Below are 62,099 nucleotides of genomic sequence, written 5' to 3'. Positions count from 1 at the left end.
TGTCCTGTTTGTCAACAGACTGGTCCAGTGGATTTGCCAGCAATTACAAAGACTCAGTAAACTCAAGGTGCTCACTTTTCCCCTTTTTTTCCCATATTAGATTCTATCTGGCTGCTCTAATACTAAATCAGGCTGTTGGCCACAAGGCTTTTTAATACTACCCTGAGAGAAGTAAGAAGTGATTTGTGCAAGATTATAATCAAGGATTTAAAAGAAAAACTGGTATCTCTTTTTCCCCACCTTGGTTAACATCTCTGCATCTCACAGAGATAGTCTGCATTGTAATATGTTCCACTAAAATGCAAATTGACAAGTAACGCTCAAAACCTGGCCTGATCATACTCAAAAGGAGATTGAGCTGGATGTATCCTCATTAACTGGCTAGAAAAGCCTTTGTGCCAGACAGCCCTCTTTGCTTCCAGCCAACTGGATCAATTTTTGCTGAAGCCTTTTAGTGGAATCATCACTTTCCACAGCAGAGAAATTATTTAAATTAGACCCATTTTTGATATTACTTACTTCTATCCTGGTGTTGATAATGCCAGAAGGAGAACACCCCATACCACTCTCTTCTCCCAGCTCCAAGTTTTCTTTCTCTTGACTGTATCAACCAATAGACAGTGAGGGAACTACAGGTTATAAAGAAAAAAACAACTTTGATAACAGAATTATATCAATAACTTCTCCTACTGCAAACACTTTATGCCAGAACAAAATAAACCTCACTGCCTAAAGACTTCTTTGGATAGAATAGCATCCTCCTCACTAATGCTTCTTTTATAATTATGTTGACCAGCAGTATTAAATACAGACCTGGTCTTAAAAAAAAAGGATCTCAGGCCTTGCTGTATAGCAAGTGCTATTATAGCCCACAGACCTATCAGAGACTAGATAAAAATCTTTCTTGAGAATTTGAGAAGAGCTAGGACTTCTACTGCTGTTCAGCTGCAACAGAACATCATGAGCTTTGACATCCAGAGAATTTTCTTTGCACTTCCTCTCATCATGAAATATGTGCCTATGTAGAGAGAACAAGGGAGGAAAGACTGGGGATAGGAACATAGTCCTTTATTCCCTACCTGGGGTGTGGGATAAACAAAAGATTAGGCATAAAAGATAAGTTCATATACTGATCTGGTACAGCCATCAACATGGTCAACTGGAGAAAAAGAAGAAAATGAGAGGAAAAAATAGGGACAATGCACAGTTGACAAAAAGAGGAACATAAAAGGAAAAAATAGGGATGTGTGGAAACAATCAAATGTAAAGAAGGATTGGGAAGAATCCATCCCTCTTCTAAAGACATGCATTGCATTTCCAGACTTGACCTACATGTGTCTGGTCGTCTAATTTATAAGAGACATGAAGCTGACCAGCCAGCAGGCTGGCCATAAATTACATCTCTTAGATAAGCCAAGATGATTTACATTACGAGACGGGAAGTGAAAACTGACAAATAAGAATCTTACCCTTGCCCTCCAGGGCACTGCCTGGGATATACTCTTTTGGCACCTAAAAATCTGCAGGTGTCCTGAGGTGGCAATATTCCTTGCCAAGACCTCTCCATTATAAAACCTAATAGATCAGAGCCTTTTTTCCATTGCCTGACAGCACGGCTGCCTAGCACAACTACACTTTCAGATCCATGATACTGCTATTTTGCTGACCAAGCTTTGCTCAAATCCTTGCTTCTTCCTCTTCTTTCATATATCTTTATTGTTTATCTCCTTTATTTCTCTCTATATATGCACTTTTTTTTTTTTTTTTGCATTAGCAAAACAGTAGCCAGTAGGTCAAGAGAAATTATTTTTCTTCTTTACTAAATGCTTATAAGGCTGTATCTGGAATACTATCACTAGTTTTGTAGCCCCCAAAACATGAGAAATATTAACAACGTGGATGGGGTTCAACAGAGGACAAATAAGGCTGGAGCCTCATATGATACATGAGGAAAGGCTGAAGTAAATGGGTTTGTTTAGCTTAGAGAAGACTGGCGGGGAGGAGATCAAATTGCTAATCCAAGTAAACAAAGTGGGATGAAAGAGGAGACATAGCTAGACTTCTCTCCTAGGTGAACAATGAAAGGACAGGAGACAAGAATCAAAAGTTGCAACAAGGGAAAAATCTCATTGGACATAAGAAAAAATAATTCAACATGACACTGGAACAAGGGCCCAGAAAGGCTATGATATCTCCATCTGGGCAGATTTGCAAACTTTAACTAGACAAGCTTGATCTGTCTTTTATATTAGCCCAACTTTGAGCAAGGCATTGCACAGATGATATCCAGTCGCCTCTTCTAACCTTATTTATTCTATGTTCAGATACCAGATGCTATCTTCAGCTAATCAAAGTCTCCATCGGAGTTACTGGTCACCTTATCCAAGACAATCTGCTTGACCTAAATTAAAATCTCACATGCATTTGGCAACTGTGAACATTTCAGACAGTCTATAGTGCAGTGCTATAAAATTAAATTTCCTGTATAAAAAGAAAATAAAAAGAATGGGAGGAAATACAAGTTCTCCTAAAAACAAGACTTCTAAAAACATTACCTTCAATAAATTCTTAGCAAAACATATTGATGGATATTCTCCAGTTGGATTGCCAGTAAGAAGCAATCAACTGACCTCTGTGCCTTGCTTAGGCTGCCTACCTCATGCATCTGCAAATTCTTTTCTCTTTGAACACCAACTATTTCCTCCTCACCATTTTCCCCTTGTAGCACTCATCCCTCTCCAAGCCCATCTTCCTCCTCAACCTACTTTCCTCTCCACATCACCTTTTTTTGTCTTTTTTTGATCCCTATCTCACCCTTTATTCTTCTAGTCCTAATGATCCTGAGTTGGAAAAGAATTCTTCAAGGCACCTCCCCTAAAGAGCAGCTAATGATTTGGCTTTGGGCCTGTTCCTGCTTTGTCAGCTCTCTCTTGTCAACAGGTCTATCAAGTGTGTGGGGAAGCTTTCGAATGACCAAGAAACCCACAAACTGACCTGGTAATCCCAGGCAAATCCTGGTCTGCATTCATGATTCTTCTAAAATAAACAAGAGAATTTGATGCCTAAAGTACCTTAGAGCAGCCTTCCTCAAACGTTGCCTGACACTTCAAATATTCAGTGCTTGAAATGGGAGGTGGAGGGGAATATGGCTATCATGAAAATGGACAGAGACTAAACTTATGCACCACACAAGCACTAGACCTGCAGTAATTTTATTAGCAATAAATACAGTTCTTCAGGTTTTCTTTTGCCTTAGTAGCTTGGCTTCCATTACCCTCAGTCTCTTTATTCTTGTTAGTACTGTGTTCTTTAGACACCAAGAGTCTTACTGTAAGAAATAAAATGGTTACAGAAACTCAGCATGCCTGGCTGTATGTCTGAGACAGTGAAAAAAAGGATGAACAAAAATTTACACAAGGTGAAATTGGACTCTTAAGATCATTAACTAGTGAGTAATCAGAAAGGCTGAAGATTTTTATAAACGTACCTGGTTCACACAACAAGAATCACAGAAGATAACACTTTCACCACATAACTACGTAAGTCCAATTGGTATTTCAGAGATATAATTTGAAAATTCAGTGTAATTTTGCTCTCAGTTATGGAAGAGTCACTGTTCACGTATGTTTGAATGCCAGACATAATGCTTACCAGTCCACCTATGTCATGATGTAACTATACAAAGAGTTTATGAACATCAGAAATTTTTATACTAGAAAATTTGTTAGTTTCTCTCACTCTTGAATCCATATTTTGATTCATCAGAGCAGACCTGTATTCCTACTCTGAATACTTTCTTTCCAATAGTGCTTTATTCCATATGTTGTAGAAAAAATCTGAATACAAAACACGCTTGCCTTGGCAATATAGTTCACATTCTTACTCCTACTGATGATTGTCTTATGCTTTCAGAGTCTACCAGATTGAGCTAGGCTAACAGCAGATACTCTACTTTTACATATAATCCTTCTTCAAATCTCAATAAACTCTTTGCTGAAATAATAGCTATCCAGCTGCTAAACCCACAAGATAATTAAACACTGTGTGAAAGGACATTTCTTTTTAAGCAGATTTAAATTTTATCAAATGATTACTCCATCTTAATTTGAATAATAATTATTCAAATACTTTTTTCTTTCTAACCTTTTCTCACCTAAGTCCTTTCCTGGGCCCTTGGGCAATAGAAAAACTAAAAAATTTAACTGTGGGATAGCAGAAGGCGGCGGGAAAAGGGCAAGAAAAAAAAAGACATGAAATAGTTACTGGTTTCTCATTTAGTCTCCAAATCTGGCTTCAGAGGGACTATTCACAGTTTAAAAGTTAAGCATAAAGCAGAACGCTGTGCAAGATCACAGTGCCTTTGGCACAAGAATTGTTTCTCACTATGAGGCATATAAGTACAATACTTATGAAAGGCCCTAGTTACAGTTGGATGTACAAAATTTGATGCAGTATAAAAACAAGTGAGAAAGAAGCATCTCAGAAAAGAAATGTCTACTAATTTCTAGTAAGTCTATTCTCCAATTAAATATCTGACTGGGTTTTCTTGTATTGATTTGGTTTGAGTCTCCATTTTTGACTGCACATATGAAGTACTGATCAACATGCCTACTTTACTATCCACAGACAGCGTTAAGATGCGGTAGCCATGCTTAAGAATTCACATTTGAATTAATGCTGCCACAGAAGTGCAAAGACTCTATCTAAACATGACAGTCTATAAAAAGATGTAATGGGGAAAGGAGTTAACAATAGCTATTTTCTATAGGCTAGCAAACTATCTGGAACTACAGGAGAGGGGTGTTTGCTATATGCTAGTGATTCCAATCAGGATATCCTTTCCTTCACTTTGTAAAGGGAACAACTCTTAAATACTCACACATTTGGTTTTCTTTCTCCAAGTGTCTATATCTACAAAAATCCCTTCTTGTCCAAAACCAACCTATTTATTTCCCTAAACTATGACTGTATGATGTGCTACCATTCTAAGGGAGACTTTAGCAGATATTTTTGTTTTGCTGTCTCATCTTCAGGCTCCTTTTAAGGAGCTATTAGTCTTTAAGGTTCCCTAATCCCCCAACTAAATTTATCAGCAGTTGATTGCGGCCAAGAGTTAAGCTAAATTAAACTTTGAAATCCCTGTACAGTGTATCAGATGCACTTCTGGTAGGGGAGGTGAAGCAGAAAGCTCCAAATGTTCCACTTAGCAAGAGGCAGGAGAACCATGATTTTCTCTCAAGGTTTCTCAAAGCTTCCACATGTTTTTCAAAATGACCACAATTTCCCTGATTTTATAAGAGCAAGAACTCAACTACTGAAACAACTTGTCATTTAACTCCATATCAGGTGTGTGCATGCATACTTGTGTGCATAAATTTGCACACAGGTACATACTTTCCTCTACAAGAGTGTATATTATATATGGAGGAGGTATGTGTACACACACACTTAGGTTAAGGCTGCATGCAGGCTTGAGACATCTGTTCCAACTGACACACATGTGGTGAAAGGTATTTATCTACATATATATACACACATATCTCACATATGAACACATATATGTGTGTGTATGTATGTACGTGTCTGTTCCCCAGTCTTTGTCCTCACACAATCATTCCCTTGTTTGCTACTCTCACTCACACTCGTAAGTAATTATCAGAACAGATATCACTCCTGCTCTCACTCCTGCTCGTAGTAAGTAGTAAAATACACAGTGCCATAAATAATATGCATGTCAACATCAATAGTTGCATAGTTTTGATGACAATATATGATAATCCCTTACTATTCCAGAACTGTGAACCTCTATGGTACTTCTATGTCAGAAAAGGGACAATAATGTATCCTTACCAAAAAAAACCCCAAAACCAACAACAACAACAAAAAACCTCCACACAGAACAAAACATAAAAAGGGACAGTCCAGTATGTACTCTTTCTTAAAAAGAAAAAAGCACATACATAGAAAAAATATGGATACTTAAGAGGAAAAGGCATAAGACACAGATTTTTACCTGTGGGCCAGTAAGTGCAATCTAAACCATCAGTAGTTTTCAGAAATCACTGGTATCTAACAAGGGATCAGTACCCACATCAATTGATGGTGTCAATCAAATGCCTAGCAGATTGGCCTTCTCTCTACAAAGTAATTATTCCATGGTACCAATTGATCCCTATCTCTGCAATTTCTGTAAAAAGCTCTAGAAGAGGCATGTGGTGAAATCTCCATTAAAAACACCAGAAAGAGTCCCAATGACAACAAACTTCATCTCCAAAGACTTCATAGCCTTTACTCTGAGGACACATCCAAGATTTGTTTCCAAAATCATTTGTCTATCATTTTCACCAGCTTTTTTTTTCAGGAGAGAAAGTGTGTGTGAGAAGTGTGATTTCTGCTGTCTGTATCCCCATGGCTACTAGAAACAGCTAGAAAGGGAATTGGGCACATCACAGCACACAAAATGTCAGGTTAACAAATTCCAACACAACAGCTCACAGAAACAGACGCTTGCCTTCTCCCACCTTCATCCTCCCATATCACATTAAAAGAAAAGGAAAAAAAAAGTCAACAACAGAAAACTAGCCAAAGCCATGTAAGGGAATCAAGTATGTCCTTCAAAAACATAAACCTCTCTAAAAATAGGATGGAAGGCTAAGCAAGCCACTTGTTTTTTACTCATAACAGTAATGAAGGTTCTTTGCAAGAGATTCACACAGGTTCTGTGCTATTACAGTAGCATCTGTCTCCTCATTGCTGGAGAGGAACGGTGAAGAGGATTTAGAGTATGTGTAACCTGAGAGAGAAATTATCTGTCATTCCCTCACAGGGCATTAGCAAACTTTCCCTCTCCTAGGAGAAGGAAGACCCACTCTCCTTCCCCTGCCTCTTGACAGCTTTTAGCATTATTATAATAAACATGCTTATGAATAATATGAATAATTAGAAAAAATCGAGTTCTATTACAAAAGCATAAGAAAAGCCCAGTTGAAAAGAGACCACATTCTATGCAATACACAAGGTAAACCTGGTAGCAAAGAAGAGGTCAAGTAACAAACAGATCCTCTCTGTGAAAGGGATGATCCCTTTGCTCCACCCAAGTGAAACTGCTATCACAAGCTATGCTTCTCACAATCAAGATCTAGAGCAACAAAAAAGAAAAGGATGGTCCATTTTGGGAGATATTATCCCAGGACGGGATGCAACATGCAATTTCTTGTGCCACTATATTGTGTGGTCTCATGCAAACAGTTGATTTGTTGGTGTTTCAGTCGTCTGCCCTTTAAGAGTATACAGTGTTGTTGGAAAAATAAATCCCAAGACAGTCAGACAATAGTAATGGAAGACATGGAGGTACACTACTTCACAGCTCAATGAGGCTTTTAGTATGCCCTGCTACTTGTTTTTATTTTCCCAAATTAGAGTGTAGAAATGTCAACAGAAGTCCAGAAAAATAACAGAGACGATACATTTCAAAGAGGCAAAATGCTGCCAATCAGTACATCACTTGTATCTTGCAAGTCTCTGCTTCATCCAAAAGCAAGGTATTAATGATCCATTTACTGAAATACCTCATTCTTCTTCTGTGAAGCTGTGAAGCTTCTTCACAGCAGCTTCTGTGTCCCACTGAGATCAAAACTCAAAAGTCCTGTGAGGTACTGCCTCTTAAAAATAACTGTCAGAATACAATAGCATGAGCTAAAAGTGCTGTTGCATATCATTCAGATCTGTACCACATGCTATGTTGATGCTCCACTTCTAGATTACAACATTTCTTTTACCTACACAAGGAATATTCACAAAGGTTTGAAAGAAGGAGTACAAAAATGCCCCACAATAAGGTGATTTATGTAAGTGATTTCCCCTGCGAGCCTTTTTAGGAAGGAGAAACAATATAAACATCCAAGAAAAAACAAGTGTGCCCATAATAAGCATCAATTCAGATGTACAGAATATAAAAAAATGTAATGTAAGTTTCTATAAAATAAAACTATTCCATTTTTTGCAAATAATGTTTTAAATTGTGGGAATAAACTTTTTCACATTGCCTAGGGAAAAAAAGAAATCCCCAAACATAAGATTATGAACAAGAAAGAATATCTAAAAGGGAGTTGTAAGAAGAAATTGTGGTACGCTGGTAATGGCAGGGAAAATATATTTTCCTTAGGAATATGCCAGTGAGTCTTTCTTTAAGAAAATTCTCTTCAGAAGACAGAGGATAAGGATGTTTCAAAAGATAAGCTTAAATTTTCAGTTTGACATTTACCTGAGGGAATCCCAGATAAAGCAGAAGTGAATGCTGCTGTATAAGCTAACACTTGAATGTCCATCCATTCTCTTAAGAAGTTTAGCATAGGTAACAAGAGGAGAGATTTCCTTCCTGCAGTCCTCCCTTTAGGCAACCTAAAGAGATAAAAAAGAGGAAGTACAGGAGAATTCAGTGTTTGGCTCTGATTCAGGCTGTGAACTACATGGAAGTATTCTTTTAGTGCCAGTAAGTTTTGTTTTGTGTGTATCTGTTTATTAACAACTGGACTGGGGCTGTTCAACTCATTTCATGAGGGCAACTGAAACAGTACTACAGAATAATGACTTATTTACTGATATTCTCCTTGGCTGGATTCAAATCGTGACCTAAGTGTGAGAACATATCTCATTTACTAATTGTGTAAGTGGAAGAATTGTTTTCTAATGAAACATTGACAATAAATAAACAGCTGACAGAACCCTGCTCCTTTTCTGCTGCTAGTTATAGACTTTCTTAGCCAGCAATTTCCACTTGGGAGGTTGGCAGGAAAAGCCCCAACTTGCCATTTGAGCATCACTGCTATAAAATTCTTCCCACTCACTATTTACCCAGAAAGATATGACTCCTTTACAAACCTCTGACTTTTAAATCCATCTCACTGTGCACTAACAGCTCTGAAACATATTATAAGAGCATAAGAAAAAAACCCAAGAGATTCATTAAAGAATAACTATCAAAATTTGGGTTACCACAGGATTCCAACTGCTAAAACTAAAGGCAAATTTTCCCCAAAGCTGTTTACCCTGATCTAAATGCTTTGACTGCTCTCCTACCAGCAGCCTAGTATAAATGGGAATAAGTAATGAAGCTATCTTTCTGCTGTGATAGTTTTCTGGAATATAACCCCTGTGGTAATAATTACATGGGCTTATCCATCCCAGTGTGAACACCACCAGAGTGTCAATTATGACAAATGTCTGATACCCACAAATGTCTGTTGTAAAGAAAACCAACTGTTTCCATTCTCTTAACCTTGGGGTTAGGGTTTCCCACTGGGACTAACAGCTTTTTTTCCTGCTGCAAGTATCCATTTGAGAGTTGCTGGGAGGTGTTAGGATACACAGACCTACTGTTTCAGCACTAGCTTTTTTCTTGTTTGGTAATCTGAGCCTAACTCTCACCAGGGGTTTACACAGAAACACCTATTGCTCTTTTTCATTTGTATCATCTCCTTTGGGTGACACGGTTCAAGACATTTCACTTTCTTTTCCACACCATTTGCAATACAAGCTGGAGAGTCCCCAAAGCCCACTGGTAGCATGGACTATTAGTGACCTACTTCTTGCCTCTGGGGTATCTCTTGTAGTCATTTTCTATTTCCAGCTTTTGAGCCAATTGTCAGAGGAGTCGTATGTAAAAATGGAACCACTAAGCTTTGATCCTAGGAGTACAATCTTCTCTCAGGCAAACCAAAGAATAGTCCATTGCATGAACTGTGAAGAAGTGATGGAACCTAAAAAGCCTGAATCAGTCTCATATCCTCGATCTGGCAGAAGGAAATGATAATTACTATATACAAAACAAGGGACATTTTCAGTCACAGGGTAGTAGTGTAAAATATATGTATACCTGAAGAAATACGCTCATATGCAGCCTAAAGAGGGCATATATGAACTGAAGAGCAGCATATAAGCAAAGAGTCATAGTAAACATGGACTCAAGTTTCCTGTTTTATATTAGCGAAGAAAAAGGGTTTTTTTCTATGGGTTCTGTGAGTTGTTCTTGTAACTGATTTATTTTTCACGTACATTCTGTCCACCTGATCCTTCCACTTTTCACACGTGTGTGGTATTAAAAACTACACTGAGGAAAATAAGTTAAGAACCACCACACCAGATCAAAAAAAGTTTCCTCTAGTCCTCTAACCCAGTATCCTGTCCCCAACAGTGGCCATAGACAAAAGCCTTTCAAGGAATGTAAGCACAAGGCAATCACATTATAACACTTTCCCCTAATCCCCAAATCCCAGCCACTTTAGCTCAGGAGCTTCACAAGCTGGATGTGGCTTGTATGAGTTTGGTAACCTGCAATAGATCTCTCTTCCATGAATTGGCTCATCCTCCTCTGCAACACATAAAAGCTCTCAACATCACAACATCCTTGGCAGACTAAATTTAATAGGTGCTATACTTATTACGATGTAAAACTATCTTTTGAAAAAGCTACAAGTTGTACTCGCCAAGATGAAAGGTTTAGTGGTACTTTTGCCAGGAGAGGTTTGTCCTAAAATTCTGGACAACTTCTAATATAAGTATTGACATTTCATCTTCCTAATAAATCCCAATTGTGTTGTATTAATTAAAACTCATATTTGCTCCTACTTCTCCAAAAGTCTTTTGGTACAGGGTTTCTGGAATCCTGAATCACCGCATTGTATAGTTTATAGTTATACAGAGCACCTACGGCATGTCATTTCAGCTAAGGATAGCAATATGATATTTCTTCCTTTTTTAAGAAGATGAAAGAGGACAATATAGCTAGGACCTTGTAAGAAGGGGCAAGTCTGATAGCAGGAGGAAGAAACATACATTTATATCATAACTTACAGGGAAAACACCAAAGAAAATACTGCCACTGTAAGGATTTCTATCCTGCCTCTAAACATAGGTGAGACCAGCACTGAGCTTTGCCTTAGAGGAAAATGAAGGAGTTCCTACATAATGAATGTTGGCTATAAAATGCTTCAAAATGTTTTTAATCAAAATATTTTAATACATTTAATACTTAATTATTTAATACATAATATTTTTTAAAAGACTTTAAACTGTTGCATGAATTCTTTCCAAATCTAAATGTAATGTGGATGGGTACTAGATTGTATATGCATCTTGGACTGCAGCAAATTCAACCTGATTTGTCATTCTTGTCTTATGTAACAGGCTGGAGACTATAACAGATACTTTAGAATACTCTACAAGCTCAGATAGCAAAGAAACGCCATATTATGCTGGGCACCACAATACCAAGAAGATGCCAAGAAAATCAGAGGAATACCAAAAACAAGTAAGAAAAAATGATTACAGGTCTAGAGAGGCTGATTCATGAGAAAAGATGTAAAATAAATAATTCTATATAGGTTGGCTAACCCAAGGACTGGAGGATATTATAACTGTTTGTAAAATCAAATGAAAGGCATAAGCACCAAGACGACAGTGAAAAAGACGGCTGGTCCAGAGACTTATATGAAATATTGATGAGATGAAAATATGTAAGAGAAATTTTAACTGGTGACCAAGAAACATTTCTTATCAATGAAACCTCTAAATTTTAGAATATACTTCCAAATAAAGGAAGTCATATGGCTTCTTTAACAACTAAGTAGGAAAAGAAATGCATGGCGAGTGAAAGATGGCTGACTGGTATCCCTGAAGACTGAAATTGCTTGTCACAACACATGTACTAGACATGGGAGATAGCAGCAGGACAAGCTTTCTTTTTAAAGTGCTATGCTAGCACTATGATGATAACATCAAAAATTTATGGTACATTGGCTGATATGGACCTGGAGCACCTTATTATTCAGATTAAAGTTGTTTATGTGTGGTGGGAAAGAGAAAAAGAAATTATAATGGATGAGCATCCCAATTAACTTTGTAGTGTATATGTATCCTAAAGGGAAAGCCCAGTCCTAATCTTTTCCTGAATGAACCTGACTGAGATGATAGCAAATATGTAACCACATTACTGAAACTGATGAGTGCAGTAACACAAACCTCCTTCCTAAATTCTGTCATTTCACATAGGTGAACTCTCAGTGATCCTGTTGCCACAACACTTTTGCTTCAGGCAGATTTGTACGAATAGCCTAAAAGTGTCAGATTTTGATTGTAGTATTCTTACCACAAAAAAAAAAAAAACCAACAAAACCCCTTTTAATGAATTAAATACTTGACATGTAACAAAGACCTCACTGTATGCCTGATGAGGTCATAAATCTGCTTCTCTCTTTGTAAATAAGCCTTAGGAACTAACTAAAAGGATAAGAAAGGATTTCCACTAATCAGGATTTCTTTCACATGGCTGAATTACACAGAGGAATCACAATGACTAGCCCTGCACTGGCTCTCCTTTCACCAGCAGACAAATGCACTCGTTCCAATGGAGCAGACAGAAATGGAAGTCACACTCCAGTAGCCAAAAAGACAGTCCTACAATCCTTATCCTCTCTAAGCTGCCAAAAGAAGGTAAAAGAGAAAAGTTGTTCTGCCAGCTACCAAATGGAAATAGAGCATCCAGCTAACAACCACGAGATACTGGTATCTCTAAACCAGAATCTAATCTTGGTACTACATCAAGAGTATATTTTATGTGAAAGTGTAATGCAAACCCCACATCACTGAATTTAGTGAACAGCATACTATGAATCATACTGTTCCAAAGGCAACACATCAGTTGGTTGAAACATTTGGACCCACAAGAGTCAGCTATCTCACACTGTAAGTAAATACAAAGTCTCACCTGCTCTGAGCTAGGGCACAGACACAGTCTTTGTGAGAAATAAAGGAGGCTACCTGAAAAGTAATATTACTTCCCCTACTACTTTAGCACACTGAAAATTCAAAAACCACTACAGAAAGTCTAATAAATAAGAGAGAGAACATTAAACTGATCGAATTAACCTCTGTCATGTTTGATTCAATAACGCTTCCTCTTCAGAAATTATCTAAAGCTGCTGGAGAATTTCCAATTTATCACAGAACTCGGCATCAAAATGATACTGGCAGTAAAGAAACATTTTAAAATATTCTTATCCCACAAATAGCTCAATTAGCTTTCCTCCCTTCTAGGATCAATTAATCAAGCTAGAAAAAAACAAATCTCCCTTTTGCAGCACCCGCCTTTCCCAAAAGATAATTTCAGTTGTATCACAACAGCCTTGGTTGCTTTTTAACCTAAGAACTGTTGGGTTTGAGTCCTGAAACAGAAAAGATTTTTTTTTTTTACTCACAAATATACTCCAGATAAATGTGATTCATAGTCCTTTATAAAATGTTTCCTCTTGCCAGAAAAACATTAAATATCAGGAAAAGCATCCCCAGATGGATTACAGAATGGCAAATAGGTCTCAATGGCATTTTTATTGTTGTTATTATTGCTTGACAGAGTAAAAATAGAGGTGTCTTCAAAAGTGTCTTTGCCTGGAATGAGCAACTCAGCATAAAGAGAATTTATATGCTGAAAAGGTTACAGTCAATGTATTATGACTGTATGTATAGTTTCTCTTCATTTACAATGCCCCGCCTCTCCTAAGAAAGCTCAGGTTGTAAATTTTTTAGACTTCTACAGCGCCTTGCCCAATGCGGCCCAGAATGGAGATATTTTTTTTTATGCCCATTTATGTGTGTGGAACCAGAATTACACAACTGAGTTTGCTGTTGCCTGCAGGAAAAAATATTTCTGCCTTCCTTCAAAGCCAAGAAGTAAAGCTGAATGTTGCAGCTTTGGGTGCAGGAGGCAGTTTACAGATGTTCTCTCGTTTCGAGTAGTATCTGCCAGGGCTAAAGAGAGAAAAGGACAAACTCCTGAGCGTGTCTTCACTTTCCCTCACTCTGATGAGGAGGTTCCATCTTCCTATTCCGTTCCTTCTGAGCAGGCTCCCATCTCTCAAACTGAACCTCCTGATACATTGTGATCTCCCCAATGCCACCTGCATTTGATGCAAGATGAAGCACCTATTTGCCCCCAAATAGCTCATTCACATCACCTGCCTCCCCCCATAACAATGGAGTTTCCAGCAGACTGCCAGTTTGCCGAGGTAATAGGTTTTCACAGCCAGGGGAAGGTGAGCGCCAAGGATTATTAATAGCGTTTCTTGATAAGTTAAGGGAAGGATAAATGTGACACCGCCACCAAAATCCCTGAATATCTGATACCAGTGAGGAGTGGGTATCACCTGCCAAAAATAGAGAGAGCAAGAGAGATTATATAAGTGGGTTTCCTACCCTGAGTTCCACCTCTTTTTGACCACCTCCATATCTAACACCCTTTTCAAGCGTGCTTAGGAGAGATCCAAAAGGTAAGTAGCAAGAAAATGTTCAAACTTCCACAGCAAACATAGATTCGCCCGCTTCTGGCAGGAACCCAGGACCTTCGCCTGAAGGAAAGCAGATAAGGATATCTTCCATCGCTCTGACCCTATCCCCCTTCCCACAAACAAAAGCCCAGAGACACAGAGGTTCAAATCTCCCAAACAGTGAGGCCTGGCTTCCCACAGAGAAGACTCCAAACAAGAAGAAATGGCCATTAAAAGGAGGAAATGGGTTAACACAATGAGGGGGAATAAGGAGAAAAGGAGGGGAGAAAGTGAGAAAATGGAAATAATGAAACAGGGAAGGGGAGGGGAGAAAGTGAACGAGAACGGGAGCAAGGACTCGGAGAACAGAATTTACTGAAATGCTCAGTTGTGAACCAAAGGCAAAAAAAACCCTTCAGAAATGACATCTCTCTCTATGCACAGACGATCGTAAGCAATGGAATGAAGTTGCTCTCTGGTGTGGTGATTAGGAAGATAAAGGAAATGCGTCACCCTGTTTTGCAAAGGACCCCCGGCTTTCTGCTTCAAGTTTTGGCGTGGGGGCTTCTCGCTGTTCATGAAATTCTCCCTGAATTGTTTGCTTTTGACAAGGGCGGGTTGATTTCTACTTAATTTACTTGATCTTTTACTTAGTAAGAATATCATCATTCTGGCGCTGGTGGAAGGGGGAGTTGATCTATACGAAAGCTTCTGTGCAGACAACTTGGAAATCCACAGTGTGGATTTTGCAAATAGTTCGGGCAGGAAAACTGGCAAAATCTCAGAAATAAAGAAAAACGCGTCATTCATCTCGCAGGGATGATGAGAAAAAGGTGAAGGGTCGAGTGTGAAACTGCCAATTCGTGAAACGCCTTTTACATTAGAATAACATAACAGTTTTGACTAAAGCTTGGTGGTTAAAAGCTTCTAGAAGTTTGCTAGCTGTCCTTAAAATGTATGCACTGCTGAGATTAGAGACGGGCCTCGGCCACTCCTCCATGTTAGACCACAACTCTCCCCTTCATAAACCTGTATTGTCGCTGCTTTCACTTTTCTGGCCATGGACGGTACGGCCTCTCGACTTAGGAGCAGGGGATGGGAAGCCAGGAGAAATGTTATTTACGCTATACGAATGGCTCCACCTGATCTGAAGCCTCGTTTTTCTGGCACCTCTCACTTTTCGCCTTCACAGCATTATTAGACCATAGCGGCCTGACAGATCCAATGACGAGGGAAAGCGGGGCGGTTCGCGCATCGTTAGGGATGCGGAGGGACCTGCCGGGCTCCCAGCCCCAGGACACAGGCACGGAATGGGCCTCCTACACCGGGTAACGATGCGCCTCTGGCCTGTTTGCTTGGCATCAGGCTTGTTAACCTGATCAGCGTCTGCCAGCACAGCAGGCAGCCCTGCGCATTGCCTCTGCCAGCTCGGGCTTGAGTTCCCTCCGAGGGCAGCCTTCCAAATGTGCTCTGCACTGTCAGCAGAGCGGGGTTGACACCGAAACACGAGTCACCCGCAACGAGAGCATCTTCACTGGCCGATGGTAAGGAGCATTCCTGTTTGTAGGGAGCTAAAAGGAGGCTCTTGTGGCTCCGAGAGCGACGATGCCTCAGCAACGGGTTTGCAAAAGGTTCGTCAGAAAGAAAAGAAACCGGGGAGACTGAGGCCCTGCTCCTTTGCAGGCTGCACCGATGCTGAACTTGGCAAAGCAGGGAAGTGGACAGCGATGTCGTATCAGGCCGGAGGTGTCTGCACTGGAAACAAGAAGGGACTCTTCTCTCTTCCGCCAGTTAAGAAAAAGTAAAGGGACGCCAGCTACATAAGATCGTGCACATTCGTTTCTCTTGTAAATACTGATGGGTCTACACTTCACCTAAAACAGACTAACGATTGGCTTTTAACCTGTGCTACACCAGGCTTTTTCAACTCAGTTCTCCGAGCTGAACTCCGCTAAAGCAAGAGACCCGAGTACTGTCTGTACTGCACCCTTTCACCTCCCAGCTCCAAAACAAACAGGGCAACTGGGCGAGAATTGCCCCTGTGGGAAGATGCTTGGAGCCCTTCTGTGAGGCTGCAGTTCATCTCGGGTCAGCATCCTAGCGCACAGCTCCTCTTTCCTTGTAGATCAGGGAAAGATGCATTCAACCTAGGGAGAGGGATTCAGCTCCCCCATCCGTCTCCTCGTTTGTCCCTGGTGAAAACTAAGCCTCTCTTGTACCTCAGGAAATACACGGAAATGGCGGGGGGAAGTTCCAACGAGAGAAAAACAACAGTCCCTCCCACAACGAAGAGTCCTTGTTTAAAAAAGAAAAGGGGGAAAAAAAGGGAGGGGGAGGGGGACACCCCAATGTCACCTCCTCCTCCATCCTTCTGCGCTCAGTGGCATGCTAATGACTCACCCATTACAGCTCAACTTGGGCCGCGGAGAAAAGGATGGGGGCTCGAACTTTTAAAAGCGCTGAGGAATTACTGTCAGAGCGAGCCGAGTTTTTGCAGCAGCCCCCTCCTTGGTAAGGCCGCTCTCTCACGGTCCCGCTCAGGATAAGGGTGCAATTGCGTCAGCGGGATCGGGCTGTACCCGTTGAGGGCAGCGTGGGGATCTCACTGCCACCGCTCTGCCCTCCCCCGTCTTTCCTGAGGCAGAGATGCCAAAGCTCCTGCAGAGATCTGCCCTACTACTGGGCCCTAACCTGCGCTATCTCAGCCTAATGGCTCCTGCCCAAACTCCGAGAATGAGCTGGACTGCTTGCCATATTTCATGTGAAAAAAGGGCACAGGTCCTTGGCGAAAAAAACAACCCTAGAAAATAACATTACAATTCTCAAATCTTTTCTGACAATGTCGGGAAGTGCCCAGTCCCGCCTGAGAAGCCCACCGCTGCACAGGAGCTCCGCACGAGTGTGTTGTCACCCCACACCTTGTTTCACCATATCATATCATGGAAGATTCTGCAGCATATTGTGCATTACAAACGGGATCTGTAGGATTCGCAGGGATGTGATAATTAATTCAGCGAGGATGATGCTTAATATGGACTGGCCCGAAAGAAACGAGGTCTAAAAAGAGTATGTGTGTGAAGGGGAGGGGGGAGGGAAAAGGGGGATGTTTCAAGTGTTTGAACGGTAATGTTCAAAAGCTACATTACACTTGCTTCCCGACCTCAAGAGCAGCTTGAAGCTTGGCATATGCTGCAGTTCCTTACTCATCACCGAATGGAACTGGTAAAGCTCGTCCTGACTTACTAAAGGAAAAGGCTCTGCTCTGCACCACCAGCTCTTCCACCGCACCCGAGAACTTGACCTTGGCACAACTCTTTCTCCAGCCAGTATCACAACAGACTCTGGCACTGCTCCAGTAAGGCTTAGGCTCCAACCTCCCAGGGAGCGACCCCCACTCGCGTCTTCCCCCACCCCTGTCCCCGCAAAGGCATCCCCGTACCCTCTCTTTTAGCCGAACCCTCGCTTCTGTGGACTACTTGGTGCTCTGCAAACTAGGGAGCGACAGCCCATGGCACTTATCCACGCAGAGCTATAGAGCTGGCACGGGTCCAGCCTCTCCCGGTGTGCCATCCCCACACAGCACTGCAGCTTTGGTCATATGAGCAGAAATGATGAGAAAAGCACTTTTTAATCTTTTCGCACTTGCTTCCCTGTTCAAACAGTTGCAGGATGGCTATGACTGACGTGCTCAGTGCTGAGGATATCAAGAAGGCTGTGGGAGCCTTTTCAGGTGAGTGCTTTTTTTTTTTCCCTCCTCTTTTCCCCTCTTTCGTCTCTTCAGCTTAGGATAGCAGTGCATTTATTTAAGCTCAGGGAAGATTAGAGGATACGACTAGACAAAATATCAAAGGAGGACGTGTTTTCAGAAGTGCAGTGAAAGCCTGACAGGTTTATCAAGTACAGGGCTGCATCCTCAGCAAAGTTGCCCTGCACATTACAGAGGTGAAGTATTTCTTTTAAAGGAAGGCAAGCAGTAACTGCAGACAGACTTTTCTTCTACCGAGAGGATACTTTCAAAGGGAACAAAACCCTCGCCGAACCAGGGGGGATTATATCTTGATGTGGGATAGGGAAGTCAGCCGTGGATGTCGGCAGCTTCCCTCTCCCCCCTGACATTCAGTTTCAGGTATTACAGAACTGCTGTTTCTCATTTCAAGGACATAAGAAACCGCTCTTTTCCCACTTCCTATGCCGGAGTCCCTGGGTGGGCTTTGCTTTTCAGGATGGAGCAGAAGGCAACAGTAGAGCAAGCCGGTGCACTGCTCGACTGCAGAAGCTTTCTGCAGGACGAATGGCTGCAGTGGTCCATACTTCCCTCTCAGACTCCTCCGGGTTTCACATAGTCCCTACCCCTCTAATTCATCGCGACCCCTAAACTGACAGCAAACCCTCTTCGTGCTTACAGAGATTCAGGGAGTTAAGGTTGCTCTCAAAGAAACGCCAGAAATCCTGCTCCGGGATGCACGTTATCTCCCCCCTTCCCCCAAACTACCTGCCTGATCGCACCACCCAGGAGAGACGCCTCTTTCTGTCCTGGTCTGTGCGATGACCTTCCCAAACAGACAGAAGCGCAAAACCCTCTGAGCCCGACTAAACTCAGCAGCCGGGGAGTCGAAGGGACCAACAAACTGCTTTGCTCGATCCAGCAGCTGTTTTTCTCATTAGCTTCCATTGTTCTAGGGCCATCTCCGAGTCCCGGAGCAGATGCAATTAGCAGCAACTAATGACAGATCTCAGTCAGGCAGATCCCAAAAGACTGAGCCTCCTTAATTTTATGTAATAGGAAAAGCTGCGGCGGGAATAAGGATGCATGGGGAAGAAAAAAAAAAAGTCCATAGCACGTTTTGGAGGTCACTGTATTGGATTTCTAATCCACTCCACAGTCGTTAGGCTACATGGGCGGGACAAAAGTGGGTGCGGTAAAGGACGGGAGAGGTGGAGCAGGTAAACTCATTCATCTCGGCTCCGATTTCAAGGGGCCGGGGGGTCCCCCCCCCCCCGGGCGATTGTGCCTCACAAGGTCTTGCAGGCAGCGTACAGTACAGCACTCCCCTGCAGCATCTGAGCTTGCAAATCACGATTGCACATACCTTTAGCGGTCGAAATGCAACACTGATTTCTAGTAAGTCTTCAGGAAATAGCCATGTGCTCCGAAACACTTCTCGTCAATGCAAGGCTCCATGGTTGAGCAAAAGCGGGTTGTTTTTTTCCAGGGCTGGAAATGTCAAAAAGTGACAGCGATCTAATAGTCAGAGTCCGCTCTCAGATGGCTGTTTTAGCGTAAAACTTAGCAAAAAAAAAGGGGGGGGGGGCGGTAAGGCACTGAAATGAGACCAAGCAGGTTAGACTTCAGCTCCCAACACTATCACAGACTTCCTGTGTGACCTTGGGCAAGTCTCCATCCCTCTGTAGCTCAGCTCTCCCTGCAAAACGGAGACACTGCCCCTCTCCCCCTTTGTTTATTTCAATGAGTGTCTGTGAAGCGTGGACGATTACAGTGCGCACATCTAGCTCCTACCAGAGCTGCGCTCGACTGTGCCTCCCAGGGTAGGACACCCAGCAGTATGGCAGAAAACTACAGGTATGTGTTGGTATATATTTCAATGATTTTTGTAAGCAGTTCTCTGGTTTTTTCATCTCCTATAGCGGCTGAATCTTTTAACTACAAGAAGTTTTTCGAGATGGTAGGACTGAAAAAGAAGAGCCCAGAAGATGTGAAAAAGGTTTTCCATATTCTTGATAAAGATCGAAGTGGCTTCATTGAAGAGGAAGAATTAAAGTAAGTAAAGATACATCCCTTCTCAAATAACCTCGCCTTAAGAGTCTAATCTCCTGTTTTCTTTTTTTTACAAGACTCTAGGTATTTGCATACAATTCAATCTCTTGACTAGTATTTGTGTGCAATAATCAGTTGTTTGCTGATTATATGATCTAAAGTGTGTTGGATGTAGCTAGTTGTAACTTTTATTGCAGGATCCCTGAAACACATGAATGATCAATACCTTACAGATAGTTCTTCAGTCAAATGCAGTTTCAGAGTAAAGCACTCCTCCTGAATGTTAAAGAAGGTCAACAACAGAAGATACAGCCCTGGATTCCAACTCATATATCAAAGTAGTGGTACGAATAAATACAAAGTAAAACTGTTCTGGAAAAAAACCTTTCTTTTTTTCCATGCCTCCTCTTTAGGTTTGTACTGAAGGGCTTTACCCCAGATGGAAGAGACCTATCGGACAAAGAAACGAAAGCTCTTCTGGCTGCTGGAGATAAGGACGGTGATGGTAAAATCGGCGCTGATGGTATGTGATTAGAGGAGTAAACTTTGACAGTAACAATCGAATATTACTCTTGCATACAATAACTGAGGAAATCTAGGAATCACTGGGCGCTGTGACCTTCTGAAGGGCACAATTTGGATTTTATGAAATACCAAGTCCTGCTACATTTGCCATACCTTGCTTGCAGGCTTTAGGGGAAACAGCAGCGGAGTTCTGACACTAGAGGGGGCAAGAGTTTACAGAAATCGAGATGTAGTTAAGGCACACTACAACTCTATAGTACAGGACTAAGTACCAATCCAACTTCTAGTTCAGTTAGTTTAATTTTTCTGCTGATTTCAGTGGGGAGAGGATCAGGACACTGAGAGTTCAAAGACCCAGGCTTGACTATAAAGCTTAGAAAAGACAAAGAAAAAAAGCTGAGTACCAGCGTTTCTGCTTGATGATTAGTAAATAGGAAAGTAATGCACGACTTAGCAAAGCAATGCTTTTAAAATTCAAAGTACTGTCAGTCTGCTACAGAATTTCTATACAATAACTGTCTATCCAGCCTTTTCTAGTGTTTATGTGGGTCTTCGCAGCTAAGGAAGCTTGTCACTCCCTTCTACTAAATATGAGAACTACAAGAAAAGAACAACTTTTCCTCTCACAGCATTGCTTAAAAAAATTACTGCTGTTTTCTATTCCCCCTTGGGATGAATCAAAGTAGCCCACATACAAAATTTCTCCTTTTTCCTCTTTCTGTATCCCTGAGACACACTAGAAGAGGCATGAAGAGATGCAGAATGAATTAAATCTTTCCTCATTGCAGGAGGTAGTAGCAGAAGTTTGTGGCCAGAGTACTGAATCACCTAGCATGCAATTGCTAAGTTTTCACCATATTGATAAGCCATATGATAGGTTGAAATCTGAAAAATATCTAAAAAACCTCATATCTCTCTGTCTTACGTGATCTCTGGCATTTGTAAAAAACATTGTTTCCAAAAAAAAAAAAATTAAAAAGGGGATAAAAAGCAAAATACAACTAACATAGTCTCCTAATTTAGAAGCTGAAAAAATGACACACAAAATCAGACACTGACATATTAGTCAGGTGATATATTAGCTAAACTGCCTGTTCATAGTGCACTGGCATTATCAGTGACTATAACCCTGTTTCTAGACTGAAGACTCTTAATTTCTCAGATCATGATTATATTATGGTTGCAGAGGAACAGCTGCGAAGCATGTAGGGGAAGTTCCTGCTAAACTTTAGCAGTGCTACTAAACCCAATGAGTGTGTCATTATTTGAAATTTCATATGCTTTATTATATGGGTCCTCCTTATTCCCATTAAAATTAGTGGCAGTGGTACTAAGATCAGTGGGCAAGATTTTCAGAAGAAAACTTGATTCAGGTAAGTAAGGTTACAGCTGATCCACCAATCTCATATCAGTTATTTTCAGTTATTCCCAGAAGGCTGCAAAACAAAAGCAGCATCAATTGGAATAAAAGAACTATATTGCAGAATGATTTTGGCTTATACAAAAGAATACGGCATTAACTTTTTTATTTATGATTGGCCATAACTTTAAAAAAAAAAGTTGAAACAATGCCTGAAAGCCAGTACATTGTAATAAAGCAGTATGAAACGCCTCTTCTCCTTATCTCTTTCTTCTGCAACTTTTACCCTTCCTTAACTTCGAACTGGAATTACCCTGAATTTATACTCAATAATGAGAACAGCATGAAGGGCTTTTTTTCTTTTGATTCCTCTGGCCATATCCCTACTGTACAACATTATTGGTTGCTTTTCCATTTCTTAAATTTGACTCCAACAGTAAATTGTTACACCAGAAAGGCTTGAAATACATGCAAATTAACAGCTGGGACTGTGACCAAAGGATGAGGATGATGGGTACTTTCCAGCTTTTCCTTTGGTTCATAAATCCAATTCCAGATTAGAACCGCCTATGTAAATAAAATGTAAAGTCATGAATATACATCACATTCATATTCAGTATTGCAATGCTGTGTTTCTGTTGCAAACCATTTGTTTGTTTCCCTGTAACTGAATTGTCAGGCATCACTTTTACTCCTTGGTTCAAACATCAGCTTCGTACATCACTAAATGATCACAAACATGCTGCCTTTCACAGGGGTTAATGTTAATTCACTAGATGGCCCTTGAACGCTGTCCCTTAGGAGCCCATAGCAGTTGTAAGAACTGATCTTAATGGATTTTTAATACCACAGAGCCATCTTTCTCAGACGCATCATCACTAACGTTAATCCCAACCTAATCAGCCTTTTTCCAGTTAGGGTCTCGCATTACAAATTTTCTCTTAGGTCTTCTGCTTTAAACCTTTATCATTCCTGCAAGACCGTTCAGCTCAGAAGTAGTTTCACCAGCTTACCTCTTGTCCAATCAAGATTTGTAATTTGTGGCTGATCTGCCAGTTTCAAACAGGCGAAAATTTGCAGTCTCTCCATGCAAGACATGACCATCTTCTGTGTGATGTCAAGCCCCCTCCATCTTCCACTGATGTGAACAGAAGATGACGAATCTGAAAAAAATTGCAGGTCAAGGCCAGGTTACCTAATAAAACTACAAACATTAGCTTCCAGATTGGATTGGGAAGTGATGCTGAAGCAGCTCTGTCAGCTTCAGGAGAACGTTTATAAGAAACAGAAGAAAAGAAAATTAAGATTTCTGCTCACAATGGTTTTTTAAATCTATTTTGTGTATTAGCACTGGACGTGCACATCATGCCTTTCAGTTTCTTGATATTAATAGACTTGAGAAAGTCCATAGAGAATTTTCAAAGATTATGCACTATAGACAGAACAAATCCAAATTTTCATCCCAGTAAGTCAAAAACTTTTCTTGATACAGCTCAACTTCTGCAAATATTTAAAAATGTTTCAGTTATTTTCTTTAAATGTTGTAAAAATGAGACATCAAGCATTCAGAATTACAACTGATAAGTCATGACCTTGCCACAGGTAAAAGTCATGACAAAAAAGAAAAACCTTTTGGAAGTCCTTCTTTTCTTATTCTTCTTTGTGCTCTTGTATCTTCTAAAATAAATTAATGTAAGTCATTACTTATGAAATTTCCTAAACAGATTTGCTATTGTACAGATAACATAAAAAACACGATCTGATGAGAGAAATCATTAGCCTACAACAAGTTCTCTGTAATTATTTCTGTCATTACAGTAAAATACTACAGGGTATGCATTAGCCTGGTATATACTACTAAACTGTACTGAATATAGTGAAACAGCCTTCTTTTAAGTCAGAGCTTTGACACAAGACAGCTAGTAAATTATTTTACAGGACAAAATAGTCTAAATAATTGTAATTTAAAACTATTGTTTGTGCAAAGAAAGATATAACTTAATTTTGTTTGGAAGGAGAATTACAACTGGAAAAGAGGATGTAGTCAATCACAAGGACTCTCTCACTAACAGGCCAGTCAGGGCCAATAACCATTTACAAAAATGACCAACAGGCAGGGGCTAATACACAGTGCTTTATCACAGAAGTTTTGCATATATGAATACACTTTGTAACAATGCCTCCACAAGCCACCTGTGGTTGGGCTAACCTTCATATAAAAATAAATAGTGAACTAGTTTACAAGATTATTCAACTGGAAGATCTTTGAAATATTTAAAGTATATTGAAAATCCTGGAAAAAGTATAGAGCATATAGCAGTTTTCATGAAGGAATATTTTACGGTTTGCTGGCTATCAGAAAGTACCCGTTAAATATATTGGCATTAAGTGATAATATCACTATCATAACGTATTATAGAAAATATTTGGCTGCAAATCTGAATTACCTTTTCCAAATATATTCTGTAGATACAAATTATTAGAAAAAAGGATTTAATTTAGTTGTAGCAAGTATGACAACTTGTTCTAATAGCATATGCATAGTTAGTTTTCCCTTTTGGAAAGGTTTCATCCATTGGAGTTCATGTTTCTCTCTGCAGGATTTATTCACACAGTGATTTAATAATCATAGCCTTTTTCCTTTTCTGCCCAGAATAGTCTGGGTTTCTATCACAAGCACTTTATGTTATCTCTTAAATTCAGTTTGCAACACTTTCGATCTATGTACCCACTGTGTACAGGATTTATACACGTTTTAAGTAATCTGCATCACTAATCCTAATTTGGATTTACATCTTTCAAAATGATGGATAAATTTGGATTTCATTTAAACCCTCTGACACTTTTATTTCTCAGTCTGGTTTGTCAGCATTTGGCAACATGGTTTTTGGACACGTCATCAAAAGTGCTATCTGTTTGCACACACCAGTCAGTAAAGATCTCACTTGTTTAGAGTTTAGCATTTTTCCACTGAACATTAGAATGTTCTTTAAAATGCCTAATTTTCATCTTCTATCTTTTTTCAGTTGCAAGACATTACTCTTCATTATGTCAAACTTCAATAATTTTCTCTTGAGCCTTTACAGATGACTGCCTCCCCTATTTGTCATTTTCCTCTCAACTGATTATGTTAAACCCATAAACCACTCTCTCTGTATACTCTCTAATCCCTTTATCGTCTTTGTTGCCCTTCTTGGGATTCCCTCCAGTCTGTCATTTTTAACGCTCTGAGGCACACACAACTGTGCAAGGTATTCTCATGTGTAACTGTTCCAAGGTTAGATGGAGTTAGGAATTATAACCTCCTTGGGTAATACAGTATTCAGAGTGCAGTATGCCAGGCAGCTACTCACCAGAATACAAATGTGCCTTTTCCATGCTTTATCACCCTACGAAAGGCATTATATATACCAAAGCATAAAATAACCCCAAACTGCAGATAGATACATTTATGTAAATATTATGGATGTAACACTAATAAAAGCCACAGCGTAAAATCCCAGCCCTCTAAGCTCACAGGAATTTTTCTCATTATCATCAATGTGGTCAAGATTGCTACATAGGTAGGTGTCAGCCTTCTGTTTTTGTAATGTGTCATTTTCAGTCAATTTGCCATTACAAAATTGAGTTTAAATGTAATATATTTATAATATAGGGACATGAATACTCTGAAAGAGTCATTAATGAGTCTCTTTGCCAAACTCTGATATAAAGGAAATTTATCTCACTGCAAAATTAAATTTCTAGTTCTTGCCTTCATCCCATTGAGATTTACAAAGGAATAACAGGGAACTAATCAAGTTCTTCAGATGAATAGCGGTGGACAGTCTTGACAGTCTGGCATGTATAGCATTTCTGCCTTACCCTCAAAAAATCCTTTCATTTCACTGTAAGATTTCCCAAGTCATACTTTCCCTTTAATTAACTTGGATTTCTTTGTTCTTCTGTTATTGTGATGTTTCTGCTACACCAGTGACTCTGTAATCATTGTAATATGCTTCCTCCTTCTTTACATTTTCTTTTTTTAATATTTTTAAACAATTTTTCCCTTCTCCAGAATTTGCAACTATGGTGGCTGAATCATAAAGGCTTTGACCAATGCAAACCCTTCACTCATCCTTCACTGCCCAATTCCAACCACCTCCTGCTGACTGCTTTGGCTCCTGTTCTATTTATTTATGTTATTTTATACTCCAGCTCTGTTCTCTGCAATCCTGCAACTCTGTAATTGTGCTGAAAGACACTGTTAAAATAATAAAGGTCACATCAATCTGGGCTTTATTCTCTCTCACTATAACTTGTTTCTTATTTCATGTAGGCTTGGCACACGCTGAGAGAAAATTTTACTCTTTTTTGCTGACATCCCTGCTGCTTTATCCCTAGCTAGGGTAAAGTGGGAAGAAATTTTAAAAATTATTTGGGATAAAACATGCGTATAATGAGTCATTCAGTCCAAGTTCTGAACTGTGGCAAAACTGACTGCATTATTTTTAAGCCATCCCTGCTAAATGGATGCATACTCATAGCCTGGAAAATCTCTAGTGATGGCAATTACCCAACTTCATTTGGCAGTTTGTTCTTTCGACTTAATCAGCGTTATAGCTAAAAAGTATTTCCTAATATTTAACCTACATCTCCCCTGATGCATTTTGGTGATCAGTAAATTGATTCTTGTCTGTATCATTTGTTAAATTTGCCTGGTGCAGGGGGATTTTTGGACAAAAGGTTTGACAGGAATATCAGTTGGTGCCAATCATGCATGGGGATAACTTCATAAACTATTAAAAAGTGGTCACTTCTGAAACACAGTTATGTTTACTAGCAATGTTACACAACTATCTAGGACAGGAGGAATGGAATACTTGCAACAAACAACAGTATGAATTTCAGGAAAGGGGACACCAAGATTCAGGTGTGATGCTGCTGTTGACACTCCCACTGTTAAAATAGTATATCAAAAAATCCCGGCAAAAAACATTTCTCCTAAAACTTCACCAGAGAAGTGAGTATCTTTTTTTTGAGTTACATAGAAGAAACTGAGACTCAAGCTAAGGAAATGACTAGCCAACAGTAAGCCTATGACAGAGCCAAGAGCTAAACACTTGTTTCCCAAACCCTGTTCAGTAACTTTGGCACCAAGCTCATGCTTTTTATCTTTTTTGTTTTGTTTTGTTTAAGCAAAGATTAAAAGGGGGGAGGCAGGGGGAAGGGAATCCTTTTAGACAACATCTTCCCCACATCTTGACAGAACATTGGTTACTACTGCAATAAAAAGGAAGGATATTTGCTGTTTCTAGATTCCAAACTATTCCCTGCAGCAATAATACCTTATTCCATTCAGATTTACTATCACTAATTTAGTATAAACAAAAAGATAAGGTTGAAACCCTGTCACCATCACATTGTACAAAATACCATTCTCTGCCACAGCGATTACCCAGTGCTACCTGGGAAGCCAATATACTCTCCCTAAACCATTCTAGATTTTCACTCTGTAGTAACTTACCAGGAAGACTTTTTGCTGAAGCTGCTGTGTGTTCAAAAGAAATGCTTTGGTTTTGCACAATGTATATACGGATCTGAAGAATGTATTGATTTTTAAGTATTCTAAATAAAGCAAATGAAAACGGATTGCAATGAAGCAAGTCTATTTACTTCTTTTTCTCGGCAGCTGCTGACCTCAAGTGGCAATAAAGCGCAATTACAAGAATATACAGGGCTACAAAGAAAACATTAGGAACCCAGCTATTGAAGTATCACGAAGGATCCACGGAATCAGATAATCGACATAAAAATCGCTATATGAACAAAGCCCTTTATAGTCTTTCTCTGTTCTTTGAACCTACAAGGATTTATATTTTAATGCTTCCCTGGATGGCACGAAAGCTGAATTTTTTTCAGGGCTTTAACAAAAATAGCCCAATAGAACAAATAGCAAATAAACACAGACATTAATGAGTCTAAAAAATTATTTATACTACATTATGTGAAATAAAGTATGTTACAGCAACATTAATGAGGATATTTTATTGGCATAAAAGTCTGAAGACTCCAATGATTCCTGTATCAGTCTTTCTTCACATTATTCCCTCAATCACTCCTGAACAAGCAACACTGAGTGCCTAATTTGGCCTGAAATTTTTCAGCTATATAGTAATGTGTAAGATGAAAAGAAATATCCTTTACTTTCAAAGTGAAAAAGTTACAATGGGTAGAGACACATCCAAAATACCATCTTTACTTTTCATGCTGACAGTACCTGATATTCTAAACATGCATTTGTTCAGTTTATTCAGATATGCAACTGGTATAGTCAGAACCTATGTGATCAGAAGTCTCATAAAATCTGTTTTGAACCACTTTTTTTCCTAACTGTATGTTAAATTCAAAGTTCAAGTTTCAATATTTCATGCCTCTATCACTGAAGAAAAAAAAAAATTCAAATGTGTGTAATATAAATAAATCTCTGCCCAAACATAAAATTACTTTTTATCAATTATCATCAAACTATTACTTTTTTTCACTGTTGGCTCTTCAATGTTTATCTTAGACTCTTACTTTTCCCACCCATATTCCTTCCAAACCTTCCCCAAATCTTGAATTGTTTCATTTTCAATTAACAAAAATTCTCACAATTTTCCTGTTAGGTGGAATTTATCTAGTTGTGGCTCAAGATGCAGCAAACAAATGCAAAATTTTAAGTTACAATAAAATATAAAATAAAACATTATACATACAATATATTAAATTATCCATTTTCATATCACTCATTTTAATGTCTTTAAGACTGTCACAGAAACTACTGTAAAGAATGAAGAAAGCAGAATTTGCTACAAAATTTAATCAGGCTTTCAGCAGAGTGTGGATTATAGTACTCTTGACAAATACAAAAAATCCACATTACCCTGCAATGTACTAGTTCATGAAGGAAGACGTTTTAATTTTCACGTGCATAAGCAAGGGAGCAAAATTAAGTTTCTCCAAGAAACATTTACCTTAAATTTCTTTATTGGCATCTTACATCTTCTTTGTCCTGAACAGTTAGTGTTCTGTAATTTTCTCCCCTGTTGTAATGCAGTAGAAGTTATGAAAAAAACCCAACTCCAGCCATCATGCTGAAGACAAAATTTTAAATCATCAGTACACATCCTTTCTTTAGATTCATAGCCACTGGTTTGTAATGAGACACAACTGGATGATTTAAGATATGTAAATTATGTTTACACATGCAAAAAAAAGACACTACTTGTTCACATTGGTATTATATATTGCTAGGAAAGAAATACAGCTTGCTCTCAGCTACAACTCAAAAGGAAGAAGAGCCAAATCCTCAAGTTACAAGACAAACCATCATCTCCTGACAAATTACATTAGCATTTAACAAAAAGGGTTTGTACCAACAGACCATCACCAACTCTTAAAATTTCTCTGATCACCATTTACCATTATCAAACCCTTAACCAACAAATCCATAATTATTTGTGCTTTAGGGGTCCTGCCAAGCTCTTAATGGAGTTTCATGGATCAACAATTTTCCACATGTCTTATTTTGGGAATCAATGGACTGGAGGCCATAACACCTGTTCACTTTGCAGAAGCTGAGCTAGGATTTATATTTACAGTCTATCCACCAGTCCTGAGCTCAACACTGCCTAACGTCCTATGATTGCTTTCACGCTCTGTTCACTCCATCAAAGCAAAACTTGCTTGTTTGCTTCTTTTGCCTTTTCTGACTTCGTATATTTTGGGGGGAAGTAAGGACACTTTTATCTAGTTTCTAAATACTTTCAAAGACTGGAGATGCAGTTCATGTTCTCCTTTCCAGCAACACGCACATAGTTTTATCAAAGCCTCTGTGCTATAGTACCTAAACATTAACAATATGCTGTCCAAAACAGAGTTAATATTGTTACGGAATTAAAAACTGCAGCATTGCACAACATTTGCAAGAAGTTCTGCCTCAACAAAATAACGTCAAGGATTACGAATTTACACAACGTTCACTGAAGACACAAATTAGTCCACAAAATTTTTATTAATGAGCATAAAGCACAAAAGAACTTAATTTGACTCTAAAATCTCAGATTGAGATTTAAGTGGTCAGTGCATAAAGAACACATTCTTTTATTTATAAATCAATTGCAAATGAAAATGAAATTATATGGCATGCATTAACACACCAAAATTCAGCTGTGGTTAAAGCATGCGCTGACATTCTTGTTCTAATACCACCCAGGAACCATTGGCAACACAGACACAAGAGCACAGGCTTTAGCACATGCCAGTGATTAAAATACCTCCTCCAGGGCCTGGACTCTCATTGCTAACATGTGCTTAAACCTGAGCTGCTGCACCTTCATTCTGAGAGAGCATTTTAGCAGATTCTCTTTTCCAGAGAGATACACTCTTCAGAAATCCCACCACTCTCTAGGGCTCCAACCTTTAAAACAGCTTTTCTCCTAAACAAGAGAGAGTGAAGCCAAATGTGTCTAAAGGGGGTTAGCTGTGTGCATGAGAGATCAATCATCAAAACTTTCCCAGACTGCAGGATCTCCTAATGTGGGAGAATTACTTCACAAGGGAGGAAGTACAGTTCTGGTTAGTGCTCTTCTGGTTAATAAAGTAATAAAGCTTAACAAAGGTTGATACGCTTTTAAAGAGAGAAGTTAATATAAATACAAATACCAGAGTCCCTTCTCCAGCCACCAGAAAAATAGATGGGACTGCATGAGCTACAACAATAAATGGATCAGAAGATCCAAATAAAACTACTGAAAGGCATGTAACAAGCCTATGGAACATGCAGCTAGAAAAGATGTTTTTTTCACAAACTCATTCAATCTTCCACCTAGGAAAATCTAAGTGAAAGGATCTTGTCAGTGTCTGAATCGGAATGCCGAACTCTTATTGCAACAACAGTTCTTAATTCTAGGAGATGCTTGTCTGAGCAATTAATGGTTTATGTACAAAAATACAGTCGGTTTCACTGATGTTACAGTGGCACAACACTGGCATTAACAAACGGATACATAGGCCTTCAGGTGTGTAAGAACACAGTAACTCCCCCAACTTTACCACTAGAGCTTCCAGACAGGTCGTAAGAGGCACAGGACCAGAGGTCAAATGCTTAACTGTTGGTTACTGGAGGGAAGGTCCATGGGTTGCTGAAAAGCCAAATGGTTCAGAGACATTTTCAGGTTTTGGAAACGTTGCCTAGAAGGATTTTTTTTTAATTCTAACATTTGAATTGTTAACAAACTCCACCTCCTGTATTTTCATAGTGCAATGCAGTTTAAAAAAATGTATCACTAGAAAGATACTAAAATATATAGGTAATAGCAAATTATCAAGCACTTATTGCTGTTTTAATATAAAGAGGAATAAGAATTATGTGGCTGTGCTAATTTTGTGCTTCCTTCTGCAGATGAAGATTTTCTGTCTTAAAACATTTGCATTCCGCCCCCCCCCCCGCCCCAAAGTAATTTTCAATTCTGCTGGATACAGCACAATTGCATCTACTCTTTCAGCTGCAATGGGTTGTTGAAATTGAGCTATTGCCCAGCACCTGCTCTTAGTCAGACAGCTGAAATCAGAGGTTAGGGGAAAAAATAAAGATTTTATGTCATTGTAATGCAAGTCTCCTTTTAGCTTTGCTGCAGTCAGTGTTCAATTATGCTCTGTAACAATCTCCATTACTAGAGCCAGTGTTTTTCTGTTCCTCTCTGCATGTATTAACTTTCTTGTTCACACGTGATAGCCTTCTTAGCAAAGCAAAGGTGTCTTAAGAGACATTTGCCCACAGATTTAATAAATCTACATCTTTTTTAGCCTGTTGAGGATCCTAGGGTTCAAATGTATCTTCATTTTGAATGTTCCAAAGGAAGATAACTGATACAATAGAACTTAAATTATTCCTCACTGAAGGCCTGATAGGTCAAAATTAACCTGAAATTTCATCTAGTCTACTGAATACAAAACACAGAACACGTAACAATTGAAGACTCCCACATAATTTTTTTTCCTGGGTGTATCCTATTTTTAAAAGCTCAGGATCCTTCTCATTCAGAATTTTTGTAAGTTCACTGCATAGCCCAGATGTTTAAGACTTCATCAGAAGCAGGAACCAAGGCCCTAGGTCTGTAGGAAGAAAGCTACGAAGACTTTGACCAGCAAGACTGAGCAGCAAATGGGAAGGAAGTAGCTGGTGTGAACAGCTACTGGGAATGCAGGAAGGGAAGCCTTGCTTTTGAAGTAGGAGAAAGCAACAATACATGCACAGAGAGCTCTGAGACAGGGGCCAGAGGGTGAACAACACAGAAATTCAGGGTCTGGGACTTGGGGGAAAGGAAATCCAGAACAGGAAGGATTGGAGATGATTAGAGGAAGGATTTGAAAAGCTTAGAGCAGAAGAGTTTTTATTATAATATAAATACATTATAATAAATTGACCTTGAAAAGAAGAGACATGGATAGGGTGGAAAAGTTTATGCCTAAAAATTAACCTGTTAGAAGAGTGGAGATGATAGAAAACAGAGTGTTGTAAACTCTTGAAAATTTAATTAGGAGTCTCAAATATGTCTCTTCTTCCTCCATTAAACCTTCAGGTGCTGGAGTCACATGGCTGACTCAGTTTTCAGCAAGGGGAAAAAAATTCTAGACGTCATGCCTGCAGAGAAAACCTTGAACATTCACCTCCTAAAACCACAAATAGAATATAAATAAAAACATAACCTGTTATTAATAAATCTCATGAGTTGAATGTAGTCTGTCTTACAGTTCTTAACACAAGATATAGCATCAGTGTAAACCTAGGAGCTGCTTTCTAAGCAGAAAGCAGCTAGAGATCCAAAAAAAGATTCCCAGCTGATATTATAGTCATCATCACCACATAATGACTGGCATGCTGGAATTATGGGTAGCTCATTTAAAGATGCCATGTATTCATATATTCTGTATTTGACAGATTAACCCCTTCCCCGTGAAGCAGAAGCATACTCAACGCTCACTTACCAGCATCCAATCACCCTTTGCACGACTCTGCGCAAAAGAGCATGACAATGATTGTTCCAACAATAGCATACTCACAGCTGGGAAAGGTTCAGGCCATGCACAAAGCCACAGCAAGTCCTCAGCCTGTCACAGATACTCCCCCATGAAGAGATCTATACAACAGTAAGACTTTCTGTATGAAGTTCCAGATCCCTGATCAACTATCCACGTCTAATGCTTTGGGGTATATTGTTAAAAACTAAATAAAGATTTAGGGTTTGTTCCCAGCACTCTTCCTAGCTTCCATGTGCAAGAACACACAAATAAAGATTCAAGCTGGAATTTTTCCAGACATACACAGAATAATTATTCCTCCAAAATTCTCATCTTTATCCTTGCGGATTCAAATGCATCCTTCAGAAATCTATCCCTCATTCCATATTAATCGGAAGAGAGGACATAACAGTTACAATTAGCATACTTCAACCAAGTTTACAGCCTTGTAGGGGTACCTACCCTACATCTAGTAATTTACCACTTTTCATTAATGCCACAACTGCCATTCATTTCTAACTTCCACTTTCCCAACGTAGTAGATCAGAAACAACTGACAGATATGCCGGATCAGTCAGAAGCGCTGTTGTAACTGCCAACAAATCCTTTGGCTGATACAACCATTTCATAATCATCTTGCATTTCAGTGCACCGAGCCTCAGCCAAAAAGCCTTCGTATCTGTGTCTCAGTCCCTACCACAAAAGAACAAACTCTGAAGACCTGGAACTATAATGCTGTTATCAACAGTGATACAGAAAGCATCCAAATTCATACTTCTGGGCTAACAGCCCCACTCTGAAGAGAAACAAAAGGCAATTTTGGGGGATGCCAAATGAAGTCACCCTCAAAACAGATCAAGTTTCTATTTATTCTACTGGTTGGGGAAACTCTAAAGAACAGAAATCTACAATAAAATTTACCCATCCATTCTTGCAGTTTTCAAAGCTCTCCAGACATATGAGTAAACACTTGTAGTCAATTCTGTAAGAATCTATACAATTTCAAAAGCTGCATGAAATGTGAATATTCATCCATTTGCAAGATATTTCTGATGTTGTTTTGTCACACTGTTTCATTTTAGTAACATAAGATTTAAAAAACCCTGATGAAATGCTTTGTATTTAAGAGATTTCTTCCAGAAAGATCTACTCATTCCTTTCCTCAACATTAATGCCCTCCTAAGAGGCATTGCTTACTTGAAGGAAAGCTACATGACTTCCTCAGTAGCTTTTATTAGGCAGTACATTCAAGTTACAGGTTGTAACATGCTCAACCCTGAACATATCCAGAATGTTTGCATCTATACATGAATAACTATAAAAGCAAGTCCTAGGAATATTAGTGAACTCTGCATCACAAAAATCACTTTTTAACCAGTGAAGGAGACAATGAAGTGACCTGCACAGTGCCCAACAGAATCTGAAGCACAAGCCATATATCAATCTAAAAGACTGTATGACCTTGGTTTAATCCTCATGGTAAAGGCTTACCTTGCTTCTGAAATTCCTTGCTCCTACTGGAGCTGCAGTTCCACTATCGCTGCCTTCTGTAGCCTGATGAAATGCGAGCCACACATAGACCCGTGCAGTTTAACTGCTGTTTTGTGACCATTGCCTAGACGAATGTGACTTCAAATTTCAGGGTCTTGTGGCCGTCAGGGCAACTTATCCTGCTCACACTAGCGAATGGGCGCTTCCCACTCACAGGAATCGCTTTATTTGAGGAAGAAATGAAATGTGTGAATAAAAAGAGTGCTCTATTTCTCCTTAGCTGGTAAATACAGGATTTAACCTAATAAACACTTCTCTAGGGTAAAAACATCATCCTCTATTGTTGGGGTTTTTTTTAAATCCACAGGGTTTCTCTTCCCCTCTTTCTCACATATTCAAGATGAGAAAAGCTTCAGTGAGCACAGCTACCAGATTCCAATTTATTCAGCAGCAACCCCTGTGGACTGCTAACCGCAGACTGTGTTTCTGTTTGGATTACAAGGTGTGGATAAGTAATTCCATCCTTAATCTATCACTGTCAATGCCAGTAAGGGAACAACTTTTACCTGCGAGAAGTCAGGCAGAGGAAAAGATTGAGATTGGAAAAAAAAAAGCGTGGGGCAAAAGGACAGCAGAAATAGAGAGGACACAAGTCCATTAAGAGCTCTATGTGCAAGTGCATGCAGAGGTAACTAGGAAATGAGGGAATGGGACAAATAACCAGGGTGCTAATAGGAAAGTAGCAAACAGAAAGGAGATAGCCAGATTTCAAGCAGAATTTTTCAATAGCAATGAAAAAAATCTCACTTCCAACATAATCTATGCTTTCTATTACACGGATCCCAGTGTAAAATGGTAGAGATGTTTGCAACCTCAGTAAATGCTGATGGATACTACTACATTACAGCCACAATCAATAAATCTCAAGTACATCATAATGGAGCCTCAAAGCCTTTGCATACAGACCTGTCAGTAAACTGGGACAATATTACAAATAGACAACAAAGGATACTGCAAAGATCACAAAAATGGAACAACACAGAGATAAAGGAACTTCTTGGAGGATGGAGTGGAAGGCAGAAAAGATGAAAAAGGAGATAAGCTATTTAGACATAAGTGATGGAGAACATCAATAACCGCACACCTGGTTTATATGATGGAGGATTCAGGAATGGAAGAGAAAACAGTGAAAGCAATAATGAGACCAAGGATTAATCTTTCTTTTCCTTTTTAAAGGAACCCCTAGTAAGTGACTCCATCACTATACTTCACTACAGTCATCATCTACAATTAAAGTCTCTGCCCACTCAGGCTAGAGAAGTCCCTTCCATATCTTTATAACAGAAAAAATGTTTTTTATGTGCATATAAAAGACTCCCTTGATTTTGCTATAGGTACTTATTATTTTTATATTATTTGCTTGCCTGGCTACATATCTGGCAGATAGGTCACATAATCTCAAACACGTAAAATGGGTCATTCATACTAGAAAAGACCAAAAAAGCTGCCTTCTAAGCAGGCACTACCTTGTGGTTAAAATAAAACTTGGAAAAATTTACTTTCAACCAACTCTACTCTTGGAATGTCCAATCTTATAACCCAAATACAGATGCATTATTCTTTTCTTCCCAAGCTTACATACTGCTCTTCATAGCAAGCAGATTCTGTGCTCCACAGTAAACAACCTAAACTGTAGCCAAGCAAAGTTTATACCCTGAGAAAGTATTGGTTTTTATTAATGACACACTTGCTAACAGCGTAAGATCTTTCAAAGACATTGGAAGAAGGGGAAAAAACAGGAAGATTCACAGTCTGCTTTTTCAGCTCTAATCCAAACCCATTAAGTTTGACTTGGACTGCTTAAGGAAGACAGAAGATCAGTTTAAAGATTAAGAATACGGCATAGAAATAGTTTAAGAGTAGTCAAGGGAGATCTTAGTAAAAATATTTGAAAAAGAAGAAAAACAAATAAAGGAACCAACCTACTGCAGTGTGAAAGACTACAAAAATAACAAAGAGAAAAAAAAGAACAAAATTCTGTGATACTAAGAAGGCAACTAAGAAGTTGCTGAACAAGAAGAGAGGTCTCCCTGAGAGAACAGTTAACATAGTCAAAAGCAAGAAGCATGAACTGGAAGAAAGGATAACCCATCAAATGTTGGCCCAGGTTGAGGAGAAACGTTGCTCAATTTCCACACTGGACACACAGGCCTCATAAACGGGCTATTTTAGACATGCTGACCCAACCGACACCATGGAATTCAGATTTTTGGCCGATTTACAAACAGCAAAGAACAAAGAGGGGGCGCAGCTCCGACTCCCGCTCCGATTTGACTCCAGCTCTAAGCCCTGAGGTAAAAGTGACCCAAATCACGGGACTCCCACAGCCGCTGACAGGACACAAACCCCCTGACCTCTCCTTGTGTGAGCCCCACAGCCAGCCCGCTCCTCACACCTGCGGGACGGACGGACGGACGCCCACCTGCCGTTAACGGCCGACAGCGCGCGCAAAGCCCGCACCCCTCATACACCCCGCCCCGCGCCGTTAAGCCGTCTGCGCAGGCGCAGAGCAGCCCGCGCGGGGCGGGTGAGAGGAATAGCGCGTTCCCGCCCCGCAGGACAGGAGGGCCGCGGGCGGGCGGGGGGCAGAGGAGCGTGTGCTCGCGCGCATGCGCAAGGAGACACTCAGCCAGGCGTGCGGCGGAGGCCGCTTGCGCACGGACGATTGCATTCCGTGGGATCATAGGCAGGAAATGGCGGCTTCTCTCCCTCGCTCTCACTTGTGTTTTCCCTTCTGGGTGCTGCCGCGTCCCTATTACACAGCTCTTTGCCTGTAACTTTATTATTTTCTGCCCTGTCCGCAGTGGGTCAATTACGGCTCCGTGGTACGGTCCCCTGTGTTCTACCCAATAACAAGCCGCCTCCTGAAAACGTGCTTAGTTGCTGGGCAGAAACTACTCCGTTGTCCCCGTAACGCCACGGCGCCATCCGCTGAGCGCGGGGCCCCGCCTTAGCTACTAGAAGGGGCGGGGGGGTCGGGTTTGAATGACAGGACGCTTGGTGGGCGGGAAAAGACAACAGAACCAATAACAACCCCGGGTAGCATTGATGAGCAGAGCTCACAGCCAACCGAGCTGGGCGGGCGGTGGCCTCCTGAAGGAGGCGGGGCGCTCGGTTGCTAGGGCCGCGCCGTTGCTAAGGCCGCGGCAGAGCGCGGTGGCGGCAGCCGCTGCCGCCATCCCGGCCCGCCGCCCCCTTCCCCCGGCCGCGGCGATGGTGAAACTCGCTGCCAAGTGCCTCCTGGCAGGTGAGTCCGGCCCGTCCGGTCCCATCCGCCTCGCTGGCTTTAGGGGCCTAGAGCGGGCTCCGTGGGGTGGGGCGAGGCCAGCAGCGGGGGCGGCGCTGGGACGCCCGGCTCCCCTCAGAGAGGAGGGAGCCCCGGAGCGGGCCCGCGCCGGGAGGCGGCCTGGTTTCTCTCAGCTCCTCGTCGAGGGATCGCCCCGACGGAGAAGAGATGGGGAAAGAGGCGACAGGGGAGAGGTGGGGACCTCAGCTCCCTCGGGACGGGAACGGTGGGAATGGTGTTTGTCATTGCCCACCCCGTACCCTCTCCCTCCTACCACATGTGGAGAATCAAGAGCTGTGTTCAGGGAGGGTGTGAAGCGTAGTCGGACCAGCTTAAATGCAAGGACAGGATCTGAAAGAAGGAAAGGAAGGGGGGAAAAAAAAAAAAAGAGTATTTCTGCAGTGTGGAAAGGTGGGCTGAGGATGGGGAAAGTGTGAAGGGAGCAGGGTAGGCAGCCCAGTCCTGTCTCATACGGGAGGCTCCCTTTGTGCTGGAGGAAAAATTCATGTCAGAAATGGGGGGGATGATTTTGAGAGGGTGATGGGAGGGTAGAGTCTTAGCAAAGAGTAGAAGGATGAAGCATGTGCAGTTCACAGAGGCGTCTTTTTCCCCAAGCAAACCAGAGGTTAACCTGAAAAAAAGTGAGGTGAAGACACCAGTCTATTTAGTCAGGATGGATTATGGAGGTGCTAAAAGTAAGTACAGCTGACTGTTAACACTGCGGGAAGAAAATGTTTTCTTCTTTTTTTTCCCCTCCCTCTCCATTGAAGCTCTATGCAGCCTCAGCCAGAAGCACAAATCCATAAAACTTTTGTGTGCAGACAAGTCCCAGGTTTAACTCTTTGCTCCAAACCTGTTTTCTTTCATCCAGAATAAGATGTTTGCCTTTTTTTTTAACCTCAGAAGTAGCTAACCATCAGCTCGCACAAAGCCGGGTGTGATCTTTGGCAAATGCAAAAGAATTAATCTCCCTTGTGCCTCTGTTGACAGTTACTGTGGACAGCATGAGCATCTTGCCTGTCTTCTAGATTTGAAACTTACACATTGTTTCCAATTTGGAAGTTTCCAGGTCCCAAAACATAGGCTTTGCTTAAGTCTTTCAAGTTTTGTTGTTTAGTGTTACCAAAGGCCAATTCGATGACCCTTTTAAATTCATATAGGTTTTCTTTGGATGACCTAGTTATGTGCTTAATCCTAATGGGGTCCGGAGCTGCCTTTTCAATTCTGTTCACAATGCAACAGGAAGGTTCTGTCCCATATGTAGTTCTCCTAAGTGCTACAATAATATCCATGTATTATTAAAAATAATAAATTAATGAAGCAGACCAGGCAAAATAACTTCCCTCTTGCAGAATAGACCAATATAGTGAAAGAGACATAAGAGATGAGTAACCACAACAACCTAAAGCGAACAAGAAAATGCAATTAAATAGGTAGGAGCAAAAACATCAGAGATGGAACAGGAAACTCTTGCCTGCCTAAGGAAATGGTTAGGAAGAATAGAGTAGCTCACAGTATTGGGAGCTGCACCAAGGTCAAAGAGAACAACAGGGGAAAAGGGCTTTTATTAGCAAAAGAAAGTCTATTAACTTGACAATAGAAAACAATTCCTGTATTATCTCAAGGATGATTTACAGACACACAATAGAAGATATTATTGTTTAAGCTTACTATGGAGACACTCCAAAAAGGTTTTCATTGTAGAAAGACAGTTGGCAGTAGCAGGCATTTTAGAGACACACTACAGATTCTGGCAGAGTAACAGAAATATGGATGGAATAAATACTGTGGGATGCAGTACTGGCAGATGACACCAAACTAAATGAAAAGGGCAAGGAAACTTACTTTGAGAAAGTGTAGTGATGTAATGGGCTAAAAGGATGACAAAGAGTAAGAAGAGGGAAAGAACAACTGGGGCTGGCAAATTGAAGAAAGGCAACACATTAGTTAAAAATTTGCACTGGATGATGCCTGCACAGTTTGGAGCAATGTATGCTTCTCTATCTCATTTTACAAAGATGGATCTAATTGTCTATTGAAACACAGAATAGCTTCCACTCAGAACAGAGTGTTGTCTTCAGCACAAGCTTGAACTGATCAGGGAACAAACAAGCTGACTTACCAGATTTTCCTGTCTAAATATTATGAGCCCAACTCAGCTCAAAGTAAGTAAGCATGCTAAAAATGTTTAAACAAGAACTACATTTGGTTAATGCATCTAGGAGCAATTGTCACTATCCAAAACACCCTTCCTCCTCTATAATATTACATGAGCAGATAGCTTTACCAATTTCCTTCAAAACACCATCTAGGAAGCTGTAATAGGGTCAAAATATACCCATTTCTGGGCTTATGTATTAACAACATAAGGTAAAAGACTTGTATTCCAGGCTTGGCTGCCATGAGCGTTCCTTTAAGGGTAAAGCTAGAACCACTGAGGTATTTAATTCCTGGTTCCTGTTCTTTGAACTATCCAGGCTACTGAGACGGTATGTGAAGAGTGGATAAGCCCTTTGGGAACATTAAGTTAAGTCTTTGTTTTGCAAGGATTATGATATTTTTTCATGGAGTGATATGGGCATATGTGAATTCTGCAGTCCTCTGCCATTGCTTTGGATCTTACAGAGTTTTGTAATGGTGGGCCAAAGCAGGCAGCTGCCAGGTTTGCCCGAAATGTTGTGCAAGCTGTACCAGAAAGCCTTGGCTCTAGAAGAGCAAAAACTAAAGTCCTTTGGTTTTTCTTCCATATAGGGATGAATCAGCAGGTTCTTTCTCTCCAGCCAAGTGACGTTTGCTTCTTTTATGCCCAGGATGCAACTAACGAGCCACCAGCAGCATTGAGTCACCAAGAGTTGCTCTCTTAGCAGGGTCAGCAGGAAGAGTTCATCGAGGAATGTTACCAGCTTAAGCAGCTTTGTAGTATATAAATGACCTGTCTCTTCCCTAAATTCAGTATATAACAAGGATTTGAATCTGGGGAAATGGATAATCTAAGGAGAGGAAGTAGCTTCCTCTGCAGCCCAGTCTCCCTTATCACACCGTGTTTTTCTCTACATGACAACATACCTGGGAAATTTTAATTCTTAGGTAAAGGCTATAGGGTAGGCATGAATTTTAGAACAAACAGCAGTTCCATCCTGATCTGGGGGCCCTTTACTGTCGTACACAGAGCAGAAATCTGATGTCAACACCATTATGCATAATGGCAATATTAATTTCCTCACATGGGTATTACCTTTTAGATTGTTTTGTGCTTCTTGTGACAGTTATTTTGCCTGTATTCAGACTTACAGCATTGAAACTCTTATGGCAACAGAACTGGGGGAAAATAAGATTCTGTAAGATGAAACAAAAATCTTTTATGTTTTTGGTTTTGCAGGAGATCCAGCTGTGGGGAAGAGTGCTTTAGCCCAGATGTTCCACAATGATGGGGCTCATTTTCAGAAGAACTACACACTGGTAAGCATACAATGGGCTCAAACTGCTATCCAACACTTTTCTAAGTTGCATGAGAAAACTAAGAAGGTCTAGAACAAAATAAATAATATGATTTTAAGTTGAGGCATTCAAGATAAGGTCTTACAGGGTTTTCTTTCTCTTACACCCTAGATTCTGAAGAGAAACCATTTACTATTCTGTAAGTCTTTACATTACGTGAGTGCTGGTTTTGAAACTTAATGCAGAGTAATTTACTTAATTTTATAATTTTCCTGCTGAACCAATGTTTTCACAAGCTGTTGTGGTGTTAGAGAGCTTCCCTCTTTAGGGAGTGCTCTATGAAAAAGCATTGCTGAAGGAGAAAGCTTTTAATTCCAACTATTAAGTGTGCGTGTGGACAGTGCGCTTATCACTATGCAAACATGAAGATGTGCTGCATAGCCCCAAGATAATTATAATCTACAGAAACTGTTCCCAGATGAAGAGGATACAGTTTGCAGTCTTTCAGTGTGAGAATCAATGGTGATGACTAATCAGAAGCAGGATAAAAATAAAAGTAAATATAAGTAAAGTAAAAAAAGGAAAATATGAGTGTGGAGAAAAAATCCCCTAAAATATGTTTTTTCATTGAAATAAAGAAGGAAACCAGAAGTTAAGGATAGAAATAGAACAAACAAACAAGCTACAAAGCAGAATAAGATAAAAGGTGGAAGAGGCACAAATAACCTCAGTCCCATATGTTAGCTGATCACACGTTTGGTGCAAAACGTTGTAAGGCGTGCTTTAGAGCAGCAATGTGATAGTGAACGTAGCCCTGCAGATTTCAGCTAGTACCCTTAGTTACGTATAAGCAAATCTCTGGATGTTGGTTCTTCTCTGTCTTTTTCCTCCATCAGAGCAGATCTACTTGGCTTTGACATGTAGGTGGGAGTATGTTACCAGAGTTATGAGGAGGTCCCAGCAGTCTATGTTTGATGGGATTGTAATGATTCACAAGAATTGCCTCAGTCCAATGCATAGTTGGTATACAGTCGAACAGGCTCTTAAAAACTCCTCTGATCCTTGTTTTCCTGATTTTTCTTGACAGACAACGGGCATAGAACTGTTGGTGAAAGCTGTATCAGTTCCGGAGACAAGTGATAGTGTGGTGAGTTTTTCTGTGACATAAATTGGGTCAGAAAGACATCCAGAGCTCAAACCTCACTTCAGTCTCATTCTGGTTGAAGATCGCTCTGCATGTTCATAAAGCCATTAAGTTGCATTAAGGAAATGAGGCTGATCATGTACAATTGCTGATACTCCAGGGTTAGTTTTATCTTAAAAATAGAAGTGTTACATACTTTTATCCAACATGACATCTTAAACCAAAGCTGTTGCCAGCTTTGTTAAGAATCTGTTCTGTTCTTTAGGGCACTCAGGTTTAGTTCATGTTTCTTAGAACTACAGAAGCTGGAACTTACCTGTTAGGGTCTCCCTTAATGCCCTATACTCCCACTAGTGGAATGTGGACCACGTGTATAATTTTGTATAAATAGCACAGGTTACTTTCCTGCTCCACATATTCCATCTCCAGTAGGGATGGAAACCAGACTTGGAGCTTTGGAGGTAACCCTTTTATTGGTTATACATGAAAAATAGCTATTTCTTTTCTCATACTATCTGGAGTATTGTCAGTGCAGGGAAGTTGTCCCTTAGGGACACAACACTGCTGTACTGAATGCGGGAGTTACAAGTTCCAGTATTTACTTTCAAAACCTTTCCCTACACTGCATTTTTCCTGGCAAGAGCCTTCTTTCTGCTTCTGCTTTCAGGAATTCTTCATTTTTGACTCTGCAGGAAAAGATCTATTTTCTGAAATGCTGGAGAAACTGGTAAGTCTTATGTAACTGTCCTCTTCTTCCAAAGAAGTGCTTTTGCTTTGAAGATCTGAACTCCCCAGTCTGGCAGATGTAGCAAACTTTGTCTTCAGTGTAAATGGGAGCAATTACCTCAGTTGCCAATGCATCCTGTTCCACCTCTCTAAAACTTGTAAAAGTACTAGAAGAAATACTTTCCAGAGGAAGGAAAGCAGATAGTCATTCAGTTTTCTTACAAAAGAAATAGGAATGTTTAAAGGAGAATCGCTGTGTATGGTTGGTTAAAGTTATTTTTATTTCTTAGAAAAACTTCTATTTTGATGCTATGCCAACAGTGGGGTTTTTTTGTGTTATAGTGATGTGTTTGATCCAACAGGGCTCATTTTTGTCCTTGAGTATAACACTGCCCTTGGTTGTTTCCTTCACACATTTGTGTCCTTACCTGTACAGTTCTCTATTGTGTTATCTCATTTTGAGAGGTAGAATCAATTAATTGATGTGAGGTTTCATAGGATGGCTAAGGCAACCTAATGGTTCATTGCTCTACAAGAGGTAATTCCACTTTTGCCCTTGCACTATGTCTGGTTTGCAAGGGACCCCTGTAGAAGCCGATTCAGCATGAAGAATCAGCTTCCCCAGGGATCAGATGAGTGCCAGAGCCAATACAAATAAAGGAACAGGACCATGCAGACAGGAATGGGGAAAGAGAGCAAGACTACCTCTCCCAGTGCCAGCTATCCATTTAGTCAGCTCAACTGAAATGTGAAACCTCAGCCAGGGCATAGGATTCCTGTATGTTAGGCTTTTTATTTTTGTCTTAGCATCTGTGTTTGCCGTGTTCACAGACTGGCTGTTGACCACATCAGTTTCATTAGAGCTGACAATGTTCCTTTCTTGCTGTGCAGTGGGAGCAACCCAACGTCCTGTGCATTGTGTATGATGTCACTAATGAGCAGTCTTTCAACAACTGTGCCAAGTGGTTGGAGAAGCTGAGGGCTCAAGCAGTTGGAGTGCACATCCCAGGTAAGAAATGAGTGAGATTCTTGTTATCTGCTCCCCTCTTGTACGACAGCACTTGTTCCCATTGAGATGTGGCCTAGAGCATTTATTTTAAGCCAAGGGAAGGCATGGCTTCTTCCAACCCATTTGCTTTTATCACAAAGCAGATAAGGCATGAGTATGTTTCCTTTGTGGAACCTTTTCTAGGTGGTTGTAGACTGTTCTCCACGCCTCCAACTTTTTCAGCTACTTCTACAAATGTTGCAGCCTTTATTGCTAACAAGTCAGCATTTCTGGGTTGTTGTTTTTCCTGTTTCATGGTTTTTTTTCTGTAGGTGTCTTAGTGGGGAATAAAACAGACCTGGTTGGTCGTCGAGTTGTGGAGCAGAAACAAGCACAGGAGTGGGCTGAGAAACATGGCCTGGAATACTGTGAGATGTCAGTGGTGAGTATCTGCTCCTTCCACCATCTGTGGAAGTGGGTGTTTGTAAAGTTATCTTCTCTTTCAGGTAAAGAAAGATAATTGGGGGCTCTCTTCCACTTGTTTGTTGTCTAACTCACCCTCAGTTGTAGTCTCTCTTTTGTGAGGCAGTTAGAGCAGAAATAGTCAAATGCTTATTCCATCTGTCATTCACAACTTTCTTATTTCTTTACAGAAGGAGATGAAAAATTTTGAGGCCCCTTTCCACATCCTGGCAAAGTCATTCCACCAACTGTACAAAGAGAAAGTGGAAACTTTTCACTCACTAGCTTGAGGGCCATGACTGGTATGACTGATTTACCCTCTAAGCTTCTTCTAGAGCCCAGAATCCTGCAGGATGGAATACAGAGAGAAGAAAAAAAGATGAGCTATTTGCTTCTTTATGGTCATCTTCTGGTAATTCAAAATAAGCTAGAAATAAGCAAGTGGAAAGACACTCTTCTGAAGCTGCTACCTCAGCATTCCTTTCGTGTCCTCTAACTTGGTTCTCTGCTCACTGAAAGTCTGCTAGGTTGGAGGAGGCGGGGAGTAAAAGGGGAGGGCAGAATGGAAATTGCCAGCTCTTTGCTTTGATACTGTCATGTCTCTTGTCTGAACAGACTTCCTACTGCTACAGGCAAGGATTTAGAGGTTTGGAGAAGAAGAGAGGAAGCTGACAGGATGTTTTTCAACTTAAGCAGCCCAACCTTGATATGTATGTTGCAGGGCAGGACTGATTTGGCCCTGCTGCTTGGAAAGCATTTTTGGTAGGAGGCCTGTGCCCTAAAATTAACACATGGTGACTGAGATGTGTGGGGACCAAGCTGGATTTAGGTGTGTTTCTAGGAGTGCCCAGAGTTTGAGGCCTGTTTTACCAGTGTTATTCTTATCAGTTGCAGGACTGATAAGCTGATGACTAATATGTGTTTCTGACTTCTAGAATCTGGTTCCTTTTCTTCAACGTGGCTCACTTTCGCAGCCTGGTAGGAGCCGTCTTGCATCTGTACCGCTGTCACTTGGTGACGCAGTGCCCTCTGCTGGTCCCAGCGTTTCTCAAGAAGCTACCTCTCCTGAAGTGAGCAGGACTTCCTACAGTCACATCCAGATTGGCTTATCTGCAAAATGGGGTCAGATAGCAAGAATACCTCTCTTATTCTAAAGACGAGTCCAAAATTTAAAACAAATTATCTTTTCTTCTTCATGTCTTTGTCATCTTATGTGGTTCTGTGTCATTTTTCTTTTCGTCAGCTGGACTTGGCAATACTGTGTTCTCATTAAGTTCACTTCTCAATCCCTTTCTAGAATCAGAGTCCTCTTTGTTGTTAAATTTTCCCTGCTTGTCCTTGAATTTCGGATTAAAGACCACCACTCTGATGTTGCTAGTGGAAACAGGACTAACGAGATGAAAGACAGGCTGGCTAAGTTACTCTGACTCAGCTGTGTCTGGCTACAAGTTTCGTATCGGAAAAGGTAAAAGCCTAGAGAGAACTGCTCTTTTGTGTGGAGTACTGATGTTGCATGTGTAAGAGTCTATTTGCTAATGCAGTATGTGAAAGCATCCATGGTGAGGTACTGCCTTGTACCTGAGCCTAACACTGAGAAGTTCAACACTGTAACCTTTCTCTTCTCCCAGATTATGTTAGCCTCCCTTGGGCAAGGGAAGCTGAATTCTGTAGAGAGCAAGCACTGAGTGATTTTTCAGGCAGGCTTTTCAGGAATCTGTGTTTCAAGACTTTTATATGTGCATTTTGAAACCATTTTTATGCCTAGTGCTAGGAAAAAGTACATTGGATTGAACATAAGAAATATGGCTGCAGATGTTGTAGCAGAGTTTATGAAGCACTTCAAGAATCTGGAGAAGCAGCTGGTCTCATTGCACTGGCAACAGTGTGTTGATGCTGGGAATTAGCTAGGGAGCATGAATACCAGCTAAAGAGGTTAAGTAGGAGCTCAGCCCACAAGAAAAGAAAACAAATAGGTTCTTTTGCTAGAAGCCAGCTCAAAAAATGACAGAACCAGCTGCGAAAGCCCCTGCTTCCTCCAAAGAATGAAGGACTCCTCCATGGGCTTAGGGTGACTAGGAGACTCCCTCTTTTTTTAATTGGATTAGCATTACCAGCATTTGTATCTTACATGGGTTGTCTTGTTAATCCTGGGGGGTGTCTGTTGATTTACATGGGCTGAGTGGAGTCTTGCCTGCAGGTGCTAGTACCTCTATTAAGAATAAAAGTTATTTCGGATGCTGTGCTGATCTAGTTAAAGGTCTGAAGAAGGTTTGTTTTGATTTGGTAGCTCGTTTCCCCCTGGTTCTATTGATGATGTGATTACAACACAAGACAGATATTTTTCCAAATTGAAAATAGCATGCCAGGTGTGTATGCCGCCTGTGACGTGGTATGTGGGGGGTATGAACGCCTTGGGAATGGGTGATAAAATGGATCCTATGCAATCTTTAACCAGGGAGTTCAATCTCTCTGTACCAGAAGAACCTCCCGTAACTTCAAATAAACAGTCTAAATGCACCAGTAAGATGAAGATTGGTGAACACTGTTTTATGAAATGAATGCAAAAGCTGGAGGATCTCATTAAGGGAATGCTTGCAGTGGTGATTTGTGATTTATAGGGAAGCTGCTTTTGAGAGGTTAGTGAAGAAAAATGCATCCCATGCAGGGAAAGATGTATTGCCTGAGAGAGAAAATGTATGATCTAATTAGCTAGCAGTAGGGATTCACCCACTGCCCCTTTCCCTGTTTCCACAGGCCATGACTAGAATTAGAAAAGAGGTTGTGTCTAAAGCATGTTGCCCAACTTGCTTTTTACAGGACTATTTCAAGCACTAATGTAGACACAATTTAATGCCTTTCAAAATGGTATGTTTGACAACAACCATCTCAGTCCTTCCAAATGCATTTTAAAAGCATAATATATTGTCCTTCCTGGCTAATGTCCTATATAATACCAGCATGATGCAGGTGATGCTTGTTGCTTATTTGTGACCTTGATTGTGGAGTCTAGTAGTGAAGAGTGGGTAGAGAACATGGGAGCCGGATATGGGAAGGCTGTGGAAAATAGTTTTGTGTCTATGTGAAGGAGTTTAGAGTAGTGAGTAGGTGAGCTGGACAAGCAGGATGAGTAAGAGTCTGAAGCCGTTATTAAGTTTCTCTTACTGTGTTCAGTAACTGTTGCGGTCACGTCTGTAGGGTGAGGATGCATGTTTGCTGCTTATAGCCTTAGCATCACTCTGAATTACAGACACTGTGGAGAACAGTGGGAGGAAGGCAGAAAGCCTGTCTGCTGACCAGGAAGCTTGTTGTCTTCTTACAGCTCCCCTACTTTGTCCAGCTGTGCAGTGCTGCAGGTGCTCAGCATGGGTGTTTACAACCCAGAAGAGATCCAGCTCAACCAGAACTGAAATTTCAAAAGAAGGGGGAGGAAGCAAACAGGCCTTTAACCATTTTTAAGAGATACGTAGTCCTTTTTCTTCCTTGCTTTTTTGATTAGACAAAAACATTCTTTCCTTCTTGGAGTCCCTCCTTCTTACCTTTCCTTTGGTCCTCCTGGTTCTGCTCCACAGAATCCCTGTTACACTTGTGCCCTGCTTTACTTAGCTTGATACATCACCAGCTGGGTTTTTTTATCCTTCTAATTTCTGCATTATCTATTCCCAAGGCTGCAAGACATTTCTTCTTGGAGAGATTAATAGACGAAAGAAAACAAAAGTGGAATTTTTAGCTAAATTGTCTTGGAAGAAAAAACCTTAAGAAGCTGACTGACATTCTGAAATTTTACTGGAAATTCGTTTGTGTAAAGTTGTCATATTAAAGAGACTTTTAATGGTTTTGTTTTGTCTTGCCAGACATATTCTACTGTGGAGTGAAATGCAGAAAGACCAGGTTTTATTGTGGGAGTTAATAGGAGTTTCAAAGCTGATCATACTGTGATAAGATCTGTTCAGTCTTAACAATGGAGTGGTCACTGCTGTTCATAATAAAGCATTAAATATACTGAAATGGGGCTGTCAGAACAGTTTCTTCTAGAGATTTGTTCATTTTAGAGACTTAAAACTTAAGAAAAGACATCTTTCAGAAAACTAATCTGATAAATGACACCATTTGGACCAGGGTTATTTCTGATACAACTTCAGTGACTTAAAGGGCTGGATTTAGTCTTTTATGCCAATTGACTCCCTTGGGTAAGCTTCATTTCTTTACCCGCTATACATCTTGGACCAATCTGACCTGATAGCAAAAGACACATGATGTTGTTGAAAATGAAATACTGCCTTGGGGCAGAAGGATAAACTGTGTGGCCTCCTGAGGTCCTCCCAGCAATACTTTCTATAATTCTATTAGATTAAGTGGGGAAAGAAGTAGCGTGGAAAGCACGAAACAGGCTAAGTCATAAACTAGCAATTAAACTGGGAGCTGGGCTGGGCTACAGCAGAAAACGTACAATCTATCCCAATTAGGAGCTGTATCTCAAGAGAAACCAGGAGCCTGACGCAGGTGCTGACAGCAGGGAAAACACTGCATTTCTGTTCTGTAGGCAGCAACTGCTTTCTACTGGTGCTTAGACAGATCCATGGGGGTCCATACCCCGCTCAAGACTCTGCTCTGCTTTTAATATTTACCGTATCTATGATATTCAGGTGGCAACTGCTTGCAGTTGTCTCATCTGCCTGTATAAAGCCAGCAGTGTGATGGCAGGTTATCTGCTACTAGCAGGAAGACATTCCTATTCCTGACACCTACATGATGGGACCCCTCTCTCCCCATGCATTCTCAGTCCTTCTTTTCCTATCTCATATCCACTTCTTGATGGAGAATAGCCACCTCTGCTTGTTCTTAGCAAGTAATTTTTCCATCTTGCAGATGGTACTCCATGGAAGCTAGAGCTAAGGGACTTCTAGGACCTTCTGCAGCAGAGGTGGAGTCTGAGCAGGAGCTCTTCAAGGGCCATGTTGGCCCCGTCAACGTCTCTCTTAGCCTAAGGGCACATCATCTCTCTGCTTCTCGCATCCTATTTCCTCCTCCTGCTGTCATCTTGCCTTGAGAACAATGTCTTCTGTGCCAGTTGCCCTTGGCTCTGTTGACCCGGAACAACAATGCTTGGGGGAGGGAGAAAGAAGAGAGCTATTCAGTCTCGAGTCTTTTCAGGGCTCTTTAGCTGTTGTGACTCCCTGTCGAAGCCACCTGAGAGATGGGGATGTTGCTCAGTCTAGAGTGTAATTTCCTGGCAGGAGACCCCCAGCTGAGTCCTGGCAGCCTCAGCTTGGCTCTTCAGAGCTTGCCGCAGTGTAACTTTCACAGACACTGGCTGTTCTTGTTCTGATTTGAAGTTTTGGTGGGTTTTTTTTCACTCCTTGGGGGTCTTTCTCTCATTCTTCTGTCACAGCTTTACATCTTTCCTCCCCTAGAGCTGTTTGTCAAGAGAAGCCTGGAATTGCTCTCTTTCTTAGTCTCTGAGATCAAATCCAAATCTGGCAATGTTTAAAAGGGAAATGTGACAGACCCTACATGTCAAGCTGGGGTCAGGGATGGGGTCAGTTTGATGAGTTTCCCTCCAGCCAGATATGCATCAATTGGAGAAATGTGGAGCCTGTAATCTTCTTGCACAAGTACTGGAAAAATACACAATATGAGGACTTTGAGTTAGGGACTGTGAGCAGAGTAGGTATATCAGCAGAACTGGTCAGCTGCTGTGTCCCCAACAGGACAAATGCAGGAGCAGGAGGGGAATAGGAATATGTAGGAAAGAGCGGGGTTTATATCCCTTCTTGAAGAGCCCAAAGGATTTGCTGAGGTGGAGTGGGAGGGTGGGAATTAGCAGTGGGAAGACGTAAGGCTTTTCCTGGCTTGTAGAATGATGTATGGAAATAAAGTGGGAGGAAAAGTAATTTTTGCATGAGCCATTGAGGGAAAATGAGGATACAGGTTAGAGCTGGATGACACTGCAGGTGGGAGGGCAGGTAGTAAGAATAAATAACTGAACAGAGATTTTTCAGGGCCAAGATCTTGGGGCCAAGGTTAGTTTGGGGAATTCAGAGCCGTGATGAGTAAGGTCAATGGTGGCCATCACTTTCAGTTCAAGATGTAGGGCCTGCATTAGAACAAGGGTGGGCTAAAGTCTGCAGGACAGGGTTGACGTTGGGATTTGATAGGGCAATAGCGAGAATCCAGAATGACAAGCCTAGGAGTAGTGTGGGGAGATAAGAACAGCAAGCTGTGATGCTGTGAGGAGCAGTGGCTGGAGTCAGCATATCCAGGTGAGACCAGAAAAAACAGAGTAGGTAAGCTAAGGACACTATGAGACTATCAGGGTGGAAGAGTGTAAAGAGATGTTGGAAATTCAGATTGAGTACAGTTCTTCCAGGGGGATTTCTGAGTGGAGGGAAATAGACGCCTGCAATTGTTACCTACACATCTTTGTATCATTTAAAAGACAAATTAGTTCCAGTGCTATGTCTATTTTCTTTTGCCAGAAAGTGGGGTGACCTATTTGCTTAAACCTTTTTTTCTTTTTTTCTTTTTCCTGGGGGGGGGGGAACAACAACACATAAACTTATGCCTAATTGTGCTGCAGCATCCTGAGTACATTATATTCATCTGCTCACCTGACCAAGCAGAATTGTCCACTGCAACTTGAGCATTGACATCTCACAACAAAAACTTCATGATCAGTTCATACTGTGGAAGACATCCCCAGAATATCAATATTTAACCTCAAAAAAATAGAAAAATGCAATGTGTGTGAGGTCAATGTAAAGCAGATAGAAATCACTCTGTTCATGAATAAAATTACCTACAATAAAAAATGCCTTCAGCTCTGCATGGGAGGAATCTCTTTTCTGTGTTGGTTTCCTTTCTCTGCTTTTGCTAATTTATTTTGATTCCTGTGAAGCATCACTTTCTCTTAGTCTAACAGCTGTGCATGGCCACTGTGTGCTATTTCTAGGACTTTGTTTTCGTGATGTTGGGTGGCTTCAGTTTGGGGACTGTGAAACTCAAGTTTTGGAATTCAGGTTGCAGCTGAAGCATCAGGCATAAAATCAGCGTGTAAGGACAGCAGAACAGAGTGTCTAGGAAATACGTCTTACAGGGTTAAGATGATGCTTCTCAGTGCTGTTGTCAGCAGAGAGAGATCAGGCTGCAATGAATGTGAAAACATTAGATGGGCAGGGAACGCTGGTGGGTAACAAGTATGGGTTTCTTGTAACTGAGGTAAATGCAGAGGAAAGAATGCTGCAAGTCTCTGGTTGCAGATGTCTAGGAAGGTAGCAGAGGAGGTAAAGGAGCATTCTTGGACAGTGTCATGAAACTGGGTAAGGGCAGGAGGACAGTTCTGGTATGAGCAAAAGCAGAGTAATGCGGACTGTCCTCTAGTTTCTGCACCTACTGAGACCTGGGGATATTTCCCTTAGGTGGACTAAGTCATTGCTCTGGATGGCCCTCCCAGCTAAGACTGCCAGTCGGGTGGCTTTCCTTCTTCACCAAGACAGAAGTGATCGCTGGATGCCATCTTGGTCCACAACCATTTTGATATCTGATTCTTCTACTGTCTGTAGAGAAGCTGTCCATGCCTCTGGCCTTTTTCCTCCTAACTGTCTCTGCGCATGGGGGGCTTATAACCATATGTCTCCACAATTCTGCTACACCTCCCATGCTAACAGCCCTCCCCATTACCTTAAGGCTGCTTTGATCCCCCCCATGTACTTTTTTTTCTGGGGTTATAAGCTGCTGTCAGAAAAAAACCCACTGGTCTTTCTATCCGCTACCACCCTCTCCTACCCCTCTCCTCTCCATCTGGTACTGCGGTAGAGCTTGTGCCTTGTTCAGCTGGCTAGTTCTGGCACGAAACTGGACTGGTATAGGAGCGAGAGAGCGGTGCCCATGTTGGATGTGTGTCTCTGCACGGGCGAGGGGCATCCGAGGCAGGCACCCTTTCCTCCTTTTATCAGACTGCGCTCATTTATTATACCATCTGTTTTCCCAGTGCCGGAGATGATGCTGGGGATATGTGACTTGGGGCACTCAGGCAGAAACTGGCCTGCACAAGGCCGGCCATGTGTTTGCCTCCTAGCAATGCAGCGGTCAGCAGCAAATTCTTTGCCGCCGCCTCCTCTCAGTATGGGAGAGAGCAAGCATGGGTCTGGGTGTGTAGGAGACACAAAGAGATGAAGTGTGTGAAGGGGGGAGAGAAGGGGAGAGAGGTGGACTGGGGTACATGTGCATCAGCTGGAGAGAACTGTGGGAAGCGGGGACGGACAGACAGATGGGCAGAGTGGGGGAGAAGGAAAGAGGAATGGATTGTAGAGAGGGAAGGACAAAAGAGCTGGGCAGGGGGAGACAAAGAAATGGACTGGCTGGGGGACAGCGAGAGAAAGGCCGTGAAGGAAGGAAAGACAGGCAGATTTGGCAGGTGTGTGGTGTGGAGGTAGGTGGATAGGTGGGAGAGAGGTGTGTGGCAGTTAGGTAGTACAGTAATAGGTAAGTGGATAACTAGAGAGATGGAGATAAAGGGGGGGGGGGGGTGTTTATATAGGCCTGTGTAAGGGGGAGCTGAATGAATGACAGTGAGGAGGAAGAGCCATGAGGAAATAGAGAGAGAAAGCAGAGGAACAAAAGAGCAAGTCTGGAGGTGAACCATGGGGAAAAGAGGGGCATGGCAAGGCAAGGCAGCCCTCGGAGCGCAAATGAGAACTGGGATCAGGCAGAGGGGAAGAAGGGGATTCATACAAGAAGAAGGGAGACCAACAGCACTCGTGTTTGGGGGTGAGGTTTTTTTACTGGGACCTGAGAGAGGATGCAGGGCAGAGATCAGAGCGCAATTCCCCTGTACTAAACAGAAGGATTTTTATGTGTGCAGGGCTCACTGCCAGTGCACAGACAGACCCAGTGGACCGAGGAGTGTAAATGCCACTGTGCTAGTGCAGACTGCTTCCTGCCTGCTGAACTGCAAGGTGTACCTGAGCATTTGCAACCTGTGGACTGCCTATTTCCAGTGTACCTGCTTGACTACTAGGAACTGTCTAAGATGGCAGCTCAGGCATTTATTTATCCTCTTCTACCCCCTCCTCTTGCCCTTTTTCTCACAGTGTAGTCTCAGTGGAAAAGGAGACGTGAAAAAGCAGCGCCCAAATTCACAGGCACCTTAATTCTTCCACCTCGTGTCTTAGACACCACCTTGCTTTGCTGCCTGACTGGACCTCCCTCTCTTACCTTTGACCATTTCTTTTCTCTTCTGTTCTTTCCTCTGCCTTTTTCATCTCCTTCTTTCTCTCTTCCTTCAACTTTCTATCATTTTAAATTTTTACTCTTCCCTGTAACTCCATCCCCCTTTCTCGGTTGTGTTCTAAACTCCTAGTTTACATGCTTTCCCTTGTTGTTGCGATTTATTCTTTCTGGTCGCCCCGTTTCTTTTCTTCAGCTCCTTTTTATCTCTCCCCGATTCCTCTGTCTCCTTCTGTCTGTGCCTGTCTGCCTGCTTTCTCTCACTCACTGTCTGTCTCTCTTGAACTGGGTTGTGAATTCTGTTGGCATCAGAGCGGGACAAACTGTAAAACCGAGGTTCCCGGAGGGCCAGGTTGTGATCATTTTATTTTTACAATGTCCTTGGATGTGTAAAGGTGTTTGTTTGAGGGGGAGGAGCAGTGCGTGTGCTCCATGTGGGAGAAGAGAGCAGAGTGCAGGCCAGAACGAATGAAGCTTATAACTAATATAGGTCAGTTGCAGAGAAGAGTCCCAGTGGTCTGTGAAATAGAGAAGTGCTTTGTAGCTTCAGACTGGCTACTGGAAAGATGGCAACTGAATAGTTTTATCTAACAGACACAAGCAGCCTGGAAAAGTGTCCTGACAAAGAATGCAGTAGCGGCCATCGTGGGAGGAGGACCAGCTCTGCACTGGGGACTGCTCATCTCCCAGCCACCCCCTTAACCCAGGGAACAACCAGCCTGAGATTCCATTTTCCTGCTCTGAGCTGTCTTCTCCCGTGCATGTTCCTGTGTCCCTGACAGGGAGGGGGGAGCATGGCTGAGATACGTTTCCCTGTGCCTCCTGCCAGACTTACTGTGTCAAAGCAGACAGCAACAGAGCAAACAAATTAGAGAAGCACAAAGGAGAACCATAACCCCACACCCTTGGAGGATGGGCTGGAGTGTTTGGCCGGTCGGTGACCCACATAGCCAGCAGAAAGACATCATCAAGGTCCTGAGCTTGGGCTGGTGGAGCTGCATGAGTCAAGTGCGCTGCTGGGAATTGCTTTGCTCTGCAGTCCATTCCTCACTTCCCATGATTTGCCATTGTATGAGTAAACTCTGCTTTCAGACCATTCCCAGAAATTTTCACAAGTGGTCAGTAGCTGCAGTGAATGACTGAAAGTGGGCAATCCTGATGAGCCCAGCACTTGGCCTTGGGACTTCTGATTTCATTTCTATTAAGAATTTTGTTGTTATATGAGGTCAAAATCAATCTGCTAAGATGACATTAAGACATCAAAACAGAAATCCAGATTTTCAGAGGTATTTGGAGCCTCTACATCCCTGCAAAACCAATGTGAGATGCTGACTGCTCAGCACAACTGAAAATCAGGACAGTTCTTCGATGTCTAAATGTGGAGTTAGAAGCCTAAATAGACGTATGTGTGTTGCTTTCTTTTTAAAATAGGCCTCTATTCCCAAGGCAGAGAATATCACCTCTCTACAATTTCTGTCCATGGTATACTCTTCCGTGCACCACCATAATGCTCCAGTCTAGCATCTGACCGGCTTAATCTCATGTGTTTAACCTACTTCCTCTATAGGAATTCACATTGGGGATCCTAAACCGTTACAATGGTAATGTAAAACCAAATCCTAGGAATTCATACAATAGCTCTGTGGACACAACACACCAGCTGGCTTTCTCTGAAATAGTGTCTAAAGTACAAGTACAGCTCATGGGATGCCTCCCTGACTATGTGGGACTACAGAAAGAAACCCTTCTCACATTAAAATTGGTAGCCTGTCACTGACATCAGTGGGACCTGGTGGTTTTGCATTTTCTAAGATTTCCCACTCACTGAACTCCTGAATAGGTGTTGGGATACATGCTTCTTTTGATGTGTCTCACTGAAAAGTCAGAGGGACTAAATAACCTATGCCAGAGACTAAACATTTATCTTGTTTTTCTTAGGGTGTTCCTTCAAGAGTCTCTTTTAACCCTGATTTATTACTGAGCATCAGAGAAATTAGAAGTTCAATATTCCTCTCCTGATACCCTAAACTATCTGACAGAAGAAGAGCTAGGGATGTCCTAAAGAAGACAAAAGTGTGTATTGCTGGCTTGCAGAAAGGTTACCTCTATCAGTACCAGCAGACCTGGGAGAGCAAGTCTGCCCATACAGGGAGCCCCAGGGATGCCTCTGTGGCTGCTGAGGACCAGATGGCAAAAGCTCATGTTTGGGCTGGATTGTGGCTTTAAATGGTGATACTGAATAGATGAGGCTGCACAGGATCCTCTTCTCTGTCCCCATCTGTGCCCTTAACACTGGAAGAAAGCCTGATATCACGGAATATCGATCAGTGTCAACACAAACCATCCCCACTGTAGGCCTCACCTCTCCCTCAGCATTTATGATTGTACTGATGCTACCAGGAAGATTCCGAAAACCTTCAGTTCAGAAAAAAACAAGGCCTTTCTCTTTCTTGCCTTATTCTTTCCTCACAGGAGTTTCATAAACTGGTTTGTCAAGAAATGATGAGTTTTTTAACTCTTGGATTCTGAAGTTGACCAGGAGGGACCATCCCTTCCATGCGAGGCAGATCAGGAGTGAGAGTCTATTCTAGTTATAGTCAGTGGATGGATGGACAAAGGCTTTATTGGGAGCAAGGCAGTTATTTGTGCCCATATTTCATGTACAGTGGGCAGTGAGACCCATTGCTTCTCTGATCCATTCCGGAGACCCCTTCCCTGTGCCCTGACCTTAGAGCGGATTCTGATTACAAAACCTGTGCCATAACCTTTTCACCAACTTTTTGTTTCCTGGAATATGCTTCCAGGGTTGGATATATGTGGATGTCAGTGGGAACTATCTGTGCCTAGTTTTGGATATGAATGGGAAGAAAAAAAGAGGATTTCCATGAAGGATCTGGGGATACAGCAAAGGAGAAGGATTGGCTGTATGCTTGTGAATAAGTGAGTCTCAAACTGGATTTCTATGCTGTATGGTTTATGCAGGGGTAAGGGTGTGTAGAGGCATGTATTTATTTATATACAAGAGTGTCCAGCACGAAGGTAGCCTGGGATTGTAGATCAAGTGTAGAAAAACATGTGCACTGGAGCAGAAAAGTATGAGGGATAGGATCAGAGGGGGGTGGGGTGGGGATAGTATCTTTAGTTTAACATAGTTACGCAGATACATGGGAATAGACATGCTGGTGGGAGGGGGAATGTTCTCACAACTTATTTTCTCTACTAGTCTTATTCAGTAAGTTTGTAGGTATATGTATCCATATATCCTCACTGAGGATGCTTTACCAAATACTGGAATTCCAGCTAGAGTGACTTGTTATCAGCCTGCTCTCTGTTAGAGCTAATGGGTTGCAGGCATTGATTTTTTTTTTTTTTCTATTCCTATTGATTAGTAGGCTGCTGTACATACAAACTTCAGCACAGCATGGAAAGAGAAAGGGAGGCAAAACAGTTCACATCCCAGCTATTCATCATGGCGGAAAATTCATCCTGGGAATCCCAGCCTTCTCCCACTATCTCTTTCAAGTAAAGAAGGAAGCCTTTCCCTTTCTGAAGAAATAAACCCACAGGGCTCATGAGATGACACTTTTTTTCCCCAACCATCTTCAAGTAGCAAACATTTCAAAGGTTACCATCCAATGGAAGAAAATGTTGTGTGAGAAAAAGGAATCTTGCATGGAAAGGAAAGGAGTTCTAGCTTCAAGACTCAGCCTGGAACAGATTTATTGGGTATTCGTGGGTACACAACTCATTTCTAGCAGCCCCCAGCTCCCACTAATATCAGTGCAAATACTTTTGCTTTGGTGCGCTTTGCGATTTTGTTCTGAATTTTTCAGTGCCTCAGTGCCTCTGCAAACTAATGAACATGTTACTTTGTAAGAGTGTTATGAGGCTAAATGAATTGTTTGCACAACAGTTAGATTGGAAGAGGATATAGGTCAGAAACTGAGGGAGTTATGTATTGCAGCCTTGTAACCTCATACTTGGTCCCTGCCAGCGTTCCACTCCTGTCTAACACAGGAGATTTTTATGCACTCCCAGGGCAGCATGAGCACCACTTTTGCATGGAAACCTACTCATATTAATTGTTAGACCTCTGTGCCTGTATCTCCCTTCTTCTTTCTTCCTTTCTAGTCACAGTGTTACGCTAGAGATGACTCTCCTGTAGTATTTGAATATTTGCTGTTTAAACTGTCTTTTATGTTGACCCTCAAGTTATATGAACCTGAAGATAAGAAGAGAGGACCACTGAGGCTTTTTCCGTCTGTATTTATCTGCCTATCTCTATCTCATCTCCATCTCCATCTCCGTCTCTATCTCTGTCATCCCCACCTGTGATTTTCTGGCAAAACCACAAATCTTCTTTCCTTAGTTTGCTAGTTTGTTGTATTGGTCTAGGAAAACCACCAGCATGCAGATATGATGTGAATAATGTTTCTTAAGTGCTTTGGGACCCTCAGCTTTGGATACCGGTGATGACTGCTTTGATCACCCCCTCTGCTTGTCTATCTGTACAGATCCGCGACTTTTTTCAACTTTCTCCAGTGAAATCTCTTAAATTTTCATTCTTTTTCTTCACCATATCTCAGTTCTATCTCCTCTGCCCCCTTGGCTTCCAGTTCTATAATCATCACCCTAACCCAAATTTATTTTTCCTAACATCTCCTCTGCTGGTGCATCTGTCTATTAACACCTCTGCTCTGCCTGCGAATACAGCTGCATCAACTCTATCTCTTTTACATCTCATTACAGCAGCTTCTTCTGAGCTGGCCTCCCCAGGATGAAGATTCCTAGATACCGGTTTTCATATATTATCGCTGTCTGATTTTCTCCTATGTGCCAAAAACTCCACTGCAGCACTCAATCCACAAACACTTTATTTAGTTCTGTTACCATCCCATGGAGTTGCTTCTGACTTCATGCCCTTCATCTCCCTTCCTGCATCTTTCTTGTGCCCCTTTTTTTCCTACAGCACTGCCCCTTCTCTCCACAAATAGCAGCACTCTTGGTTTGCCATTGGAAGCAGACTTCCTGCGGCTCCCTGTCTCATCAGCTTCTCATTTCAAGTAATTTAAAATGTAATTTAAAATCTCTCTATTTCCTCCAGACTATTAATTTCTCTCTCCTTACTCTTCTATAGATGTCATTCTGTGTTGCGCTATTCAGTAAGATGCGACTGTTGTAAAAATCTGCCACAGTGTTTTTATTCTGTATTCTTGTTTTGTATTATCATTTTTAATGATTCTTTGTAGGAAAGATGAAATCTCAGCGCAGCATCTAGCCACAGCACAAGCAGTCACACAGGACATTCTGGCATTTGCATTGCCTTTGTTCCATTCTTCTCCTGTGGCATTTAGAACTGTAGAGGGATTATTGTGAATGGCCTAAGAGTATATAAGTAGGGTAGCAGGAAGAGAATTATTTCTGGAAATTGGGAGGCGTGAGGCAGGAAGCCGTGTTTAGTCCTGATCCTGAGATGTGCTGAGCCTTCATAGGTCTCACTCCTCTTAGCCAGAGATGAAAGAACTCACTGCCCTGCAAACCTGGCCTTCTGACACTGGCAATTTCTTTGGGGAGAACGTGCCCCTCTCCTGTTGCTGTTATCACTTGAAACCAAACTTGTCAAAGCTGTAGAAATATGTAATAAAGGCAACAGTTCTGGACTGGTTTGAGGGTCTCTGTTTTGGCCCAGCTGCTGCGTCATCCTATGCATCTGACTGGATCCGTTAAATGTAAAGATAGGTAATCCTGATATTTCAGCAAGATTTTTCTTGTTATAGATGAAATCTGTAATTTCTCACAGTTTTGGGGCTCCTGGCAAGCCTAAATCCACAACCTCTGCAGTGACTGCTTGCTCACCCTACTAGTCTCACGAGACTCAGACACCAACAGAAGCAAGCTCCTCAACCCAGAGACAACCCCGGTCTGCGCAGCCCAGCGTACCCTGACCCAAAGCAATTTGTAACAGTAAAATAAACACTTAACCACATGGGCTAGACAGGTGAGCCCTAAGTGAAAACACATGGCATCACCCCTTCTCTCCCTCTCCTCTTTAAATGACCCTGGTGTGTAAGGATGGGTGAGTTTTCAGAGGGCCTAAGCCCTTTTTGCTTCCACTCGCTCCAGCCAGGTGCTTGTGTGGCATCACTGGAAGAGCTGTACTACACTTTTTTGAGAGGACAGAGTAACTGAGGACTCCACCTTCCTTGGAGCCACAAGCTCCACAGATTTCCAGAGTGCCTTTCCCATCCACACATGTGATGTTGGTGCCTGATGGGTTTGAGTGCCAGAGTAGCCGGCTGAAGTTTTTTCCTCTTCAGAGTCTTTCAGGCTCCTGGCCCAGCTTTTGTACCCTCCTTTGAAGAATGAGAAGACTTGAATACTGCGGTAGGGTTGGAGGAGAACCACCACCAACACAGAAAGAAAATGGTTCAGAGTCCCAAGAATTAGTTATTCCTCCCTTAAGCCTTCCTTCTTTCAGTAGAAAGCTCTTGGAAGGGAAGGAGAGGTCCTCGAGTGACCTTCTCTAGCTTCATTAGTTAAGACCCTCACAGAGCCTCCTCCTCACCACAGGCCATCCCTGTAGAGCCATAATCTCCCACCAGCTTACGGGGGGTCTCTGCTTCTTTCTGCATCTCAAATACCTTTGAACGAAGAGCAACAATTCAGAGAACCTGTCCACAGCTACCAGCCTCCACACGCTTGCAGCAAGCTGTACTCAGAGTGCTAAAGGTGCATTGGGGCCACCTCCCCCCTTGCCCATCCTCAGCTCTTTGGCAGCTCCGTGAGTGTAGAAAGAAACCCCCAGCTCCTGTGGCAGAGCGCAAGGCCAGGAGTCCCCCAGCCGAGGCTGGGGACTGTGTTTGTCCCCCAAAAAAGTCTCAGGGGTCTCAACCTGCGCTGTCTCCTACCAGCCTGCCCTCCATCCCTTCTGCTGGTGGTGATCTGCATATGGCCGATGCCAGCACCATGAGTGCTTGCTGGTAAATACCTCTGCCTCGGCCTCAGCTGTGAGGGCAGCCCGGTCTGTGCCCTCCAAATGGGGGGAATGAGCAGTGGTCCATAGGGCAGCCAGCAGCCCCCCTGCTGCTTCCTATAGAGCCCTTCACGTCCAACAGTTCTGGGGCAGATTGTCCTGAAATGGCAGTCCCGGTCTGCGCCCAGAGAGGGATGAGGGAGGGCAGATAAACGGAGTTAGGAAATTGCAACGTGGCTGAAACCTTCCAAGTGGTTCAACTTTGCAGCACCCCCTTCCCTCGGCCCCACTCCCCTGCATGGAACAGCAGTGAACCTAAAGCAGCTCTTCTGGTCTCTTTTTAACAGAACAATGAATCCGATCAGAGAGAAACAAAATCGGTAGCATCAAGAATTAGATTGTTTCTTTTCTTTATGATTGTGGCATTAATGAGCAGCTACATGTATAGAACCAGGAGGTGACTAATGTAATTAACCTGGTGTAATGATATTGTTGAGGAAGAGAGAGAGGATTATGACATACTTCGATGCCGGTATTGCACAGTTTTGTATATGTTCCCGGTACTACCAGGTTTTGTCTGGCACAGGAAACTTAAGCAGTGATAGATTTCAGTCTGCATCCATTCAGCTCATACGTCTTTCTGTGTAAAACGAGGATGTGAGAGGTGGATTGCTTTCTGGGGGTTGGGGGGGGAAGGGATTCAGTTTTGGTGGTTCCTTTCCTTAACAAAATCATAGTAGTAATAATAAATCGTCCTTCCACGTGAAGAATCTTCCCAAAATGTCTGCTTCTTGGAGCAAGCACTGGGGTTTCAGAGAAAGCTATAGAGACAAAGTCAGGACGCAGGGATTCACACGACACTGGTCAGGGGGAGACAGAGGGACGGGAAACGAGCAACACCAAAACACACGCAACTTGCAGCAAACCCGAGAAGAGTGAAGAGCAAGCCCTTCAAAACCCGTAACCCCGCCGATAAGAACAGCAACGCGTCCTTATTTTGAAACGACCCTTCCACGTTACGTTTCACCCGCCACTCGGGGAGAGCTTAAACGGCTGACCCAAGTTTTCATGCGGGTCTAAACCGCGGTGCGCGGGGTTGCGCTCGAGGCTCGGGGGCGCGTACGGCGGGGGCTGCGAAGGAGGCTGAGTGTGGGGGGGCAGAAAGAAAGGCAGAAAGCGAGAAAAGGGGGAGACCCCCAACTACGCCTTCCTGCGGGCGGGTGTGGGGGGGGTGGCAGGGACCCTTCCCGGGGCTGGCAGCGGTAGGGAGGGGGGAGGCTGCCA

General features: G+C 41.8%; 2 protein-coding genes across 6 annotated transcripts; both read left to right on the top strand.

The window, feature by feature from the left end:
* Positions 1–14,257: 14,257 nt before the first annotated feature.
* Positions 14,258–26,258, top strand: PVALB (parvalbumin). 4 transcript variants are annotated; one of them, XM_010585399.1, is made up of 5 exons: positions 14,258–14,321; positions 17,981–18,048; positions 19,965–20,097; positions 20,508–20,617; positions 26,037–26,258. In XM_010585399.1, the coding sequence occupies exons 2-5, from the start codon at positions 17,988–17,990 to the stop codon at positions 26,063–26,065; spliced, it is 333 nt and encodes a 110-aa protein (XP_010583701.1). In that variant the 5' UTR covers positions 14,258–14,321; positions 17,981–17,987; the 3' UTR covers positions 26,066–26,258. The 4 variants fall into 4 exon arrangements, with proteins under 4 accessions (XP_010583701.1, XP_010583703.1, XP_010583702.1 ...); XM_010585401.1 differs by lacking the exon at positions 14,258–14,321 and adding an exon at positions 17,422–17,673; XM_010585400.1 differs by lacking the exon at positions 14,258–14,321 and adding an exon at positions 17,613–17,879.
* An 11,423-nt stretch (positions 26,259–37,681) lies between these two features.
* IFT27 (intraflagellar transport 27) lies at positions 37,682–45,069 on the top strand. Of its 2 annotated transcripts, none has more exons than XM_010585397.1 (7): positions 37,682–37,820; positions 41,239–41,318; positions 42,385–42,444; positions 43,109–43,168; positions 44,059–44,176; positions 44,488–44,597; positions 44,809–45,069. In XM_010585397.1, the coding sequence occupies exons 1-7, from the start codon at positions 37,787–37,789 to the stop codon at positions 44,905–44,907; spliced, it is 561 nt and encodes a 186-aa protein (XP_010583699.1). In that variant the 5' UTR covers positions 37,682–37,786; the 3' UTR covers positions 44,908–45,069. The 2 variants fall into 2 exon arrangements, with proteins under 2 accessions (XP_010583699.1, XP_010583698.1); XM_010585396.1 differs by having other exon boundaries at positions 37,759–37,820; positions 42,385–42,445; positions 43,071–43,168; positions 44,809–44,979.
* Positions 45,070–62,099: the final 17,030 nt, after the last annotated feature.

This window comes from Haliaeetus leucocephalus, unplaced genomic scaffold (genome assembly GCF_000737465.1).
Source record: "Haliaeetus leucocephalus isolate CR32 unplaced genomic scaffold, Haliaeetus_leucocephalus-4.0 Scaffold101, whole genome shotgun sequence".
NCBI classification, from domain to species: Eukaryota; Metazoa; Chordata; class Aves; order Accipitriformes; family Accipitridae; genus Haliaeetus; species Haliaeetus leucocephalus.
Note: the sequence above shows the minus strand (reverse complement) of the source record. Positions and strands in the feature narration are given on the sequence as shown.

Bases quoted from the DNA above. Each gene is read 5' to 3' on its own strand.
- PVALB (XM_010585399.1), top strand. From the start codon at position 17,988: ATGGCTATGACTGACGTGCTCAGTGCTGAGGATATCAAGAAGGCTGTG. The intron at 18,049-19,964 runs GTGAGTGCTTTT...CATCTCCTATAG, and splicing joins GGCTGTGGGAGCCTTTTCAG to CGGCTGAATCTTTTAACTAC. The intron at 20,618-26,036 runs GTATGTGATTAG...TCCCTTCTCCAG, and splicing joins TGGTAAAATCGGCGCTGATG to AATTTGCAACTATGGTGGCT.
- IFT27 (XM_010585396.1), top strand. From the start codon at position 37,787: ATGGTGAAACTCGCTGCCAAGTGCCTCCTGGCAG. The intron at 42,446-43,070 runs TGAGTTTTTCTG...CTACACTGCATT, and splicing joins GGAGACAAGTGATAGTGTGG to TTTCCTGGCAAGAGCCTTCT. The intron at 43,169-44,058 runs GTAAGTCTTATG...CTTGCTGTGCAG, and splicing joins CTGAAATGCTGGAGAAACTG to TGGGAGCAACCCAACGTCCT.